Raw genomic sequence first — 72,089 nt, 5'->3', positions numbered from 1 at the left:
AGCTTGCAGACTGATGCTAGCATTTCCCCATTTCGGATCCTCTTGAGAGTGAAAGGAAGAAAATGGAATGACCAAGTGGTTTGCTGTTGATATCTGTTACAAATCCATTAGCTCAGATTGTTTTGTTTTCTCTTTGCCCGCCAAGAGAGGGATTTCCGCAATAAGGCAAAAAGCAACGATGTCTGGTAAGCTCTCCTGCTTCTACAGATGGAGAGATCTCTGGGGCTTGGGGTTTGGGTTCATGCTTTGTTTTATGGAAGGGCACCTTTGAAGAGGGGACAAGGGGGTGTGGACCAGGTACCCCTTCTCATACCCCCATGCCCATATATGGGCATGAGCCCCCAAATATATTTATTGTACAGTGGTACCTCGGGTTACATACGTTTCAGGTTACAGACTCTGCTAACCCAGAAATAGTACCTCGGGTTAAGAACTTTGCTTCAGGATGAGAATAGAAATCGTGCTCTGGCAGCACGGCGGCAGCAGGAGGCCCCATTAGCTAAAGTGGTGCTTCAGGTTAAGAACAGTTTCAGGCTAAGAACGGACCTCCGGAACGAATTAAGTACTTAACCCGAAGTACCACTGTAGAGGGTAACTGCATAGCTTGGGCTAAAGGAGCTAATCCTCCTTTGCTAAGGGTGGTTTTTTTTTGGGGGGGGGGTCTCCTGCCTTCCTGAGAATATTCTTGGGTGTGTTTCTCTCATCTTGCCTTCGCAGCAGATGAAATTGCAAACAACTCAAATCCACATTGCAACATCGGTTCTGTTTCTCGGCCAGACCTGCCTTCCCACAGTGCAGCTGCATTTCGATAGTAAATAAATGCAACATTGGCAGAGGTCCAGCCATTTTGTATGTACAGACAAGTGTGGGTTCAGAATCTTTCATTGCCCAACAGTAACTCGATATTTTGGCTTTCAAACATGCTTTCATTCCGTAAGCCGCTTATATATGCTTCGCTGCTTTCAAAGGCAGTAATTTCAGGTGAATGCTTTTCCTCTGGCTTGTTGTTTGCCATGTTGCATCTGCACGAGCTCGAATGAAGAAGTGGCTGGGACCATTAGAGCAGATAAATGTAAAAGCAAGTCAAAACCATGTGTATGTGAACCGTTTGGGATCAGAACAGAAATTAAGGGGCCCCAACTTCTTCCTTTACCTGACTTTCCTCTCCTTTCCCTGCCCCCCTGGATATTATGAGAATTTTTTTTCTTGGATGCACCTTCCAGAGAGCCAGTGTGGTGTAGTGGTTAAGAGCAATGGACTCGTAATCTGGTGAACCGGGTTCGATTCCCAGCTCCTCCACATGCAGCTGCTGGGTGACCTTGGGCTAGTCACACTTCTCTGAAGTCTCTCAGCCCCACTCACCTCACAGAGTGTTTGTTGTGGGGGAGGAAGGGAAAGGAGAATCTTAGCCGCTTTGAGACTCCTTAGGGTAGTGATAAAGCAGGATATCAAATCCAAACTCTTCTTCTTCTTCTTCCTTGCTTTCAACCCACTCCTTTCCTCTTTGGGGATTTGCTTTCTGACATCGAGAGGATGTCCCAGCTCTGCAATCCGTCATGCCCCAGGCCTTTCTTCTTTCCTGGCACTCCCCAAGGGACCAGCTTGCACTCTGCACTGCTGCTCCCTATCCCCAAACAGACAATCCCCTGCTCCTCCCAGCAACACTAAATCCTGAAATTGGGTGAAGAGCAGTGGACTGTGAGTACAGCATTCTGCCAGATCTAGCCATCCAATCGCTCTAACTGCGTAATAAAGATACAGTGTTATGACCCAGACTGCATGCTGCAGTAAACAGCATCTCATAAAACAAACATGAATCATCTCTCAGATTCCCATCATTACACACCACTTCTTGGAATTAAGGCTGTTCTGGAAAAGCCAAATACAGTATGTTGTGGGGCTCTTCATCCTCATTTCCTACCTACAGGCCCCAGTGCCAAGATCTTAATACCTTCTCCCCCCCCCCCCCCCAGTTTTGGTTCAGCTTGCATTAACAATGTGTTGTTTTGGGCAGTCATCCATACCTAGGCTGCTTGGCTATTAAAATGTCTGCTCGGTGCTGCAAATGCGCATTTATTTTCCAATCTGATCAGCCAGTGATGGGTAATTTAGAAGGCCAAGTACATGGCATATTTGGGAGCACCAAAGGGCTGGCTAGTTTTATTGGATACAGGCCTGCCTTCCAGCATTTAAGAATTCATTGGGTCAAATTAGAATTATGCTTTCGTAAGTTGGCACACATGGTACGTTAAACAGCAGTAGCCTCAAACACTGTGCACAGCAGAGAAACAAAATCACTAGCATATCCATTAGGGTAGCCAGGCGAAAAAGAAAACAGGAGTCCTACGGTTTTTACAGGTGCATGGGAAAGGGAATGATTACAAATTATGCCTCCTGAAACAACTATTAAATCTTCAGGAGCCCTGCCCTCTTTTTCACCTGTCTATACTGAGGAGATTTCACGCCTTCCATATCCAAGAATCTCCTGATGAGTCTGCTGATTCTCCAGAGAGGAGGAGCAGTGTTCTGCTTTCTACTTATTCAGCTCCAGCACCAAGTCAGTCAGTCAGTCAGTCAGTGTGTCGGAGAGAGAGAGAGACTGAGTGTTAGAGATCGTGTGTAGAGATAAGGTTGCTGCTAAGAGCAGCTGCAGACACTCAGTGCAGCATTCATTTATGCTTAGACCTATTTAGCTCTGTATATAGTTTTGTATTATAGTTATAGTTATAGTTATAGAATAAAAGAAGATATTCTACAGAGCTGCTCTCCGAGTCGTTTATACACTGCCAGACTCTGCTATACTCTGCTGTGCGACGACTGTATTGTGGAAGTGAATCCGGTGCTCACAACTCTAAACTGTGAGTCCACAGCACTTTGACCTGTTCCTGTGTACAAGGTGGTCTCTGGAAGTGCTACCCAGCTCGCCTAGCCCAGTCAGGGTTGAAGTGCATGAGTCCAGTTGGTGACACTGGCTCAAAGGCGATGCTGACATATACTACTTAGCGATATTCTAAATACCATATTTTTTGCTCTATAAGACTCATTTTTTCCCTCCTAAAAAGTAAGGGGAAATGTGTGTGCGTTTTATGGAGTGAATGCAGGCTGCACAGCTATCCCAGAAGCCAGAAGAGCAAGATGGATTGCTGCTTTCACTGTGCAGCGATTCCTCTTGCTGTTCTGGCTTCTGAGATTCAGAATATTTTTTTTCTTGTTTTCCTCCTCCAAAAACTAGGTGCGTCTTGTGGTCTGGTGCGTCTTATAGAGCGAAAAATACGGTATATTAAGCGGTATAGAAATTAAATAATCCATGATCTATATCTTCCCCAGGTGCAGCTGGAAATGAGGGATAAAACGGGGGTGGGGGTGGAGGCAGGTGATTTGGAAAAGTGTGATGTGGAAAGTGTTACCCCCCCCCACACTCCTATGCTATGGTTATGATCGAACTGACAGCCTGCGTGTTTGCAGTAAGAATATGGAAGGAAGTGGGATAGAATCAACATCACATCTCAGGCCTGCTTACCATCTCACCATGAGACTTTGAATATAATGTTTTAAGTGGCATGGGCGAGTGTAGAATCCAAAGTACATAACTGTGATAACATATTCCTTGTTCCTTTAAAATGACATGCATGCTAAAGATAACAGCTTGAAGCCAACTCAAACGATAAATGTTGCATTAAAACCAACTGAAGAAGTGAGTAATGGTTAACTTCAAGCACATGTTTTTGATCATTTGGAAGGGGAAATGTAGGTACATGTGTATCTTTCTATGGGTATAGCCAAGGGGGGGGGCAGTTGCACTCAAAATAAATAAAAATAAATTAAAAATACATAGCAAACTGAGGTTCTGCCCCCCCCCAACAAAAATCCTGGCTATGCCCTTTCATCTTTCCCCCTGTGATTCTTATAGCAGTTTCTTTGGAGGTGAGAGGTAGATCAGGAAATATCTCATGGAAGAGAGGGTTAAACAATCCCCCCCCCAAACACTGCTCTGATTCTGATTCTCCAATAATTTATTATAATAGTTTAGAATTTAATTTCATTATCAGCATGCCTGTTGCAATTCTACTAAACTAGTGGTTTAAAGAAATATGATTAATTCTGCCCCTGTCCCTTTCTGTGGCTGCTCAAACAGATAACCCTAAATCTTTAGTGCTGCTTCAGTCAGTTACAGCTATATTATTCTTTTCAAAATATGCCCAGTACTACCAATTCCAGGGTAGTGGCACTGTAGCTGGGAAAGAGGCATTTCCTGTAATAAGTAAATGTTATTTCTGAAAATAGTTGTGTCTGATTAATATTCAAGACACAGAGTTGCATTTGGGGTTTCGCAGCTGCATTAAGAGGCTACAAAAGAGCTGTCAAATCCAAGCTGCCTCTGAGTTGTTAATGCAAAATGGATACCAAACAGAAGAGCCTAGCAAATCACCTACTACATTCTGCTAGTGAGACTTCCTAGTCTCCACAGCTTGTTGCTAAGATCCGTCTCTATCAATTCATGTATCTTTTTGATTGCTTTGAGTCCCGGCAAATTCTACATGACATCTCTCTTTTTTCCTTACGGAGGTTGATAATGGCAGGGCACATTCTTCGGGCTTTGAGGAGGCATACCATATTTACAAGGCACTCAGGTGGGGGTGGGGGCCAGAAACGGATGCTAAGTCCTGTAAAACTGTGCAGGATGCTTCATTGACTAAAATATTTCAGTCAACATAGCTTCCCTAATTTTTATTTTATTTTAAAATTGCCCTCTTGTTTTCTGTGCCACATCAACAGTATTCACTGGAGCTTTGGAGCCCTCCTTTTAGGAAATTTGTGGGGTCAGTGGTTTTTTTCTGGGGGGACGCAGGGGTAGAACAGCATCAGTCAATTAGCGACACAAGCGACACGAGCCTCAGACACGTTCCAAGACTCATGCATGCCCTTTCTGCAGAGTTTCCACAACAGAAGATGCACCCAGAAGAGCATATTTACAGCTTTATTCAACGTTGGTCAGAACAAAGGAAAAGCATGACTGCTTACGTCCATGTTGAGGAAACAGCCAGCAACAAAAGCTATATACAAAATGGAAACTCCCTGTGAGCAGGAAGTACGCAGGCTTGTGACACACAACAGCCTGTTCCCTTTTTAAGGAGGAACAGAAATATCCTAACAACGCACACCCCTAAACATTTTGTGAATCTAAGTTTTGCCTCATTGAGGGGCAGTATTTCAATATGAGTAGGAAAACGAGAGTACCCCTGAACATGTTTTTTTTACGGGGGGGAAAGCACTGGGGGGGGGGGGGGTATACTGAAATGACCTACAAAGACGCCAGTGAACATGCTGAAGACATTTTGTAGCGTTGCCCTCACGTTATAGTGGTCGATGAGTCTTTCCCTCCCACACTTCAAACTTATTTCAAGCTCGCTGAGATGTGGGTCTCTTTCTACAAACAAATGCTTACATGTCGGCAATGCTTCCTAGAATGCCCATGTGATCAGGAAACATCTCGCCACTGTGACCATGAGCGGTGCTTTTCTAAAGCTTGAGAGCAAGTAAAGCTCGGATGTAAAGATGGGCGCAAAGAGTCCTGTACTAAAATGAGTGTCTTCATAGAATTAGAGTATTGTAGAATGGGAAGGGACCCCACGGGTCAGCTAGTCCAACCCCCTGCAATATATATATATATATGGTCTGAAGGCAGAAAAGACCTCTCGACCACCCCATACCTTTAATAAGGTTAGTGTTCCATGGGATCTTGTTCTCAGGTTTGGTGCAGTCCCATCACTCCCCGCATTAATTGTGCCAACATTGCGTGTGGTGACTTCATTATAAATGCTGAAGGGGCTAAGCCAGAATCAGAAAAGGTCCTCGAGGAGTCCATTCTTCTGATTTTGTATGTCATGTGGCAGAGGATAGCAACAGATGTATTGATGTGACAGTTTGTAAAAGTGGGAGGGGCCTGCTACTAATTCAGGAGTTGGAGCAGGCATTCATTCCTCCTTGGCCCATTCCCAGGCAAAACCATGCTAAATTGGTGCTTTCCAGTTAGTAATGGGGCAACCAATATATAAAGAGTTTAACAAGGCAACCCTACTGAAAAAAATATGTCTTACTTCTATGTAAGCATCTATATGGGCTTGCCCCACACTAGTTAAAAACATTTAATTTGTGATATCCGAAGACTAAATACAGGGGTGCTGTAACTTTACTGGGGCTGCAATCTGAACTCCACTTACCTGGGAGTAAGTCCCGTTGTGTTCAAAAGGATTTTCTTTTGAGTAGACATGGTTAGGCTTTCGATGCTAGTCAAAAAAAGGGATTGCTGATCGAGGATAAACCTGCCGACAACAAACACTCCACATGCCACACGAAAGTATATTTTAAAAAATGTTTAAAATGCCTTGTAAGCTATGTCTTCAGGTTTTCTGACACAATGGTCTTGCAAGAAGTGTAAAGCACCAATCCTAGCACACAAACTCGTTACAGTATGTGCTTATGCCATGTGAAATAATATTGGAGACCAGAACAATATTTCTTTATTTGAAGCTAATGAAAGATGGGCATGGATCTGTCAGTGGAGCTTTGTACCACAGGCATGGAGCCCTTCTATTTGCTGTCAGAGAACTGTAAGGCATTTTCTTCCTTGTGCTCTACATACACATTATTTATGTAGGACATGATCCTTCCCAACCTAGCACTTCTAAGCCCCATTGATTCCACGGAGGGAGATAAGCATATGCTTCAATCTTTCCCACTAAAATCAATGGAGCTTAAAAGTGCTTGGCCCCAGCCATGCATGTGGAATGAAGGTCAGAAGAGTTACACGGCAGAAAAATAGCTTTGCAGCATTTATGTATACTTATAATTAAGACTCAAGTTTTTATTGACTTTTCTTTCAAAGGTTGAGGATACAGAAAAATCCTCTGGTTTCAGTGAATACAGAGATTAGTTTTCTCATTTAAAAAGTGCTTCTTTTTTAGTGTGTTGATTATTGGTTTATTAATCTTAAAATATATAATCTGCTTTTCCACTTGTTCCCTCAAGATGACTTACATATTCATCCCAAGACATACTGAACAGTAAAAAACAAAAACATACCCAGTATATATAAATGAAAAGGTAGTACAAGTTGCAGAAATATCCTGTTTACCAGTGCTCTCAAACCATAGGGCCTTCCTCCAAATAATGCAATATGCTGCAGTTTCACGCTCTTTTCATGCATGAAAGGGAATCAAATGTAGAATGGGGCTCCAGGCTCATGTTTCTGGTTCTACTCTCAAGGTAGTGAAGCACCGCCACACACACACACACACACCACATCTATATGGTGTGGTCAGATGCTGTGCACACAGACCTCTCTGTGTATACGCCTTCCATGCAATATGGAATCCTGCACAACTGCATCTCTGAAATCCATGGAATACATATGTGTGTATTCTTTCTTTTGGATATGATTGTTGCAAGTGAAGCCAGTGGCACCATGCAATCTCGATGGGTGGTACAGAAATACAGTCAAACTCATAATCCAAATGATTTCTTTTTATGAAAGCAGTATATAAAGCGAAAGTGGGAGAAAAGCTGTGAATATATGCAGTAAAGAAAAATAGTTTAGCGTACTCAGCAAGTAGGCTAGTAATGTAGCCTCTAGTACTGTACAGAGTTTTCCAAACTGTATGTCGCGACACGCCCTGCGGTTCTCCCAGGGCTGGAAAGGGATTATTTTATTTTATTTTATTTTTTAAAAAGATATTTATTAGAATTTCCAATTTAATACAAAAAACCAACAGAAAAAAGCAATACACAAAAGATAACAAAAATAGAAGAATACACAATTAAGAAAAAACAAAAAACAAAACAAATATAATTTCCATTACTTATTTCCATTACCTTATTTCCCAGACCTCCTCTCACCTCCCCCTTTTGTATTCCAGTTCAAATTCTTAACTCAGCAAATCCTTATTAAAACTAATTATTACTTATTTAACTTATTGCTCATCCTTTGCATTACAGCTGGTAACCACTTAGTTTCTGTCCAACATCATTTCAACATTCCTTAATTTTACAATATTTCTGCAAATAATCTTTAAACTTCTTCCAGTCTTCTTCCACCACCTCTTTTCCCTGGTCTCGGATTCTGCCGGTCATTTCTGCCAGTCCCATATAGTCGATCATCTTCATCTGCCATTCTTCCAGAGTGGGTAAATCTTGTGTCTTCCAGTATTTTGCGATGAGTATTCTTGCTGCTGTTGTTGCATACATAAAAAAAGTTCTATCCTTCTTTGGCACCAATTGGCCAACCATGCCCAGGAGAAAGGCCTCTGGTTTCTTCAAAAAGGTGTACTTAAACACCTTTTTCATTTCATTATAGATCATTTCCCAAAAAGCCTTAATCCTTGGGCACGTCCACCAAAGGTGAAAGAATGTACCTTCAGTTTCTTTGCATTTCCAACATTTATTATCAGGCAAATGATAAATTTTTGCAAGCTTGACTGGGGTCATGTACCACCTATACATCATTTTCATTATATTCTCTCTTAAGGCATTACATGCCGTAAACTTCAAACCGGTGGTCCACAACAGTTCCCAGTCAGCAAACATAATGTTATGTCCAACATCCTGTGCCCATTTAATCATTGCAGATTTTACCGTTTCATCCTGCGTGTTCCATTTCAGCAGCAAATTACACATCTTTGACAAAATCTTAGTTTTAGGTTCTAACAATTCTGTTTCTAATTTCGATTTTTCCACTTGGAATCCAATTTTCTTGTCTAGTTTATAAGCCTCCATTATCTGATGATAATGAAGCCAGTCTCACACTTTATCTTTTAATTTTTCAAAGCTCTGCAATTTCCATTTGTCTCTCTCTTGCTCCAAAATTTCCCAGTATTTTGGCCATTTGGACTCCATATTGAGTCTTTTGACAGCTTTCGCTTCCATTGGTGACAACCACCTTGGAGTTTTATTTTCCAATAAATCTTTGTATCTTATCCAAACATTAAACAATGCTTTCCTGACAATATGATTTTTAAACGCTTTATGAACCTTGACCTTAAGGTAAAGGTAAAGGTACCCCTGCCTGTACGGGCCAGTCTTGGCAGACTCTGGGGTTGTGCGCCCATCTCACTTAAGAGGCCAGGGGCCAGCGCTGTCCGGAGACACTTCTGGGTCACGTGGCCAGCGTGACATCGCTGCTCTGGCGAGCCAGAGCCGCACACGGAAACGCCGTTTACCTTCCCGCTGGTAAGCGGTCCCTATTTATCTACTTGCACCCGGAGGTGCTTTCGAACTGCTAGGTTGGCAGGCGCTGGGACCGAGCAGCGGGAGCGCACCCCGCCGCAGGGATTCGAACCGCCGACCTTTCGATCGGCAAGTCCTAGGCGCTGAGGCTTTAACCCACAGCGCCACCTGCGTCCCTGAACCTTGACCTTATCATACCATAAATATGCATGCCACCCAAAAGCATTATTAAAACCTTCCAGGTCCAAAATGTCTGTGTTCTCAAGAAGCAGCCAGTCTTTCAACCAGCAAAAAGCTGCTGATTCGTAATAGAGTTTGAAGCCCCCCCTTTCCTTTACATCAGTTAAAATCTTAAATTTTATTCTGGGCTTTTTGCCCTGCCAGACAAATTTAGAGATATCTTTCTGCCACTTCTTGAAACAATCCATCTTGTCCACAATTTGCAATGTTTGGAACAAAAATAGCATTCTAGGCAATACATTCATTTTTATAACTGCAATTCGGCCCAACAAGGAAAGCTTCAAATTTGACCATATTTCTAAATCTCTTTTCACTTCTGACCAGCATTTTCATAATTGTCTTTAAATAGGTTCACATTCTTCGCTGTCATCTTAATCCCCAAATATTTAACTTTCTTAACCACAGTCGGAAAGGGATTATTTTAACCTCTGGTTTGCTAGTAAAACTGAATAACAGTGTCACAGAATGGTGCATGTCTAAAAAGTGTGTCACCAACATGAAAAGTTTGGAAAGCTCTGCTCTAGTTGTTCTTGGAGCCTCTTAGCAAGGTTGAGGAGTGAAAAAATAGAGGCTTACCCCACCCTTGTCCCAATGTTTTATATCATCTAGTCAACAGGGTCATAGCTGAGGGACTAACTACCAGTGGGTAGGTGTGAGGTGTGTGTTGTCAAGTCCATCCAAGGAAAGGCATGATTAACACTAGGAATTAGCACTAGGAATCACTCTGAGAAGGTGACAAGCATACCCTCCAATATTTCTCCGATGAAAACAGGAACATCCTATTCCATAATAATAATTTTAAAATTTATACTCTGGGTGGCTTCCAACATATATAAAAACACAACAAAACACAAAACATTTATAAACTTCCCTATACAGGACTGCCTTCAAATGACTTGGGGGGCAGATAACTCCATAGCCTCCCACATTTTTCTGATGAAAATAGGGACATCCTAAGGCAAAGCGGGACATTCCGGGATAAAATCAGAAACAAGAACAGCTTCTGTAAATCTGGAACTGTCCATGGAAAATAGGGACACTTTGAGGATCTGGACAAGTGAAGAAGAATGTGGCTAATTCTGTGCCAGACAAGTATGTGGATTTAAGAGAGGATTGTGATTTCTAGTTATTGTAGCCAAGAGCACAACATTCTTAAATCTAAAAGCCTTATGGGAGCAAGTTTGAGTCACTACCCCACTCTGCCCTGCTTATTTGTTTTTTGGAGGTGCTTTCTTTTAAATATTTTGTTTAAAACAAATTTCTTTTTAAAACATGGCTGTTCTCCTGTACTCCCTTCCACTTCAGAGGGGATGTTAACACTGCTCTTTTCTAAAAACACATTAAGATAAATGCAGTTGGGACATGTTTTGTAAGACTACGTGTAGAATTCCTCATACTGCTGCCAAATACTGAGACTTGTTAACAATTTAATGCTAGCATAGATAACTTTTTTAAATTCCTTTGGCATTGCTCTCGACTAAATAAATGGAAGATTCAGGCCCTCCTTTCGCATACCTCTCTGGCACATATGTATCATAGTCAATGAAAGCAGCTGGCCATACATAATTAAGCAGTGTTCACTTGAGACATCAGCCTCTTGTTCATTTCAGGCCATCCACTGTGTGCCCATTGTACTATATGGCTCTTGAAAAGAGAAGGATGCTAGGGGCTATAAAAATATATATGACAAAATTGAAGACAACTTTTACAGTGTGTGGTTTAAAATACTTCCAAACCAAACAGATAACCGAAAGCAATTTAGAAATGGAAGAAGGCCAAACACACCATCTACGATGATCCACTGACTCTGATTGTTTCCCACCTAAGTGCTTTTTCTAATACAGTATTACATGTAATGCATCCCCAAGAGCAGTTTCCATTGCTGCCTCTGATTGTTTCAAACATTATTTGCTCACCCTGAAAAGTGATTGCTTTCTAAATTTCCTGGTACCTACTGCCATCTGAATCTGATTTTCAGCATCCTCTTTCTGTTTTATGTCTTCCTTGTCTGCATGCCTTGGTTTTGCTTCTCTCGGTTTTATATAAGCATGACCATATAGTTTTCTGTCCCTGTACCCCACTTTTCACGTTGCTGTAAACACACACTTAAAAATCACACAATCGTGATACAATAACTGAGCGCCACAGGAGTTTCAGCAACTTTCTCAAGGTCCATTCCTTCCCTAGCAAGAATAGAAAACAAGCCTAAATATAAGGTTGTTGTTTAAACTGTATTTTAAGATGGAAGAAAAAAAGATTTTAGAAGACTCCATATGTTTGGCACCAAATTAAGAGAAAGTTAATCATACAACAGTTCCCGTGAAATCAAGCAGGCAATTTAGTGATTTTAACTTAAATTAGAATGGATCGGGCCCTGCGTGCAAAGATAGGAGGCAGAAATTCTGCTATTTTTGTTTATCTTGCAACCTCTGCAAAATATAGCTGTGTGGTGAACTGAAGAAGTGTGCATGCACACGAAAGCTCATACCAAGAACAAACTTAGTTGGTCTCTAAGGTGCTACTGGGCAACACACACACACACACACACACATCTTCTGGCAGCACATAATGTTGAAAAAAATCACATGAAATTCAACTCTTATGGGTTTTGCTATCAGTTTTCTGTCAATAGGACTATAACGGTGGGTTTACCTTAAGGCAGTATGGAGCCAGAGTCTTGCTCTTGACAAATGAGCAATGGGAGCCTATTGTTAAAATAAGAAAACCAGATCAGAGAACAGGGTAGATAAGATGCTCACCAGATAAGGATGATGCAATCCAGATCACTATGTGAAAAGAAACAATAAAAACCTGCAGTTTGGGTTCTAGGGCTGAGAGAGAAAGAAAGAGAAGAGTTTTATACCTAGAAGGAAAGCGTTTGGTTTCTTGGGACTAGACTTTTTAAACTTTTTTTAAAACTCATTATGAATCATTTCCCATTTTCCTTGCTATTCTACAGATCCACCACATGACAGAAAGTTCCTTGCATTTCATTGCATTTCCAACAATTACCTGACTCTGACTTGTATATTTTTGCTAATTTACTTGGTGTCATATAAGTTTCCTTCAAAGCATAAAGGTAAAGGTACCCCTGCCCGTACGGGCCAGTCTTGACAGACTCTGGGGTTGTGCGCCCATCTCACTTAAGAGGCCAGGGGCCAGCGCTGTCCGGAGACACTTCCGGGTCACGTGGCCAGCGTGACATCGCTGCTCTGGCGAGCCAGAGCCGCACACGGAAACGCCGTTTACCTTCCCGCTGGTAAGCGGTCCCTATTTATCTACTTGCACCCGGAGGTGCTTTCAAACTGCTAGGTTGGCAGGCGCTGGGACCGAGCAGCGGGAGCGCACCCCGCCGCAGGGATTCAAACCGCCGACCTTTCGATCGGCAAGTCCTAGGCGCTGAGGCTTTAACCCACAGCGCCACCTGCGTCCCGCAAACTATAAATTTCAACCCTGTTTTCCACAGCTTTTCCCACAGGTCCATTTCTATATTGTGACCCACATCTCTTGCCCAACAAATTATTGCTGATTTCACCATTTCATCCTTTGTTTCCTATTCCAACAATAGTTTATACATCTTAAATATTAACTTATCATTATTTTTTAACAATTCCTTTGTAAAATGTGAATTTTGATCAACAATACCATATTTTTTATCAGCTTAAAAGTTTCAAACATGTGGGGTGCTGCAAAATGCGGGGTTTTCGTTACAAAATTTGGCACTAGTTTCAAGCAGACTGGACAACATTGGGTTTGGGGGGACCCCGTCACCCCTGGGTTTGAGTGTCTATTGCTCCCTTTGTGGGGTGCTACAAAACATGGGGGGCCCTACAAATCGCTACAAAATGATTACAAATCTTTGGCACCTGTTTCAAGGGGATCCCTGATTTTGGGATTTGCAGGTAATAAACGCTCACTTCCTAGGTGAAACTTGCTTACGAGGAGGGGAAAAGGCTTGGGGAAATAGATTATTATTCCCTTCCTGGTCTAATGTCCTATGAAAAACAAAAGGCTTTGGGGGAGGCAAGGTAATCCCATTCATGGGTGTACGTAGGCAAAAGTGGGGTGGGTCATTACTTTAGGGGAGCCCTCTTTTTAAAGGCGTCTTCTTTCTGAGGAGCTGCCAAGCCTGGTTTAAAGATAAAGGTGGGCTTCGGGTCCCCACCAAGCATTGTTTGGACAGATTGAGAAGGAAGCACAAGGTGCTGCCTTCCTTACTAAGGTGATATATATTTCTATTTAAATGATAGTGTTTTATCTCTCTCTAAATTTGGGTCTGAACCTGAAAAGTAACAGAAAAATTTGAAGTGTCCTTTTCGGGTGTGATGTATATAAGGCCACTATAAATTGTTGTTGTTGTTTAGTCGTGTCCGACTCTTCGTGACCCCATGGACCAGAGCACGTCAGGCATTTCTGTCTTCCACTATAAATTAGACAACTTTATGTTTTGCAGTTAGCTGGGGGAATATCTCATCCCACACAAAGCAAATGGTTATTGGATTGTATACCAACTTTTACTCACGAGTGGACCCATTGGAATTAATGGACTAGGTTAGCCACGGCCATTAATTTCAACGCATCTACTCTGTATCCCGGCTAACAGGTTGGCCGGCCATCATCTGTGTCATGTATGCACGAGCTAGTTGAGATTCCTGCCTTGCAGGGGGTTGGACTAGATGACCCTGGGGGTCCCTTTCAATTCGTATGATTCTATGGACTTTTGGATCAAGCCACCGGACAATCGCTACGACCGCCGGTTTGAATTTGGGCGGGAAAAGCCGTTGTCGCGGGGAAAGGGGGCGGGGTTTCCACCTTCGGAACGTCGGGATTGGGCCGAAGCACGAGCGGCGCGCGCACTCCTTGCCCAGTAACTGTGCAGCGCGAGACAAGTGATAGAAGAATGGGGGAGGAGGAAGGGCGCAGGCCTACAAAGCGAAACGGCGCTCGGCTGCGGCAACAACACGCGTGCGCACTGTCTGCCGCATTACGTCAGCGTCAGCTGTCCGCCGCCGCCTCAGCGGATGGGGCAGGAGGCCGGCTGCGAGTTCCGGGGCGTGTGCATGAAGGGAGGCGGGTTCCTCGGAGGACGCTGGCCGGCTGCGAGCGAGCGAGTGAGGGAGAGAGAGCGACCGAGGCTGCGACCGCTATTCCCCCTCTCCCAACACTGCCGGTACGCTGAGGGACGCCGGGCGAGGCCCACCCGCCACCTGCAAGGCGCTGCTCCTCCCTCCCCGCCTCGCCCTTGGGTGAGTGTCAGCCGCGGGTGTGTCGAGATGGAGAGTAAAGAGCCGGCTGAAAGGACGGGGGGGGGGTGATGAGGAGGAGGAAGGAGCCGGGACTCCCCCCTCCCCATACCCTTTCCAACATCCTCTCCCGCATTATAAGGTTGGCGGGGCGAGGGGGGGGGGCAGCGAGGGGCCTCCCTGCTCGTGGGCTGAGTCAGCGGACAGCTGGTACCTTCGCCCCATCTCTCTCTCTCTCTCTCCCTCCCCCCAGGAAGGGGGGCTTCTGACCTCTCTTCTCTCCCCCCCCCCCCCATCTGCGAATCTCGTGGTTCTTCGGTGGGCGCGATTGGCTGCACGGCCGTGTGACTGTGCAGGAGACGAAGATGCTGCATCACCGTCGTGACCACTAGCCAGCTCTCTCTCTCTCTCTCTCTCTCTCTCTCTCTCTCTCCTTAAAGAAAAACCAGGCTTAGGAGATGCTCGTGTCGTGTCTTGGAGAGAGAGCGGGGAGGGCGTACTTAACTGCTGCGTCGGGGAGCAGATATGCTAACCCTCCGGTTGATGGAGGGAGGGAGGGAGATGCCTGGGCTCAAATCTGCTCGGAGAAACGCCCTAGCTCTGCCCGGGAAGCCTTGTCCCTGAGCTTTTTGGGGACCCCCTAGTTTATGCAGGGTGAGGGGAATTCAGTTTGTGCTTGATCATGGTTGCCTACAGCATGTGTTCCTGGATTTAGCCCAGGCCTTGAAAAGAGATGCTGGGGAGACCTGGCAGGAGTCGAGCACTGGTCCTGACTGCAGGCCTTTCTCAATCCACCTTTGATGGTGTGAGCCAGGAGGTGGCCTTGCGGCAGTGTTTCCTGCCTAATAGTGTTCCTGTAGGGGTGTCCTTTTTATGCTAGGGTGGGGGCATGTATATGTGCGTGTGGCCAGGTAACACTTCTTCCGGCTTTAAAGGCCGGATGACATCTCCATATTGCTTAAAAACAGACAAAGGCTGCTGCTTCTGTACCTGGGCTGGTGACTGAAGGAGTGCTACTGTGTTTATCCTCATTTCAAACATACAATGACTCATTATAAGCTTGTCCCGTCAGGGAAGGTAATATTGAGTGTCTTTCTTTGTTTTCTTATGTTTCAGACTTTGAAGCTCTCTGACCTTGGGCAAGTCATCACTTCTCAGCCCATTCTCTCCTACTGCTATTGTGAGGATAAAAGGCAGAATGTTTGTAAAGCACTTTGCAAATGGAAAGTGATGTTGAACTAATAATGAACAGTATTTAATTTTTTTCCAAATAGTTGGAACATAAGTTCACCATTCAGTCCATTTGAGAGAATTTCTGAAACTTGAGGATAACAACATTCATGGTTACTTTTTCACACACTCAAATTCTTGCCACAGTCTTCTTTTCAATGGTTTTGTATGACTTTTCCCTGGTCCTTCTCTGCTGTCTTGTCCCTTCTGCTTCCTGACAGCTGGTATAAGGAGAGGGGTCAGGCAGGCGTCAAACAATTCAATCTGTTTGGGAGAGACTGAGGCTGAATTCAGCTGACATGGCAATTCATGGGTTGTTTTTATATCTGAACCCATGTTTGCTCACTGACTTTGTGTTTTGGGATATAGGAACATTGTTTTAAACTGGTTTGCACTGACAAGCTTGCCCCAGCTGTGGTTGCCATTAAGTATGAGTTCATAGTGCAACAGCCTCTTGAGACTGAGCAGCAGCCATAAATGTAGTTTGTTGATGATTTGTGGAGCTGGAAGTGAATTTATGAAGATAAGTGCTAAACAGTAAATGAAAACAAATAAGCAATTCTAAGCCATGGTTTGCCAGTTTTACATTTGGAAGCACAAACTGTGGTGTGGGTTATTAATTATAAGCAAAAATGTTATGCTTGGATGTATGATAGGGTTGTAGAAGGCAGTATGATTTTATCTCTATTGCCGGTCTTAAAAGGGGGAAAACCTCTCTGGTAATCTGGTGAGCAATCTCTCAGGTTTCTCACAGTGGATTGACATTCAGCTGTAACCTCTAAGGGCTCATCCATACAAAAGCTTCCTGCACTCCCATTTGGTGCTAGTACACAGTTGGAGTTTATTTCAACTTACTGAAACTAGAGAGGGCAGATTTTGTCCATATATAGAGAGTGTCTCTCTGTGTGTAATTGGATCGCTCTGTGTGTAATTGGATCTCCTCGTTTGTCTGATGTATGTATTTTAAAAATTGTTGGATAAGTAAATGATTAGAAATTATACAGGACTAACAGCCTGGTCCTCTGCAAAGTACACCAAAGTCTATTGAAATTGGTTGGATGGGTTGCTGACACAGCATAGATTGGGTTATAGTTCTTTAAAGGGGTTCTGGTTCCTGAGATGAGAGTCTCCCTGGGTGTGGTCTCTGCAGCCAGGTTGGTACTTGAGCACTGTGTCAGAAAGCAGTAATGATAATCATTGCACAACTGATAAAAGCAATTAAAAATACTAAATTTAATTTATTTAATGTCATGTTCAGAAGGTAACAGCATGGATAGATTTCTACTACTCACAAACAGTAGTTTCCTTAAGTTACATTATTAATAATACTGAGCTGGATTCAGCTAACCCCTGATCTTTTAGCAGGTCAGTGCAATGACTCCCACTAACATAGCAGGACTCCCCCTCTGCTCCCCCAATTTACACTGGAGGTCTGGGAAAGCCCCCAAAATAGCATGCAGTGGGAGGAGAGGGGAAATTGTTCGGTTGGGCAAATAGAAATACTTGTGCTGATAGAACAATCTCCTTAACATTGTGTTGAATTCCATCCACTTTGTCTTAGTGGCAAGAAGGGTAGTTTCTTCATTGTTGCCCATAAGAAATGCTGTTAATGTTGCTGAGTATAGGTTTTGAAGTAGTAGTCCTCAAAACAATGTTAATCTTTAATATTTCTAGGAAAGTTAAGAATTATTTTAGAAGTGTTCGGATCCCTGCAGAAATCATTATGTCTCTTAGCATAAGAAGGCATACCTCTTGTATTAGGGATATGGAAGTCTTTATTTGGTCCCTAGAAGTAAATGTTGTAGTTCAGATTGTTGTGTCTTTTCTTTAGAGGATCAAACAGAAGAAGTAACAGATGGAATCTGGGCTGTCCGTTAGCCTCTTTGAAGGCTAGCATCATTACTATCTTTCTAATGATTTGCAGTGTCATCTGGTGCCTAGCAGTTCTTGGCAAGTTCCATCATGAGATGAGCATTCACATTTTTCAGGATGTAGTACATTAATAACATTTGTAATTCTAGGCTGTAAAATTGTAATAGCAATAGTAACCAAAAAATGAACGAAAGAAATGAAATTTAAAAAGAAAAAAAGGGTTGTGTCACAAAGCAGCCTTTCTCAGCCTTGGCTCCCCAGATGTTGTTGGACCACTGGTCTTTCTAGCTATAGATGATGGGAATTGTAGTCCAACAACATCTGGAGACCAAAGGTTGAGAAAGGTTGCCTTAAAGGCTAGTGCTAGGATTCAGTCTAGCACTTGGAATTTAGTAAAAGAGAACATAATATGAAACCCAAACATTCATGAGGAACGCCATTCCCTTTCTCTCATCACCTTTTTCAGGACAAGACAGCAACTGTTTGTTGTTTTTGAGCATTCCTTATGGTGTGGATGTTAGCTGTGCCAATGCAATATGTTCCCTATTGCCCACAATCCAGATTTAGTTTCTTTGTGCTCAGTTCTGCTTCTGTGAATATGTTCAGGCAGCATGAGGAAAGCCATGTGTGTACAACTCTTGACAGGGTATTTTTGGGATATGGGCAAAAGATTCCTCACTATAAGTGTAAGGAATCTCTACAGATGGTGAGATCCTACTCTCCCTTGCTAGCTGGCCACAGTAGATAATCCATATGGTTGATATCTACTTCAGAATATATTTTATCTGAGTAGCACTAGCAAAGGGTGCTGTTGAACTGATATTGAAGAGAAAATGAATGCAAATCAAGAAATACCAGGTGCTATAAGAAATAATTTTGTCAATGGTAATGAGTTCTGCATTGCTTCAAATGATTCCTAATCGGGCAGGAATTAAGGCCCATTTGGTCCAAAGCAGTGTCAAATGTAGCACAAGACAGTCCTTGCAACCAGATCTTACAATATTGTCCAGGTGTGTCAATGAGCAACATAAATGAGAAGATGGAGACAATGTGTGATGATTTTAAAAGCTGTCCTATAACACCTTAAAAGCTTTTTAAAAAAATCCTGTTAACATAATACATTTGTAACAAAAGTGAATGAGAAGTAACTGATTCTGTCTGGAAGCTTACCTGCTTGATGGTTAGTGACTGAGTGTCTCAATTTTCTGAACATAATATGATAAACCTGTTCAGTTCAGGGTTACATTTGGAAAAATGCTAATATAAAACATTACAAACCATTGGGTTCTTGGCTGTTGTTCTGATGAACACCTCATATGTATTTAAGTGCTTATGTATCTCCCAAATTTGAAATATTAAAATACAAGACTGTCTTCAAAGGACATAGGAGAAACAATTCTGGGAAGAGGGTGTTTCAAGTCAGGGTGCTACCGTGAAAAATACCCTGTTGTATGTCCTGAGCTATGATTTTTAGTGGGGGCCACAAGCAGAACCCCCTGCTTTTTGTTGATTGAGTTGTCTTGTATCTAGGAGGTGCTCCAGCAGATATTTAGACTCCAAGTCGTTAAGGCCTAGCAGCCCACAGGCAGCTATTACAATGGTTTTAAGAGCATTGTTCTATGCTCCCATCTTACTTTCCCAGTTAATAACCAAGCAGCAGCATTCTACACTTGCTATAGCTTCTGGACCATTTTCATGGTCAGCCCCACTTAGAGTTGCAGTAATCCAAATGTGAGGTCACCAGAGTATATGGCACTCATGCCAAACCATCCGTTCAGGAACAGCTTTAGCTGGTGAGTGAGCCACATCTGGAAATAGGTACTCCAAGGCCCCCTGAGCCTCCATTGACAACATGGGGTTAAGCTACATACATGCCACTGCAGGAGGAGTACTACCTCATCCAGAACAAGCTGTTTCACCAATTCCTGGAATTGAGCTGCCTGGCCACACTACCACCATCTTATCAGTATTCAGTCTATAAACTTAGGCAAACAAACAATGTACAAAAGTTAAGGGCTACTCTGCTCTTGTGAATGCCAGTGAAAGTTGTAAAATCACTTTCTCACAGGCTTATTGGTAGTTCCTGTATAATGGTGGGGGACAACTCCCAATGTCTATAAACATAGAGCATGATCCAACTAAAGTTAAATGGATTTATGCCTGCTGCTGGAGGATTTCAGCAGTTGCCAGACTCTTCCATTTAAATTAATAGTATCTAAAGATGCTAAATATTGGCCAGATTGTTTTATCCAAAATGTTTAGTTGACATAGTTGGTTCAGTTGTATTCAATAAACCTAACCTATTGAATTTGGTCAGTGAAGGTGCTGGTTAATTCATATTTTTTAATAATTCCAGTCTTACACTGCTAGATTCAGTATAAATTTATAAAGATTCCCTGCCTGGTCAACTGTTGTTCTTCATCACAGATGTTGACTGTTTTTGTTGATGATCATCGGAAATCACCAGGCAAGTGGATGTTTACATGTGTCAGATTATAAGTGCTAGGATTCAGTAGTCCATTAAAAAAAAGGAAGTGTTCTGTCTCTGGGTTGCATTCTAGCAAAGACTAATTGGGTTTAGCTAATGCTGGAACACTTTTCCCCATCTCATAATTAAACTTACCGTGTAGGCGTCAGCAGCAAACAATATTGTAGTTATTGTACCCGACTTGATTACAGAATGCTGCAAACATTCTTTAGTTTTTCTTTGTGTTTCTCCTTAGCAAAGGATTGTGGAATAGCCAGTAGACTTGTTTCCTATGTTCCATTGTAAAATATGTATCAGTAACACATTACACACTGTAATATATTGATCTCAGAACTACATATGCCTCATAGCACAAAAATGATTCACTTTTTAAAAACAATCTATTCCCCCTCTATGTTCAAGTATGTTATCAGAGTGCTTTAACAATGGAAACACTACTACTCGAATAAGCACAAGAGAGAGTACATTAGTGAAGGATAGGGGTGTTAAAGCTTCACTTAATTATTGCTTGTTTCTTTGTATCAATCAAAATAAAAACAAACAGACATAAAACTTAGCCGGATTATATTTGTATGGGACCAACTTCCCAGGCAATCATAATAGTGATTTTTAATTTAGATGGTTAATTTTGGTCAACAGTGTATTTGGAATTATTTACACACCTGGTGGCTAAGGGTGAGTAAACATTCCATTCTGATAAGTTTGAAAGATCTCCAAGTGCTGGCTCTGGTATGGTGACTGCATCTTTCCTTCCCAAACTATATTTGAGGTGCACCCAGCATAGGTAACTGACTGTGGCAGGATGGAGAAAGACTTACTGTCTTTCTGATTGGAAGAGGAGATGAATGAACCTTGCCTATATCAGTTTTTACAGTGCTACATTGAAAATATGGCTTTTTCATGTGACCTACATTCTCATGAAGGAATGTAGGTCATAACTAGCTGGAAACTAGAGTACATACATTGGATGGCGATTGATTTGACTGTTCAGTTGTTACTGTAAGCTATTTGTAAACCATAGCCTTCTTTAATATTTAGATTTTTAAAGTATAATGGAATGCATAAAGCAGTGCATCAAGGTTATTGGATACCTATTATCTGCTTTGGTTATAAATGTTTTCCTGTGGCAGTTGATTTTTGTACACTTGCTATAAGAGCTTATGATCAAAGCTGATAAGGATTTATAGAGCTTTAGGTGACCCATTTCTAGTTCAAAAATTACTTACTAATCTAAGTGAAATGAAGTCCAAGGTAGCAAGTTACCAGTATAAGGAGTTTCTACTTATTAGATATGAAGGATAGCATTTAGCTGTTTCAGATGCAAAAAATGCTGGCAGTGCCTCAAGCATGGAGCAGCCCAAGCTACTTGCTAGGGCAGTTTTATTTTATTATACTGTACTTGATGTATGTGTAGTTTTGGTACACACAGCAGTAATTATGTTACCATTCATCATAAGCCCTGAGCTCTTGTGTACACAAATAAAAAAGTGTAGAATTCAAAGTCCAAAAATGAAATTTTATGCATGCATGTTAACATGATTGGAATGCTTAAGAGTAAAATGCTTCCATTTTGTTGTCTCCTTAGTTTTGCAGTTACAAACAGTAGTTAAAAACTTATCAAGTATGGTACCCAAGCTTCTCATGACATGCTCACTGAAAGCCTATAGTATTTTACCCATTTGCGTACACAGTAAAAACATTAAACCTTAAAAAGATTCCTTAACCAGGGCTGCCTTCAGATGTCTCCTGAAGGTTATTACCCATCTCATTGACAATTGATGGGAGGCCATTCAACAGGGTGGGTGCCACTACCGATAAGGCCCTCCACAGTTTCAAGCCATTTTCAATATATGGAATTAATACTTTACAAGAATATTGGTAGATTAGATCAGTGTTGCCACCTCATACATTATGTTCTGGGCTTGTATTCACAGGAATGCCTTTATTCTCTTTCAAATGGAACAGCTGATCCTGCGCAATGCTTGGCTTCCGTTTAATGAAAGTGTTTCTATCTTTCTGCCTGTGCTCTCAACAGCTTAGATATTGTGTGGATGAATTGTAACTGTTGTTGTGGAGTTCTTGGAAATACAAAATATAATCCTGAGCTACATGCATCAGTGTAGACTCTTGAGCAGGTAGCAGTGCTTACTTGGTGACAACACTTGATATTAAAAGTGTATTGAGGTGACATTTGGAAAGATTCTGTGGTCAATGATTTGTATTGGCAGCAGCCCACAGGATGGCTTCTGAAGAAGTTGGATATATGATGCATTTTGATGAAACCTCCCATGTTTACTTCAGATTTATCCCCAGATCATCACCCTTTGCCAACTTTATTATATCCATGAACTAGTTCCTACACCTGTCTTCTCCGCTTTTCTAGCGTAACTGTGGTAAAATTGCATTTGGCAGATTTACATGGGTCTCTTTCTGAAATACTTGTTCCTGTGTAAGAAGATTCTATTCATTGTAAATGTATTTGAGTTGTTTCAGTAAACAGATAGTTGCTCCTTTAAGGATGTCAGGTCAGATTTATATAATACACTGTGTATACACTCTGTAATCACGGTTGTGCAGTTAACATTTTCATCTTTTTCTCTTTCCTTCTCTTTCTAGAGTCAAGTAATGTTAAAGGACAATATCTCATGGAAGGACTATAGCTAATGGAAGAGAAAAGTCATATCAGGACATCATTGGTTTCCAGGTTACCAAAGTATGGAACAAAACCTGCTGGAAATATGCTACAGACCATCCCAAATGGGACAGCTGTTAATTTATCAGGGAATACTCGGAGCGTTGACAAAAGTTTTGGCAAGCACAATGGCACTATTCGTATGTCTTCCTTCTCTTTTAACTGGCGAAAATCAAATAAATACCAACTGGGTGATCAGATCAGCAGTGAATCTGACTCTAGTCATAATTCCAATGAAAGGCTGACAGATTCTGAAAAGTGCCCTCAGTCTGAAGGAGCAGTTGGTAAAGAAGTGCTCAGGGTGGGTTCAAGCAACACCTTGTCAAAACTAGCTAAGCAAAACAGCATGTTTGTGTCACCTACCGAAGAATTAAACCAAAAGGTTTTGCCTGGGCTGTCTAGTTCTGCTAAGTACAGTAAAAGTTCCTTGTTAGGCAGAACTTCATTTTCTGGACTTCATGCTCCAAAATCACACTTGAATGGAATTTGTGGGAACCGTTCAACTATAGGCTTGCAGAGGAATAGAGGTAATTCTACTGCCACCAGGAGCAGCTCAGGGGAGAGTTTGGCAAAATTGACTGACAATGATAAATCTTGTGAAAAAATGGTTAGGTCACAAAGCTTTTCACATTCCATTCAAAGCTCTATCTTTCCCCCTGCAACCCTAACTAGGTCACACTCTTTTAACAGAGCTGTGGATCTTACAAGGCCTTATCAAAACCAACACTTAACTATTAGAGCATCTCAGAGGTCAAATCTATTGTCAAGAAGTGCACGGCAGTTGGATATGCCCAATGGCAATGAACCATTAAGATATGGGTTTTCTAGATCATATGCTGCTTTAGCTCCCCCTGGTTTGAAAAAACAACCACTATCCAATGGCTCTGGGGATGCACCTTCTCTCAGATTTAGAACAGCCCGTCCATCTTTATTGAAGCCTAGCAACCAACATTTGGGGAGAAAGATCCCTGTGGATGGCAGCACAAGTAAAGATACCGAAAACTGCACAGAGGAGGACTTGATTTCAACAAATAGCAGTGGAGGAGTTGATGCAAAAGGAATGCAAAACAGTGAAAGAACTGAAGATGGAGAAACTGTACATAATAATGTAGATAAAATTATTAGCATGGATGGCGATGGCGATGAAATATCTATATCTTCCTTGTCCTCTTCTGAGAAAAATGATCTGAGCGAAGACTTTAGTGATGACTTCATAGATCTAGAAGATCCCAACCGACCAATAACAATTCAAGAAGAAGTGGTTTCTGTTCAAGAGCTGGAGCATGGCAATGGAATACCACTAGATCAGATTTTGTCTCTTAAGAAAAGTGAAAGATCCAACTGTAATTCTGATGAATGGCTGAATATACGTGTGTCTGGTAAATATATGTTATGTTTTTTTCTTTGAAAATGGGAACCTAAGCTCTTACAGTATTGCCACTACTATTTTGTCACCTAATAGTGTGCATTAATTTTTTTGGTTAGATTAAAAATAACAAATATGTGAAGAAGTCTACCAATAGGTTTTATTGATTGTTCAAAATTTTATTAGTTTTTCTATGTATGTTTAAAGAGTAGGATACACGCACAGCCAGTTTTAGACGAAAAAACAAGTTATTTCTTGGACTTAGGTGCTCTGGAGGAAGTTTTCCCCAATGTGTTTTGTCCACAAACACATTATTAACTAGTTCTATATACAGTGGCACTAAGAAACTTGGCTCTATTTCAGAACTATTTTTAATTGTCCTAATGCTACCACCAAGCAGCTAATTTGTACGTCTCCTCAAACAAGGTAACTATGAAGCTGTTCTACCATTGATTGCTGTTCATCTTCCTGGATTCTTAGTGCCATCATGCTAGTGGACAGTGTGCAGATGCAAATTCTGTGTTAAAATAATGTGCCTGATCTAGCCAAATTTGACCAAAGTTTAAGCCCTCTTTAATTTGATGGAAGAGTAAAAAGCAAATGCCTAGCTTGTACCTACTGAAGTCTATGGAGTTTATTAGTGCTTTAAACTGTGACATAGTACTTAATACTTTATAAGAAGCAGTTTAGGTGCAACAGTCTAACATTTGTGGCAGAAGAAACTATGGCAAGCTATCATTGTTATTATTTATTTGATTTATATACCACCCTGTATCAGTTATGTCTGTTTCGGAAGGGCTAATTTTAGAAACTTAAAGTCTTGCCTCATGTTCTCTTAGCCATGTTTTGCACCAAAAGAAAAATAGTTTATACTATAAAACACTCAAACCATGAGTTAAGCTGTGATCCTAGAAGTAAATTAATATCAGTAGGTTTTGGTATGTTTGCTTTATAAATTAAACAATTTCTTAGAAAGTGTTGACAGATGGAATGCTTGTAGTTGTGATCAGAATATAAGAGGTAATCTGTATCTTTATTATTCCAACAACAGCAAGGGTCAAGATTCAAGGACGGAGTCCTGTTTCTTCTCCTTGGTTGCGTCTGAAATTTGAAAAGGGGAGACAATTGACTTCTGCTTACTCCAGTGGAACATATAAAATGTTTTTAACATGAGGTTCCATCTAGTTTGGGAGGAGGTTCTGAACAACAGAACAGTATTTGCTAATCTGCCAATTCTTACTGGAACTCATGACTAGGTCCACTTTCTCAGCATCCAATGTTAATATTGTGTTTTAATTGTTGTAACCCATCCTGAAATATTGGGGTGAAGGTTAATGAAAATAAAAATAGTAATTATTAATAATATCAACAGGAAAGAACTATGTAGCTTAGTTAAGTTACAAAGTATTGTGAGCTTGCCACTCTTGAATATGTTTGTAACTTTGCTGGCCGACCTGCTTTACAAAACTCTTAAACTATTTGCATTGGAATATTTACTCTTTAGAAATATTAGAGAGAGAAGGCATGTGGGTGATGCTGTGGTCTAAACCACAGAGCCTAGGGCTTGCTGATCAGAAGGTCGGCGGTTTGAATCCCCTCAATGGGGTGAGCTCCCGTTGCTCGGTCCCTGCTCCTGCCAACCTAGCAGTTCAAAGGCACATCAAAGTGCAAATAGATAAATAGGTACTGCTCTGGCGGGAAGGTAAACATTGTTTCCGTGCGGTGTTCTGCTTCGCCAGAAGCGGCTTAGTCATGCTGGCCACATGACCCGGAAGCTGTACGCTGGCTCCCTTGGACAGTAAAGTGACATGAGCACCGCAACCCCAGAGTTGTCCGCGACTGGACCTAACGGTGGGGGGTTCCTTTACCTTTACAGAGAGAGAAACTGAGGCGACTCTTGATAACTGCACGTAGGTAATGCAGCATGTAAATTGCAAATTTTGAGAGTTTGTGTATAATGTTAACGTCTTGCTTTTGCTTTAATTTAAATAGTAGATGACAAGAGTGAAAGTGCAAAACATCCTGCTGGGAGCAATGTGATTTCCTCTGACATGGACTACAGAGCTGGCTCTTCCTTTGAGCTTTCTCCATCTGATAGCTCTGATGGAACCTATATGTGGGATGAAGAAGGGTTGGAGCCCATTGGAAGTGTCCATCCATGTGGAAGTTATGATTCTTCAGAAATGAATAGTATAGTAAGTATAACTTGTTTATTATTATTGGGATAGTATTCAAAAGCATTTAACTTTCTGCAAGGCTCACAATAGCCTAGTTCACCTGCAACCTTAAATTATAGTCTTAAAACAAGACTGCTCTAACAAAGATGAATGCTTTGCTGCTCTTCTGTTCCTTGTTTGACATTATGCGCAACCTGAGCTTGTGCTGATTTGATAGACCTTGGTTTCTGCTCTTTGTTTGGGTTTGTACATGACGAACCAAGCTTTGGCTTGTTTAGTCTCCCAGTGACACAAGGGGTAAATTGCTTGTGTTTATTTAATTAGAGTTTAACTTAAAGGGAGTACGGCATCCTTTGTAAATAGGCAACAAACTTCTGATGCAGGTGAAATGAGACCATTGCAATATTTTGTATTATGCTCAAACGCCAAGTCTTCCAATATCACATTTATCACAATTCCAATATCACAATTATATTTGAGGACAGTGACTTTTTCTTCTTCTTCTATCTGCTTTAAATCGTGAAATGATGTAGAAACAAGTTCTTGCTTGCAATTTGATACAGTAAGCCTGCAACTTGTGTGCTTTTAACAAATGAGCGTTCAGCTTTATGGGTGTGACAATTTTTTTAAAAAAAAGATGGTTGGGGTTCCTGGAAAAATGACTTTGGTAATCCCACCCTCCACTGAACCCATTGTTTTAACTACATGCAATTTTGCTGAAATTCAGTTTTTAAAGTCATAACCAATAGAACAGTAGCATGTTAATTTAAAATCTGGAATTGTAGATTGGAAATAGTTGGAATCAGAGCTGCAGGTTTTCATTATTATTACTATATATTTATACCCCATCTTTTTCCCTGGTAGGCCTCAAGGTAGTTTAGTCACCTGAAGTATGTACTCATAAATGTAGCAAAGTAATATATGATGCAGAGGATATTTTGTATCTTCATGAATGGTTGTCTGCATTTAACAAACTCTTCAACTAGTGTCCTCACTTACGTGAACATGAAACAGAAATAAAAGCTTTTGGTCAGAACAGGTATTGTAGAATTATTTCCATGAAAAAACACTTGCCACAGTAGCAGTTGCTTCTGTTGTTGGGATAGGTAGAATATGATATTGGGGGTAGAATTGAGGAAGAATAAACTTTTTAAATAGCCCTTATTGCTGCAAGGATATGCTGAAATATGTGTGAGCAATGCCCGCTGATATTTCAGAAGCTGAAGAAATGCTAAAATTTCCCATGCCTGGAGGTGGGCTTCATAGTCTGGAGAGCAGAATGGCTTTGCATAATCCAGAAAATGTGCTTTTGTTCAGTTTGGATAACTTACATAGGGTGCTGAATTTGGATTGCCTAGGTTGAGAATTGTAATTTACTGAAAAAGTAAATGCAACTCTGAATAGCTCTTCTAAAGCAGGGTTCTGAGATACTGCTGTGAAAAATTTCACAACTTCCAATTGCTTCCTGCATTTGCTTTTTAGTGGTTATCTCCTTGCATTCTGTGGTTACAGCTGCTGCATAAGGCACTGTGCTTGTTTCCTCTTACCACAGGAGAGCTTCTAGCTGCAATTGAATGATCTGCTTGAAGTTGCAGATGGGCTGTGTTGTAGCTGCCTTTGGCTATTCATCAAAGAAAATATTTAAAACTAAACTGGCAATGATGATACCTGGTGAAAAGTGAAGAATATCTTGCAACTTTAATATAATTCATTTCACTAAGCCACATTGTTAAACTCTGATTTAGATTACTTATAAAGACTGCTAGATGTGTGGCCTGTATAAATTCTTTTGATTTTTTTCAGAGGGACAAATTCTGGATAAAGATCTTTCAAATATAATGATGTAGGGGAATAATATTCTGTACTTGAAGACAGACAAAAATAAATTAATTTTCTCTATAAATCCCCCTGTCCTTCTTTTAGCAGTGCTTTCACTTTTTCTTTTCTAAGAGTCTTTTTCCCAGTCTGTCTTGCTGCCGCTGCTGCTTTACTTAAAGCAATCTGAAATCATCTTTATATTTTTAGCACTATAAATATATGTGTAACCTGCTCTGAACTCTGAAGATCAGGCAGAAGAGAAATTCAGATAAATGTACCTTCAAGATTTGTTTGATAGTCATTATGCCTAAAATATATTTCACTTTGAAAGTATATATTGAAATTCTCGAGTCTAGCAAGATTGGTTTGGTTTCCCAGGCAACTGGAGGTCTTTATTTGGCTAACCACAACTGCATTTCTGTAAGGCTGAGTAAAATTCCTAGAGCTCTTGTTCAGCTGATACTCCCTCTTGTAGAGATCAAAGAGAATAAATCTATTGCTTAAGTATTTATCCCCTTCGAGAGTGTATCTTTTTCTTTTTGTGAAACCTGTAGATTTTTGTAGTAAAACCACAATCACTAACTCTTGTTCATAGTATGAAATATAAATGGGTTTGGAAGGGGTTACAGTTTGAGTTGGAAGTTTCCTTTAAAGAAGCAGTAGCCTATGTAATGTTACCTGAAGCTGTGCTTAGTTGTCTGATGCTTGTAAATATCTGTAATCAAAATGTGTTAAGCTGTATGAAAAAATACAGGCATTTAATCATAGATTTGGAAGGGATCATGGAGTTCATTTAGTTCAACCTCTTGCCTCGTGCAGGATCTTCAATGCAGCTATTTAAGCCTTTGCTTAAATATCTTCATTAAAGTAGAGCCCACCCCCTCCTGAGGTAGCTCTTACATTGTCAAACAGCTCTTACTGTTAGGAAGTTTCTCTGATGGTCCTGTTTACACTCTGGTTCTGCTTGCCACCTCCCCAAAGGCAACAGGTTGGCTACTACGAGAACAAGATGCTGGACTAGGTGGGCCTTCGGCCTGATCAAGCAAGGCTCTTTTTACATTATTTAACTGAAACCTGGTTTCCATTTCCACATCTTAGTTCTAGTCTTGTCCTAGAGAATAACAGAGAGCTAGCCTGCTCTACCTTCTGCATGACAATATCACCATCCTGTTTCTCGCCAGCTAAACAGTTAGTTTCTTGATTCTTCACCATCCTGGTCACCTTCCTCTGGACATGCTGCCAGTTGTCTGTCTCCTCCTTGAAAGGCAGTGTCCAGAGCTGAGCATAGTACTTCAGATCTGATCTGCTTAGCAGCGAATAGTGTGTGTTTCTGTCAATGCTGCCGGAGATTACATTTAGTATTTTACCAACCTCTTTCAACTGCTAGTTCAGCTTTATCTTGTGACTGATTTAGACAAATCTTTTCAAAGTACCGTTGCAAAGCTAGGTTTATTCCCTCCCTATATTTGTGTATTTGATTCTTGGGACCTAAATGCAGGATTTTATTTTTATCTCTGCTGAATTTTTATCATGTTGGTTTGGGTCCATTGTTCCAACCAAGATAAATGCAAGCTGCATATTTGATAAGCTTCCCTTCTACTTTGACCAAGTCATTTGTAAAAATGTTGAACAGCATAGGGCCTAAGGCAGAGCCCTATGCCATTCCAATGAAAGCCTTCCTTGAGCTTGACAAAGTCATTAATGAGCACCCACTGGGTACAGTTGTTCAACCAGCTGTGGATCTACCCAAGACTTGTATCATCTAACCCATATTTTACCAGCTTGTCAACAAGGATATTGTGCAAATTTGGTAATGTGGTAGCTGTTTTAGAGTACATTGGTCATTTTATGAGATAGTAGCTCTCTCCATTTGAAGAATCCCTTAAAAATAAACATATAGTAATCTAACTCTCTGTAAAGTCGGTTGAATTCTCTGTGGTGCTGAATATCTAGTGCACTTCTTGGTAACTTCATGAATGGAGGCTAGATGGCAGTATAAGAGCATAAGCTGATGGTTTAAACACCCTTCGAATCATATCAGGTGGACAGCTTTCATGGTGCCTCCTTTATTCTTTATGTAATTGAATATAAAAATACAGTATTAAATGCAAATATCTGCAGCTGTAAATGTATCTACTTTCATTTGCCATAGTGAAAGTGTCTATGCTATACATATCTAATTATTTGCACAGAAGTTAGCATGTTTGCAATAGCTTTCCAATGAGTAAAATACTGAAAAACTTACTAGGTACAAAGTAGTATCATTAGTATGGTGTTAAGGTAAAGGTACCCCTGCCCGTACGGGCCAGTCTTGACAGACTCTGGGGTTGTGCGCCCATCTCACTCAAGAGGCCAGGGGCCAGCGCTGTCCGGAGACACTTCCGGGTCACGTGGCCAGCGTGACATCGCTGCTCTGGCGAGCCAGAGCCGCACACGGAAACGCCGTTTACCTTCCCGCTGGTAAGCGGTCCCTATTTATCTACTTGCACCCGGAGGTGCTTTCGAACTGCTAGGTTGGCAGGCGCTGGGACCGAGCAGCGGGAGCGCACCCCGCCGCAGGGATTCGAACCGCCGACCTTTCGATCGGCAAGCCCTAGGCGCTGAGGCTTTAACCCACAGATGTTAGTTCCACTTAAATGACGCTGCCTATATTTTATATCTGGTGATAGTAGCTATTTGCGGCTATTGCACTATTTTAAAGGTGTCATTATTTTATTTATTTATTTATTTAAAACCATTCTACCCTGCCAGCCCACTGAAAGAACTTCACTAATTTAGTTTTGCTTTTCATACCATGAAATTTAATCATGTAAATTTACTATGTGTTCTTTGAATGACTTTGTGAATTTACATATTTAAATATTTGCTCTGCATATTTTGCTCTCATTGTATATAACAAATTGCATTTTCAGTACCTTTGTTTTCCATTTAATTTTAAAAGTAGAGAATACTTCCCATAATGCAAATTTTAATACTTCTATAAAGGTAAAGGTAAAGGTACCCCTGCCCGTACGGGCCAGTCTTGACAGACTCTGGGGTTGTGCGCCCATCTCACTTAAGAGGCCAGGGGCCAGCGCTGTCCGGAGACACTTCCGGGTCACGTGGCCAGCGTGACAAAGCTGCATCTGGCGAGCCAGAGCCGCACACGGAAACGCCGTTTACCTTCCTGCTGGTAAGCAGTCCCTATTTATCTACTTGCACCCGGAGGTGCTTTCGAGCTGCTAGGTTGGCAGGCGCTGGGACCGAGCAGCGGGAGCGCACCCCGCCGCAGGGATTCGAACCGCCGACCTTTCGATCGGCAAGCCCTAGGCGCTGAGGCTTTAACCCACAGCGCCACCTATTAAGCGTTTTGTAATAAGCTGCTAGATTTTGCATAAGCAAATGTATTGGTAGTATTAATATTTTTAAAAATGCTGCTCAAAGGAACTTAAAATTTAATACTGCCTTTCTGTGATCCTGCTGTGAAGCAAGTTTTGGTTTTGCTGATGTCCTAAACTAGATCATGTTCATGTTTCTGTTCCCAGCTTTCTGGGTTCAATTCAGCTAAGGTTTTGAATAGGTGGAGCAAGGTTTGCTAATGCAATGGGACTTTCTCTCCTCTCCCTGTGTGCTCCTTACACTCCCTAAAACTCTTCTGCCCCCCCCCCCCATTTAGGTGGTGTGGGGTTACACAAGAGGTGGAAAGGAAGTCCTGTTGTACAAGCAGACTTCATTTTGCTCTTACATACCCCCCTTAACACTGTCTGGATCTAGACAGATCAAAGAAGTACAGTGGTGCCCCGCAAGACGAACGCGTCACAAGACGGAAAACCCACTAGACGAAAGGGTTTTCCGTTTTGGAGGCGCTTCGCAAAACGAATTTCCCTATGGGCTTGCTTCGCAAGACGAAATGTCTTGCGAGTTTTTCCGACTTTTTTTTCCTTCCCCCCCCTTTTTCTAAGCCGCTGAGCCGCTTATCAGCTGATCCGATAAACCGCTAAAAGCCGCTAATAGCGCTAATCCGCTAATCCGTCAATGGGCTTGCTTCGCAAGACGAAAAAACCGCTAGACGAAGAGAATCGTGGAATGGATTCTTTTCGTCTTGCGAGGCACCACTGTATTTCAGTTTAAAGCGTTGTAAATTTAAACAGGGAAAACAGGTAGAGAAAAATGGGACACTACATTGCCATCTGGTGGCACCATGTTATATCACATGCAACACATATAAATTGCTTTTTCTTTACCAGTCTAGCTGAGTCCACTATATTGAACTCCACCTTATGTATCTAGTGTGTGTGTGTGTGTGTGTGTGTATATACGTATATGCTATAGGTTTCCTGAATGTTGTTTGAAGAGACAAGTATTAAATTAAGTATTTGGGGTTAGGGTTGCTGCTGGGGGAGCAAAGAGTAGATTTTGTGTCGCTGGCAGACTGTTGGGCAATTTCTGGTTGACCACCTAACAGGTCCTAACACCTACTAGCATCTGGGATTTTCCAAAGAATGCTGCACTATGTAGGTATTGATTTTACCCACCAGCAAGGAAATGGTACACACTCAGTACCACATAACACAGATTAGTTATGCCTTAACTGTTAGGAGGGCATACTTGTGGTCTTTTGTTTCATAATATAAGATGTATCTTTGAACCATAGTAAATTCTAGTCTACTGTTGTTTTTAAAGAAAATACCAAGCAAGATCTAAAGTCTGCCTGTCCCTGCCTTACAGGATGTTATCAAACTATAGTTGTATTCCTGGTATATTTTTGTGCATTTCAGGAAACGGGTGTGCTGTGAACTAAGTATATCCCTTATTAGTGGTAGTAAATGTGCATTTTAAGTCAGTAACGCTAATGCTTTTTTTTCCAAAAGATAATCTATGAGCATGTTTGTCATCTCAGTCTGTTCATTAAACCTGGGCCTTAGATATTATAATACGTAAAACAAAGACAGCATTGTAAGTGTTGTTTTCCATTCCTCTCATAGACGTTATACACAGGATGGCTGTCCTCATTTTTCTTTTTTTAAAATCTCCTCTAGTATATGGTATGTATGCATTCATTCTCGGATTTGGTTTTAAGGAGCTTGATTATATTACTCTGAAACCTTGAGAGATGCTAACGAACATTGTTTAATCTTCTAGATTATCTATATTTTCATTCTGAATGTGGGACTGCTTCCCAGATTCTTTCAGAGTAATGGTGTTGGTTTGTTGCTGTTCAAAACCGAAACTTCTTTACCAGTAAGACACTTGTCTGCATTTTGTTTCCAAACTTACCAAAGCTTTGTGATTGCCTTTGGCAACAAAATAAACTAGAGTTGTAGAAGGCACGCCCTGCCACGCTGAGCAAATATGAGCCTATAAAGAGAAATGTGGGAGGAATCAAAGTAGATGAGAACCCTAGGAATGAGTAATACTGCTGCAGTTGGCACTGACCTATATGTTTAAATCTTACAAGCTAGTGAAAAGTAACCATATTGATAGAAACCATCCCAGTTCACACACTCCATGCAGAACTAGTATAAACATGTAGAGATGGAGATTGAGGTTTCAGTACACATTCTGTGGGCAGAAGCCAGTGGAAAGTTCTCCTTCATAAGTGTTTTTGAAAAGAACCAGGGAAGCTTTGCAAAAGCATGCCTTTAATTTTAATTCCATGTGTGCTAGAGACATACCATTTTATCTGTATGTTCTAAACATGTAGATTTTTTTTTGAACTTCATGCACTCATTCTTGTAGGATGGGTGGGGAGAGTAAAAAGTTTCTTGAAGAAATGGAATCACATTCTAGTGCAGAGGATAGACATCTAATGAGTTCTTTTAATTTGTTTAAAAAAGGAGCATGTACGGTACTAATATAACAGCATTACAAGCAATATGAATGCTCGTTATTACAGATGAATTATTATTGTGCTTAGTTATTGCCTAGTTATTGCCTTCACATTTGTATAGGCTAACTATCTTACACCTAATATCTGGCACATGCGTAGCTACCATGGAGCGCAAATGTGTGCTAAATCTCCCTATTTTTTGGTGTTTGCGTCTATATGAATAAAATTTGTTAAATTGGAAGAGACATTTTTTGTCCAAATAAATTATTCTCTAATATTTACTTCAGCAAATACTTCATGGATGTTTTTGTTTTGTTTTTATTTTATTTTATTTTTATTTTTTGCTTGCTTGCTTGCCTGAGTCAATAAGATGATGGAGGGGTGGTGTCTTGAAATGCTAATAGTAGCACTTCTTTGTCACCATGACAACAGTCATACTGACCTATGTGATTGTTTAGTTAGCTTCAGGGAGACTGGAGATGTTAAGGCAATGTCAGTGGTTGCTGCTTCCTGATTGGACAGCTAGTTGATTAAGGTTAGAAGGACTCCCTGACTTGCCACATGGTTTCTATGGTAGCTGCAATAGTAAGCCTAAGTTGTGGAGCATTTTTACACTTAATCATCTTCCTTTTTTCATTCTTAAAGGTATGAATGCTATTACATTGTGCTAATTGTGTTACCTGGGTAGGAGTTAAATTGTGTGATGTTTTAAGTCTGACAGCTCAAAACATAACAACATAAAATTCTATATATCAAAATCAATCTAGTTGTCCCCCTCCTTTTTGAGAAAGAGAGAATATCACTGTTGGACTTGCTAGTCAAGCCTTACTTTTCTGTAACTTTCTGACTTGTTTCAGGTAATGGTTGTAAGGCAATGGGGAGAACAAAACCTTGTCTGCCAATCCTTCATTTATTTGAGTGCAGGATATCACTAAGCTTGACACTATGGCATGGCCAGTGAGCTTTGCCCAGATGTTTCTAAGTTTATATTGTTCTCTATCATTTTGTTTCCCATGCTGTTTCAATTTCTTAATTTTAATGAGATGAGGCAGCTAAATATCAGAATTAAGTTAGGGTTGTTTTTTTTTTTTTTACTGCAAGGTATTTACTGAGATATAGGGACTCTCGGTTTCTTTTGACAGATATATTTGTGCTGTTTTTAACAACAGAGTAATTTTCAGCTAATATTTTTCTAACATAATAGACTTATTAAGATTGATAAAATTATAAGTTTACTCAGTAATTATCTATATTTAAAAATCACTTTCAAAACTAAATTATGTAGAGCAGGCAGGGGAAACCTCCACCTTGTAGGGATCCTAATTTTGTCCACAAGGTTCTCTTCCCTAAGTGATGCCCACCTGCCCCACATCTGCTATCATGTCAAATGTGAGGCAGGTAAAGACTTGGCTACAAAGGAACAGTTGGATGCCTTAAAGTACAGATTGGCACTGACAGCAATCCCCCCCTCACTAGGATCAACTGCAGTAGGCAATTTCTGACCAAGAGCTCCTGAGGGCAACTGATCCTTGCAAGCCCCACTTTCGATATGGATCTTCCTTTGCAGCCTGGTGATGGCAGATGACTGACAGGTGGAGAGCTGCACCCACCTATTAAAGTGGCCTGTGGGATTGCTCAGTTCTAGCTGGCCTAGCTATCCCTGAAGTTTCCCCTACCCTCTGCATCTGGCAATTTACATCTGTAGATGGATCTTCTGTAGCCATTGGAATGATTCTTCTGTCCCTCTGCATGACTAGCATTGCAGCTGTTCAGGCAGGCAGGTCTAATACCTGCTCTGGTTCCTTTCTAGCCTTGGTTTCTAAACCTGTCTATTTTTTATGTGGAAGATTCAGCACCATAAAACTAGTTCATTATAAGAAAGGGAAGGGAAGCTAGTTCTCCTGGTACTTCCAGGAGCTTGAAAAGATGACACACCTTGGCTTGGAGCATGGTAATTTCACTTTGGTGTTCTGATGTGTGAGACAGTTGGAGAGTCAATGAAATGTTTATTTCAAAAGGCACATAGTTTAAACTGGAGAGACAGACACAAATGTGCACGTCTTGTAGCAGGTATTTTTTATTTTCTTGTAGGATATTTTGAATAATCTTGATTCATGCGATCTTGAAGATGATGATCTTATGCTCGATGTTGACTTACCTGAAGACGCACCCTGTGATAATGGTTAGTGAAATAATTTGAATATGTTTAAATGCTTTATTGCAACTTCCCTTACCCTGGCTACTTTGGTTGCCCATCTCTCTTTCCTTGCCAACTATGACTGTCATTTTCTGAACTTGGGAAACATCCACAGAGGTACCATCATCAACACTGAGCCCTGTGTTCAGCTTCATGTCTTTATTCAGGGGAAATTGCTGCTCCTGCTACTGTAATACAGCTTCTAAAGCATCCTGTTCTGAAAACAGCATTTCCTTAAAACCCTTTTCAAACAGTTTATGAGCACTAATTTTACTTAATGTCATGGCTTTCAGCTTTCAAAGTACTTTTAAGGAGAATTCTTGATGTGTTTTGTATTGCATTCTATATAAGAGATTTTTAAATAATCACATACTTTTTGTGTGTAAAAGCTCAGCCAGAGTGTAAAAGTATTTTATACAAATACTTTTGGCTGTCTTAGGATTAAGTCGTGAAAGCTGTTACATGTAGACGGAGTTCTAATATCTGTTGAAGAATAGCTTTTAATATACTATTGTGTTGAATGTTTTAATGCATCTTACTTTATACTTGTTAGATTCCTCATAAAAAGTTTATTAAATAAGTTTGTTAGAATAGTTCATAGGGCTGTATTTTACTTGTTACATTTTGGAGTCTGTGAGGGAACTTGCACTCTATTTATAGCAACCGTTCTAGTGCAGCAAGTATGTTCTCAGTGAGCAAGGCGGTAGTTCTAAATCACAGGGTCAAATTGGGCTCATTTCCCAACAATACGCAAGCAGGGAATGAGCAGGAAGGAAGGCCTGTTTACCACGGTCTTATGCAAAACTTTGTCTGAGTAGGCAGTAGAATAAGACTGCTCAGTTTTATGAAAAGCTTCTCATAGCCGAGGCCTGACAATGTGAAGAGAAAGTGTCTGGGTAAGTAAAAAGCCTAAAGGATTTCTTGAAACTTTTCCTTCCTGGCAGTATTTTTCATTATTATTTTTTACTTGGCTTTTAATAGCTTGTAAGTAGCTGCCAGTCACAGCTTTCACTGACTAATCTGTTGTTGTTGTTGCTCGTGCAAACTGAGAGATCTCTGAAATCTCATTTTCATTATGTGATAGAATGTATATATTAAAACTTTTTTGTATTTCTGTTTTGTATTGTGCTTTCTGTTTAAATATTCATATATCTATCTTGCCATAAAATGAAATGCTGTTTCTGTTGCTTTTAAAGGTTGCTCTTAAATCTTAGGATTCTGATGGCAAGGGAATTACCGTATTTTTTGCACCATAACACTCACTTTTTTCCTCCTAGAAAGTAAGGGGAAATGTCTGTGCGTGTTATGGAGCGAATGCCTGCGGGTGGCGGGGGGGATCTGCTGCAGTCGTGAGCAGAGGATCCATGGTTCCCCTTCCTTCCCTCCTCCGTGGTTACAAAGCATGGATCCTCAGGATTTTTGCATTGAGCTACTCCAAACTCACTGTCAGATCACATGTTTGTGGCCACAGCATGAACCACAAAAATCATATATCCACTATTTCGTTTAGAATATTTTTTTTCTTGTTTTCCTCCTCTAAAAACTAGGTGCGTGTTATGGTCTGGAGCGTGTTATAGAGCGAAAAATACGGTACTCATTACAACAAAAAATACTGCTGAATTCTGGCAGCATCAGTTTTAAGTTTTGATTACTTCTTGTCTTTTGTGATTGAAGCAATAAGTTTCTTAACTGAAGTAGTAATGTGACCTTGTGGATGCAGTTATTTAAAACATATGTATCCTGCCTTTTGCTGTTGAACTGAGGAACAACAGTAATTAAAGTCTCATCACAGTTTTATACAAATAATTAAAAGCACCAAGTTAGCAGCAGTAGCAGTTGATAACACAAATTTGTTGTACATCAGTTCCTGTACTTATTTCTGTACATCATTGTAAATCAGTAATGAGTTATATCTGGCAGCCACTTTGCATTTCTGGGTGATCATAATTCCATTTAGATGAATATTGAAATAGTTTCTATTATCTATGTAGTGGATTGTGAAAATATGAATCGTTATGAGCGGCCAGAAAGAAATATTCGACAGCAGAAGGAGGGGTTGTGGAAGAGGACACCACAACGATGGAATGCCCAAGACCATTATCATCTTGGTCATACTGACCATTGTTCCCATAGTAGAAATGATCTGAACAGGTAAGGCCCTTACTTTTCACTCTTTTTTTGTTGTTGTTAAAACTATATATAATAAAAGAAAATTATTATAAATTAGTTTGGAGATGGTTTTTAACACCAGTCAGATTAAATCAAATAAACAAGGATTATTTGGTGTTATGTTGGAGGGGATGCGAGGAAACAGAGAATTATTTTCACATGTGGTGGGGGTGTAAATATGTACAACTTCTTTGGCAAAGGGTGTTTAAGGAGATAACAGAAATCATTTGGTTAAAGCTGACTGAAAGTACTTAGTGCTTGTAGTCTACAGTTTATATTGTAGAAAAGGCTACTTTTTCTTGCATATACTGTACATATGCTGTCGAAAAACAAAGGTATCCTTTTTTCTTCAAGACTATTTGAGCCCTATGCATAATTGATTGATTTAAGGATGGAGTGATAGCTGTAGTAATATTTGATTGGTATTAAAGATTTCAGAATGTTTCTCTTACTGAAGTGCATCAGAAGATTGTCTATTAAAACATTTCTAAAACACTTTTCAGGAGCTGCAATTATTTTGACTCTCCTCCTGTCGGTCACCTTGAAGGATATGGAGCACCAAGCTTGTACCCACCTCTGAGAAGTTTGCCGGCAAACACTGTGATGCTGGATGAAATGACCCTTCGGCATATGGTTCAAGACTGCACATCTGTGAAAACTCAGTTATTAAAATTGAAAAGAATATTTAATCAGGTTAGCAAGTTTTTAACATGGGAATTGAAGGGACACTTGTCACTAGTTTGTGTTACGGTACTTGATGCTAATAAGTGTGTGTGTACATACATGCCACCATACCAACTGACCTAACCCTCCTTTGATTCTAGTCTTTATTATCAAGTAAAAGACTAGGTTGGCTTGGTGTTGTTGTTTTTTAAAAAAATAGCAAGCAATTGTATTTCATTTGAATTAAATTGCTTCATTTGTGATCAGTGTTAGAAACTGAAAAATAAAAGCTAGGAGCTAAATGGCACCTTAAACCTAGGTTATGGGCACAACAACGGAATGTCTAGGCACACTCTTTTTATAACAAGAATACATAGCTGAAAATGCAGCTAAAACAATACGTTCATTTTTCACATAGTCTAGTCCTTCCCCTGCCCACCCCCTAATATTCTTAAGAGGGTCTCATTTCCAGTCTTCAGAGAGTAGCTGGAAGTGGGGAGGCAGAAAAGGTCCTCCTTTTCTTCTACTCTGCAGTCTTAACCTGAAATCTTAAGCGCAGTACTGTGCCCAGTGCTCAGAAACTGCCTGTGCTAATGAAATTCCCTGTTGCCAATGAGCCTAGAACAATAGGAGTTTCGAACACTGTTTGTGATGTAATTGTGCTCAGACACATGGAAGTGAAGCAAAATCTATTGGAATGCCTGTCACTTCATAAGTTCCCCTTCATGCAAGGGGGAGCAGAAGTACATGTTTTGCCGAATGTGTGATGTGGTTCTGTCATGGGGAGGAAATAAACCTGTGTACAGGGGGTTAGATTAGATGTGAGGAACCTTTGGGCTTCCAGATGTTGCTGAACTGTGACCCTCATCATCCCTGGCTATTGCCTATGTTTTCTGGAGCTGATGGGAGTTATTCATCTGGAGGGCCAAGGGTTCCCTACACCTGCTTTAGATGAAATAATGGTTGTGAATGTTCTAACACTTCTCAGCCAGATTTGTAGTGCTCATATTTCTATGGTGTTAATTCACATGTGTGTGGATTGTTTTTCTTCTGCATAATAATTCGAAAAAGAAAAAGGTGTGATTGTTAGAGAGACTTGCATACATAGCTTTATTGATAGGATCATACAAAGCTTTAGTCAAAGAACTGAAAATGTGTAAGTTAAATTGAGTGTTAACCTAATTGTTCTGGGCTGGATTTGCAAATGTCTAGTCTAAGCCTCGCTAGAGAGAGGGAGGCCTGCTTCTGAAGTTACTTTGCGAAAACAATAACCGTAAACGTCATCCCTTTTTCCTGTGCATAACTGTCTTGGCTCAGACTTTCTATTTTTGTACCTGTGAATAACATACCTGACTTTTCTAAGTACGAAAGGACTTCAGCTTCAAGAAACCCTACCCAGTAATGGACACTCTAGCTGCCCTCCCTCTAGTCAGGTCCTCTGGCAAGTAGAGTACTGCTGTTAGCTACAGAGCAGCCTGGATGGAAAGGCGGAACGCTCCTTCCTTTAGGAGCTGTGCTTCCCAGGGTGCTTGTGTATGTAAAGCACTGCTCTTAAGTGCCATTCTGCTATATTATTATTATTATTATTATTATTATTATTATTATTATTATTATTTATTACAGTTGATCTGTTACTCACCTGGTGAACCACTGTCTCAAGGCCATTTACATGTAAGATCATTAAAAACACAAAAACAACAGATACATTTAAAACAATACTAAAACCCCAACAAATGGACACTCATGGTAAAGACCCATTTATCCAGCTGGGAGAGCCTGCCGGAACAAAAATATAAAGCGCAGCATTTTGAAGGCTTCCTCCTGCGCATCTTTCCCTCTCAATTACAGCTGTGTCTAAGAGCACTATGTAGCAAGGGAACAGTTTTCAGTACCTGCTCCTCAAACTGCTTTTTCTTGGGGAAAGTGAAATAAAACATCACATCATTGTGCTCCCAAGTAAAATGTGTGCTGCTAGTACAAATAATGGTACATTGGTAAAATGTATGATTAATTGAAATCTTCCATTTTCTAACATATCAGTACAGTGCTGGCTTAGTAGAGGAAGTTCGCTTATTACAGTTATGATGTCACTAATGATGAGGTCCCTTTGAACAGAAGAAGCCCAACATTCTTAGTTCTTAAAAACAACTAAGTAGTCTATGGTGATTATGTATCTTTCAGCTAGTCTGGGAAGTATAAGAAGAATTCAATATATGCCATGTAGACGGAAAGTAAAATTGGAAAAAAAGGTTGTTTTCAAATACTCAGAATATTTCAAGGGGGGCTTTTTAAAAAAGTAACCATATGTAACCTGGTCTTTTTTGCATGCACAAAGGTGCTACACTGTATGTGTCCTATCAAGCTAGGGATATAGTGTAACAACCTATTATGTGTGGATCTTGGCTGGAAATAGTGATATTCAGTTTGCTGTTGCACTCCAGTGAGAACTAGGCCTTAATCCTGCCTCTGGACTATACGACTTCAAACTGCAGGTGGGGGATGCTTACATGATTGAATGTCGTCTTGTATATAGAAAACTAGCAAGCCGAGTAGAAGGTGCAGATATCCCCAAACACCTTTTTGTAAACATTCATTTTTATTGTTTTTTTATACCAATTGGTGCACTGTAAATAGTGTACAGTAGAATACTTCATGAAGTGAACATCACTTGTGGAAATGTTTTGAATGGAGAACCCCCCCCCCCCTTTTAGTGGTGCAGCCAAAACACAAATTTACAATCTCAATCTTACCGAATCTGTTGCACTAATATAACCAAAGTGCCTGGTTACGCATAGGAAATAGTTTAAATGCAAGCTTCACTTTTTCACTTTTAGGTAGTTCAGTAGCCTTCTAGGATGCAAGATTCCTGTAAATCCCTGAACCAAAAAAGTTTTGGTGAAGTGGAATGGTATAACACCCCATAGCTATGTGACCTTTTTATAATTATTCAGCAAACAAACTAGAAGTAACAAATTAAGTTCCAGCCCTTATAATTCTTGAATAAATTGTTGTGTGGTCTAGGCATTAAGAAACACTTTCTTTCATCTCTCTCTCTCTCTCAAACCAATTTCATAATAAAGCTAGTATTTAACATGTTGAATACTGCTAGGAGGGAAAGTTTCTTTGAAGATGGATACCAGAAATCGTTTGACAATTTCAGGAACCTGATAGATTCTTAGTGCTGAGAAACTAAAATGAAAAGTAAAATCAGTGCATACAATTTATTAGCAGATCTCACTATCTAGTTTTGGAAATCTGTGTTTGAAATAAAACTCTGATGGAACCATTTGGAAACTACCAGATCTCCCAAGGTCAGTTCAAAATGTCAGGAATAATCCAGGAATTAGTAGTATTTATCATTCAAATACTATAGGATTTAGGTGCTCAAATAAATGGAAACCTTTCTCTTCTTGCAGAATGATGAAAATGTGTCACTCCACAACATCACATTTTCACTTCCTTCAAGCCCAGAACTGCAGGAGCCTGAACCAGTTTATAAGGTAAACCAACTGTGCTTATTTCAGAGTTGACCCTTTTGAATGAAGGAGCTAATGAAAAAGCATCAAGTGTGTAGGTCAGCACTATTTATTTATTTATTTATTTATTTATAGAATTATCTTGTTTACCCTTAGTAGGTATGACAAGGAGAGGAAGTCCTTTAATTTTTTCTTTCTTTGCAAAGCAGCTGCAAACTCTGCAGATTGTTTTGAGAGATAAGAATTGTGGTGGAAAAACTGTGCAAGCAAAGAACCATGTTGCTAGGCAGAATGAGGAGAGAAGACAGTTTCAGGAAAAGCGCCACTAAGAAACACTTGGCCTAGGGAGCAGGTTTTGTTTTCCAGCTGCTGTTGCCACATGTATTTGGTAAGAGGCTTGGGCAGGATTGCAAACAAACCAAACTTAAGGGAGGATCTTAACTTCAGACATAATGTTGGAGTAGATTCAGGGAAATCAGATTAAGTCTATTTATTTCAGTAGGTTTGATGTAGTTTGATATCACCCAGTGGTCTGTTGCCCCCAAGTAAGCTATAGTTGTCCATTTAATTGTCCAGAACTTTCAAACCATAGCTTAACTACCAGTGGTGGAGCATTCACCACCTGTGTCCAGGGCATGCATACACCAGGGTACGTTCAGGACATGCTGTGGGGTGGGGTATGTTGCCAGAGCGACCCCTGCCCACTGCTGTAAAGCGGGGCACACTTATGGGGCACCACAAGCTGTTGCAAAGCAACAGGCATCACCCTGGCCCCTGCAAGCCCAGTGCTGCTTTTGCGAGTGGCAATGGGCTCACAGGGAGGGTGTCATATGCTGTTGAATCCTTCTCACTGCACTCTACAGCTGGAGGGCAGCTGAGGACACAACAGCTCACCATGCGGCAGAGCACTGTGACACCCCCCAAAAAAACTGCCTGGGGTGATGGCCCCCCTCAGCCCCCCATTCTACGCCACTGTTAACTATGATACCAGAATATGGCCAATATTTGCAGTTTTGTTTTGTTTTTTGTTTTCGTTCTCAACATTTGGTAATGAAAATAATGCAGAGCCTAAACTTTAAAAAGCAATTTGCTCCTAGACAAAGATTTTACTTTCTCTCTTCCCCAACCTCCCAGACAAAGATTTTACTTTCTCTCTTCCCCGACCTCCCAGACAGATAAGAATTATATTTATCTACTTCATGGAAAACATTAAGATCTCCACTTTTTGTTTGCCAGACTGATGATTTGCTGAATGAGATCACACAGCTTAAAGAAGATTTAAAGAAAAAGGATGAAACAATCAAACAACTAGAGCATCGGCTTGTGAGTATATGATACAGTATGCTCTGCAGAGAATGTGATATCTACCATAATTTCTATAAATCAATGTGACAGCACTTCTTGTTCACTTGCGTGGGACTAACTTCAATATTTAAGTCAGTGGGAAATCCTTTTATAGGAGCTGCTTATGTAAATTGGAGCAGTCACAAGAATTCCTGGATCAGGAGTATGATACCTTAGTGTTCTTACATATTATGGCCATGTGCTGTGTATGTTAACTTTAGAGCACAGGATTCTGAAATAACAGGAGTTCAAACTGCACCATTCTTCATTTTAACATATCACACTGTCAATTTATTTTACTCTTAATGCAGCTGCATTTAGCAATTTGTATCAAGTATAAGATTTGTCATGAGAAATCTAACTATACTTTAAAGAGCAGCAGATGATGTTTCTTATACTGTAAAGCCAAAATTACAATATTAACACATTCAGGGGAACTATTATGGAAGGAGGTATTTAAAAATAAAAATGAAAAACTCTCCAAACAGTTGAAGTTGCTGTGAATGATTTGGAAATATTTCATGTTAATTGCAGGTAACTGTGATATATTTAAGTGTATAAAAGTATCAGGATATATATATATATATATATATATATATATGAGTCTAGGTTCCTTTCTGGGAGACACTGGGTTGTAACCCATGACCTTGTTCTGTTTAGTGCAAGACTTCCACCTGTACAATGGGATGGGACTTTAATTTCCTGTCCTTGCTACTACCCCCCTATCAGTTATGGGTTTCTCCCCAACTTTCTGGAGGAGATCTGGGGGGTTTGCGGGGAGTGCATGGGGAGAGGAAGTCCTGTTCTGCAGGTGGAAGCCCTTGAACTAATGGAATAACTTGATGGGTTACAACTCTTTATATTCTGCACTGCTGTTTGTGTACAGTTTACACACTGTTCAGTTTACACTTGAATTAAGTATTTCTAATGTCTATTATGTGGATCAGCCTTTGGACCTCTGTATCCATCCTTTTCTTCTTTCTTAGCAGCAGTTTGTGGCGCCTCTTTTGCGGTGGTAAAACCCATGAGAGTACAGAAGGATTGTTTTATGGCCTTACTACCTCATATTTTGTTTAATTCATTTGCTAATGTTATATTGTGTATTATACTATCTGTAAGACATTTTGAGATGTTTGTGTAAAATAACTAAAAAGCGTAATAAATAACCATCAAATCATTTGTCTTTTGCGTATGCATAAAGTCTGTTAGGTGTGTCTGCGACAGAGACAGCAAGATATCTGAACAGCCTGCGTGCACATATGCTGACAAATACACACAGACCTCCTGGAGGAAAAGTGCTGTGAGTAGTTGATGAAAAGTTACAGTTGTTTATGTAAGATAGCTCCTGGTTTAGATCCATTAGGTTTCATCATCTTGCCCTGTTACCCAGGTTCTTTCAATTTCTTCTTTTTAGTTGTATATAATTTTAAAGATGTTTTGCAATCTGCTACATTGTATATACATAGTTATTTATTGGGTTACGGAGACATACAGTTCTTTGTGTATTTTTGTGTGTGTGTAAGACTCTCATTTGAGTCTTAAAAATGCAATTTAGGATTTCAGATAAGTAGGATTTCAGATTCCAGTCCTTCCTGATTCCTAAGTATCATTTTTAGGAATGCCATCAAAATGCAATATAGTGCTAATGTAATTCATATTAAACTTTAATATGAACTGCAGACATTCCAGAATCGAAAAACCATTTTGGATCTTAGTAAATGATTTTAGATGGGTTCTGTAGTCTATATTTAATTCTTATGGATTAAATTCACGGGAGTGTATCCAATATTTGTCCTACTCAGGATTGTTCCATTGAAATGATTGGACATTAGTGACTTAGGTCAATTAGTTTCAGTGGGTCTGCTGTGAGTATAACTTAGTTGGCTATAACCCACGATTTTCAAATCTCATGAGAATCTATTACCAGTACATATTTCCCTGGCAAGGTTACCTCTTTGTCTTTTTAATAACTGTCGAATTTTAGTCCTGGGTTTATTTCTGTTTCCAGTTTTGGAATCTGAAGTATTGGTGTAGATGACAATATAATTCTTTACAAGTTTGATGTATTGTAGTAGAAAATTTTCTCCATTAGCATTCATAATGCACAGCAGCAGTGGAGCACACATTTACCAAAAATATGAAATAGCTCTCGTAAGAAAATTGTGATTCTTTTGGATTTCAGAATAACACTGGACACCAGCAGAAATTGCACTAGTTCTAGATTTGAATGAGAAAAAATGGGGTTCACTTGTCCTTACCCCTTTTAGTTAATTTGAGGTTAGTGTTTTCATATTTCTGAGGAGGAAAGAGAGGATTTCCTAATTCTATGCATCTTATTCAACATTGATGGTTGAGCATCTTTTCTAGGGTAAAGAAAAAAAATATATGCAAACTGTAGCAATATATTTTGACTGTTGAAATGGCAATGAAGTGTTCTGTGATGTCACATGCTCTACACATCAATGATTGGAGTTTCCTAGCAGTGCAGTTTATGGGTTGCTAGTATGCAGAATGTGTGCCACAAATGGTACAGGCACCTGTGTGGACTTCATAATATGGCTAGACGTGAACAAATGGACCAGTGGACCCGGCTGTGGCATAATTAGGCCTGTAGCTCTGTCCTGCTCACCTATTAGTAAACTAGAGGCAAAATACCACTAAAAGAATTGCCCTGAAACGGCATTATACTGCTCTAGTTCTCATGGCATATTAAACCATGGTTAAAAACAAGCCTATATTTTAATGTGAACATGCAATGTACTAGTGCACACTACTGAAAAGTACCTGTTGCTAAGTGTGGGTACATTGCCAGGAAACAAGCCAGCATCTGGATTGTGATGCCTGAACCTTGGCTTGTTTCTCTCTAAACAGAGAAGCAGTATCCCCAGGTTGTTCTTTGCTTATTGTTTACAGTTTGTAGGCAGTGAAACAAATGAAAAGCCAGGTTCAGATGTCATCACAATCCAAACTCTGACTTGTTTCATGTAGTAGGGAAAATAGTAGTTTAACATGCTATGCAAACCAGGACATGATTTGAGAAGTACTATATGGTCTTTAGTTGTAAATTATTCTATGAAACTGCCCCAGAAGCCTCTCCTATACTATTTCTAAGAGTTGTTAGTGGACACTTTGTTGTGGACTAGAAGTGAGCTTTAGGGTTTTGTGCTAAAAAAAAATCTTTCACATTTTTCAGTACATGATTTGGAAGAACAAATAGCAAAAAACCCATACTCAGATCATAGTGATTGGACGTGTTTTGTATATTTGTAGGCCAGGGGTCGGAAACCTAAGGCCCATGGGCCACAAGCGGCCCCCAGGGGTCGTTTAACCAGCCCCTGAGCCGCCCATTCAGCGAGTCCCCATGCACTGCACTAAACCAGTGCGGCACGGGGACTTGCTTCCATGGCGCCAGAAATCATGTCGATGCAGATGCCAGAAATCGCGTCTACACAGACGCAGATGCCTGAAATCGCGAGTGTGTGCATGATCGGGCCCATGGAGGGGTCTTCGCTGGAGTGAACTGGCCCAGGCGCAACCCCTGTTGTAGGCAAATAAAACTAGCACAGTGCAATATGTACTGGAATTCATACTTGATTAGGTTAAAGCAAAACTATAAACTCAGAACTCCTGATTTGTCTCTTCTTGACATTCTGACTCTAATCTACCTTATTTTTCGCTCTATAACACGCACCCGACCATAACACGCACATAGTTTTTAGAGGAGGAAAACAAGAAAAAAAATATTCTAAACAAAACAGTGGATGTATGATTTTTGTGGTTCATGCTGTGGCCACAGACATGTGATCTGACAGTGAGTTTAGAGTAGCCCAATGCAAAAATCCTGAGGATCCATGTGGATCCATGCTTTGTAACCACGTTTTAAGTGGGGAGGGAAGGAAAAGCACTCAAGGGACAAGGAGCATGCGTGGGGTGTGTGGAGAAGGATGCTGCTAATAATGCAGAAGAGGGGTTTAAGGGGAGAAGGCTCCTCTCCCCTCCCACTTTGCTCCTTTAAAGCAAGCAGGCTCTGCTTTTCTCCCTCCTCCCCGCTCATCCCCAGCTTAGCGAGCTGAAAAACTTTGCTGCTATGTAGCGGGAGGAGAGAGGGACAGAGAGCCTGCTTACTTTAAAGGAGCCAACCGGACAGAAGCCTCTCCTCTCCCGCTTTGCTCCTTTAAAGAAGCAGGCTCTCTGTCCCACTCTCCTCCCCGCTCAGCGGCTCTTCTCCCGCTTTGCTGTTTCAAAGCAAGCCATGGAGGAGGGAAGGAAGGGGAACCATGGATCTGCTCACGACTGCAGCAGATCCCCCCCCGCCACCCGTAGGCATTCCCTCCATAACACGCACAGACATTTCCCCTTACTTTCTAGGAGGAAAAAAGTGAGTGTTATGGTGCAAAAAATACGGTACTTTGAATAATTTTTGAAGGACATTTTAAATGAACCTCACTGATTCATCAACAAATTCTATAATATTCTATATTTTTATTCTTACTATTTTCATTTGAAACTAATTCAGTATACAGATAGATATACGCACATATAGGCATGTTTTAGTTGACCTGTTGAGACCCCTATATTGAATAATTTTGTTTGTTTGTTTATTTTTTAAATTCGTATAACGGCCTTCATACAAAAATCTCAGGGTGGTTCACAGCATAAAAACACAAAATGCATAATAAAAACAAAAACAAGAAGTATTATTAGAAACCACTGTCATATAGCAGAACAGAAACAATAACAAAAAATGACTAGCTGAAATACTGGGCCCATAGTAAATAATGAAAGGGGTTGAATGTTTCTCCTATTCACCCCCATCCACCCAGAACAAGATATTGTTACATGCCACCTCAGTCCCAGAGCAGTGTGAGATTCCAGGGTTTCTAGGCACCCAAGTTTGTTTCCTTCAGAATGAGGAACAGCAGAGACTGCAGTGTCTTTATGATATATGGTTTATTTACAACCTGAGCCTATGATGGAGGGGTTCACTGCACTAACATCCCAGAAGAGTCTTGCTTCACCCATAGCCACAGTCTTGGGTACAAGCAGAAATCAGGCACACTTCTTCCTCCAGCTTCTAACTTACACACACAAAACTCAGCTCACAACTCTGTCTTTATCTTACTAACTACACACATCTGCTACACAGAGCCACTTCCTTTGTTACCTTAATGACCCATACTTAGAGCTATCCCCAGAAACCTTACCCGACTATTCCAGGATTTTGAATCCTTGCTTAGATTTTAACCCTAGCTGAATCCAGAAATTACTCCCCCCCCAATATAAAATTTCAGTGTTGTAAGTTTACACTAAGTAACTTTTATTTCAAGTTAAAAATCAGCTTGGAAAGGAATTAACCCCTTGCGGTAAAATCGATTTTTGTGGTCTCATGGAATTCTGCAGTGTGCTGTAATAATTTGTTTTAAATATAGAAGAACCATTCTTGAAGTGGTGTATAACCTCCTCCTCCTCCACACACACACACACACACACACACACATGGGGAGGGGGGACATTAATTTATGATGATAGGCAAAATATGAAGTTATTTTTCCTGCCCAATTTTGAGAAGTTGCTAAGGATAAAATGGACCCTAATTAGCCCAAAGTGTGTGGTAGTGTCACTTTCCCTTTCATTTTAATAGGGGTAGACTGGACACTTGCTTCAAAAGGAAGGACTTGTGTTTTACCAAATCAACTACAGTACAGAGCTTCTGTTGCTGCAGTTTTCAGGGCAGGCACGATGGTGATGTATCAAAATCTGCAACCTATCCCTGAGTTGTGCTACTTCTGGCTCTGCCCATGGTTAATTTTCAGTTCTCCTCCCCCATTAGTTGTCAAGGGGGGAGAAAAAAGAATGCAGCAGCTTTGTTTCCACAAATAGGTAGGCCAGCTCCGCAGCTTATGACAGAGGGAGACATTTAAGCCCATTTTTAAACTTCCTTTTTACACCCCCTCTGCAATAAGGTTACAGCATTACCTTAGGAATTACAGCTGTTAATTCATCTCTCTCATAAATATTACACAAGAGAGAGATGGGAGGGCAGGCATGCTAGCAGCTTTATAATGCATTTGTGTACTTCTTTGTTGTAATTTATTAAAGAAAAACCTTCATTGTTAATAGCTGGTTTTCAAAAAGATTCAGAAGAGTGCAAGTTATGTGCTAGGGGTTCAGCCAAAGGAAGAAGTGATCATAGCAACTATGCAGTCCACCAGTGGGGGAAAAAAACCTTTTATTATTTCATATGTTTAACAATGAATTACTGATGTTCAACCAAACCACCATAGATTTACTGCAGCCTTGTAGAAAAGGAAGAAATCTTATTTAAAGGTTGCTCAGAGTTGATTCTTCACATAGGCAACCAAACCAATGGATATTTACGTAACTGTTTTGCAATACTATCTTTTCTATTCTTCATACCATTGTACTGTTCATTGTATGTTATCAAAAGTATCACCAATATCTCATGTAACGTCAAGGAAAGTTGCTGAATGTTCTACTTGTATTGCAAGCTTTTGTTTTCTGGAGCTCAGCATAATATATAGAATCCACACATGCAGGTTATAGAACTATTTTAAGAATTTAGTCTCACCTGAAATTTCCCCTCTATCTAGCTAACTATGTAAGATTTAAATGTAGTGTGTGTATAACCCCCACCACAATATAATGACTGCAATTCCCTATGTTTCAACTTAGCAAAATTTGTCCACTCTTTCTAAAGTAGCAGTCCTGTGCATATTATTTGAGAGCAAGTCCTATTGTGGCTGCCAAATGCATTTTTAAAAGGCCGAGTTACTCAGGATTCATGCATGTGTGCACCTGCTGCAGAACAAATTGAGAGGACGTGGTTTCACTATCCTCAAAACAGCATTTCTCTATTAGCATGGAGACAAACAAACCAGGCACCCCTTTTTCTACGTTAAAATGGAGATTGGTATTCACATGATGATTACTGCTCAGAGGATGCATGAACTGGCCTTCACATGGCAACCGTTTTATGTAGTGGCTGGAATGAAAGGCAATTGCCATGGATAATTTTTAACCGCTTCTCAAACTATTTAAGCTTTTTTGGAGTTACATCTTTTTACAGTCTGAAACAAACCTAAAACCCAAGCATGCACTTGATTGCAATTATCCATGCTCTGATAACATTTTTGTTAGTCTGAATGTATTATATATGGGGCTATCCTTAAAAGATGGTTTGGAAACTACAGATAGACCCTGTACCATGAGACTGTTAACCCAGGGCATCTCATTAGAAACATCTCCCATCAGTATCAAAAGAGCTTCACTGACCACCATTTGATTTTCAAACCCAGTTTGAGTTGCTCATGTTGACGCTAAAGTCCTTTCTCAACATCACCCTGCCCACAAATTCAGCTATCTATCAACACTCCTCTTCAGTTGTTCTGATGTTGGACAAATGTGATGACTGAAAGAGGGAGTGCACCTAGGATCTATTCTGCCCTTTGGATGCCAGTCTAGCTATTTTTATTTACCCAGGACTTCTAAGAATTTTACAATTTCAGTAAGCCATTTTAATTAGTGTATTGTCTTGTGTTTATGCTGATTGGATTTTGTGAGTTGTAATTATTTGTGTACGTCAGGCTTAACATCTCATCCCAGGTGTAAAGTGTGGGTTCCATTAAAACATCTTTCAAAGATCTTGAGGTATGCAGGCAATAGAGAATCTACCCCAAGTTCCTTGCTATAATCTTTTCAGGTTTGAAAGGCATACACTTTTAAAGCCTTCCCTGTTCTTTGGACATCTTCGCTGATCTTTATAATAAATTAGAATTTGATAAACAAACCACTTACTTACACCAGGTACCCTGAAACAGTTTTAAAATGTATATAAAAAGGCTATTCTTGTCTTGATTGACTTGGTGTTGCATTTAATAAATACATTTCTAATACCTAAAGCCAATTTTTCCTTCAAATATTTTTCAGAATCGAGCTTTTACAAACCTTGCTGATCTTTTGAATTATTTCAGATTTAAAAGTACTTGTTCTTAGTAAGAGGAACAATGTGGCTTTTGGTGCTGTTTGCCCCCTCTCCGTTCTCTTTTTTATTATTCTTTCTCCCCCATCTTTCTCTGCACAGGGTGGGTATTCTGCTCCTTCCTTCTCTCCCTGGCAGGGCTCATTCCAGGCCATCCCTCGGACTGTTCCACCGCAGCGCAGACAGAGTGAGTCTGTACTTCTCACTCATATCCCTCACTGTGCTCCAGTAGCAGTTTTCCCTTTGCACGCACTGTTCATTGTGTAGCATTCTGTTCTTTCAAGCCAAAACATCAGACACATGCGAGTCTGTGGTCTAACCTCAGCACCTCTTTCACTTAACGATATAACTGCAACTTAACAGCTTTATCAAATGGTTTAATAATAGATCTTTAAAGCTACCTGAAACCTTTATTTCATCTATCCTGAAAGTTTGCTTGTTCTCCACCCTTTCATGGCTTTAAAAGTGTGTGTTTGTCCCGTTTGTTCATGCTATCAGCATGTATGCTCATCCAAATATATTTGTTTGATATTTGTGGAGATGTGTTCATACAAGTCATACTTTGATAACATTATGTGACGCATTGCTATATTTGGAAAATTAAACTTTTCTTTCAGCTGTGAAGCTTTTCTAAGAGATCTCTCAATCAGCAATGTGCCAGAGTAACAAATTAAGGAAGTAGTGGCTTTTCCAGCAATGCATGCTTTATTAATATTACTCATTAACTAGCAACAGCTTGATCTAAAATGGGATATTGTTCTTTATGCACAATAGAAAAGACAAATTTGTTGATTTGTACTGTACTAAAATAGAGTAGAAAACTAGTAAAACTGATATATTGTGAAGCACTAGCTTAAATTATTTCAGGGGAAATATAAAGTGGCTACCTTGTTTGTGTAAACATTTTCATTTGCTTATGGTAGATTTTTTTGCATTTTAAATTATCCATACCCTAGAAAGCTGATTTGCAAAGTAAGGATATATTCCAATCAATTTTATTAAAAGTTGAGTGGTGAAATACTTTTTTTAGTAGTTTGAGAATTTGCATTCTCAGCTTCAGTTAGATGCTGCTAAATAAATTAAGTATGGGCAGAAATTAAGATCTTCGGCAATGTTCTTAAGAATATAAAAGGATGATAACTAAAGGGCTACGTATGTTGTGAGAATGCTATTTGGGAACTAAACAAAGACTGAATACTAACTGGTAAGCTTGTGTGTGTGTGTATATATATATATATGCTCTCTTTTGAACAGAGCAAAAACTTGCTCCTATTTTATATTGTGGGCAGAATTGGAACTGAGAACTGGCATTATTTCACCCTTTCCCTGGGATTTGGACTTTGCTATATGCAGTTCCTGCTGTGGACATGCCCCTGTTCTAAATAGCAACACCCGGATGTGCTGCATTCCCAACATGTGGTTCAAATCCATGACCCCTGAGATTCAGGGGGTCTCATTCCCAAATGAATGCCTAGTTTCCATTATACTGGACTACACTTGGACGAGGAACTGCTTTGGCTGCTTAGCTGAATTTGCCTGGGCCCATCTTCTAATAGAGTTTGGGTTAGATAGACCTCTGTTGTGGTCCAACAGGATGTTCCTTATGATCTTAGTATGTCTTCCATATTTGGTGGTTCATTAATTTTCAGTGCTATAAGCTGTGCAGTGAAAGTTGCTTAGGGCTAGAAAATCAGTGAAATAAGTAATATGAAAGAGTTCAGTGGAATGCACTTACTGGCCTAGTTCACACATCACATTAAGCCACAGTTTGAAACAGGATGGAGCACCTATGGCCCAGGGGCCAAATGCAGCCCTACTGGCCTCTTCCCAGACCTTGGGACTCTCTCCGAGTAAAGCCCCCTCCCCAACAACACTGTTTCCCCAAACTACACCCCTAACTGGCCTTCCTTCACATTCTCCTTTAGAGTTTTTGCTTGGCTGGAATGTGTCCTTGGACGCAGATAATGACCCTTTTTTTATCTGGATGGACAAAGAGAGGTGTGTGAGCATGTGCAGAAACTAATGTACTGTAGAAAGGAGCTACCCACTTTTGCCTTCCCAGCACTAGCATGTGGTCCTACTCCCAGAAGGTTGTCCAGATGGCAGTATAGTTTTCAGGCTGAAAATGTTTTCCGATTCCTAATTTAAAACAAACCTGTTTGCTTTTTGTGTTGTCCAAATCTGGGCTCATAGTTTGTTTCCTTCCAACAAATCACAAGTAGTAACCAAGGCTTGTTCTTTGCTCACTGCTTGACATTTGTTTGAGGGAAACAGGTCCAAACCTGGGTTCAGATGAAATGACAAGCCTAATTCTGGCTTGATTTGTCTGTGGTGCGGAAGCAGCAGAAGTGTGGAACAGCAGCATAGGAAGCTGCTTATGTGTCTAGACTAGGTGTGGTAAACCTGTGACCTTCCACATGTTGTTGGACTCCAACTCCAAACATCCATGGCTGATGGGATTGGAATCCAACAACACATGAAGGGACTGGAGGCTCCCCCATCCCCCATTTAGACTGGTAAACTTCAATCCCTCATACCCAGTTGCCTGGAAGCTTCTCTGTAAAGTCTTTCGTATGTGAACAGTCACAGAAGTGCTGATTAGTTTGATGATCAAAGGACCAATCATACCTATATTGAGTCAGGATGGTGGAAGTAAGTGGAACAAATCTGGCATAATTTCAGGATAGAAACTTGTGCAAAACCAGCTAGGGGTTGGGCAGAGTAGTTGTGGATTTAGGAAATTATGAACTGTGGAAATACCCTGACTCATTTTTGGGTGAGGGAAAGCCAAAAGCTTATAGTTTATCACATATTACTTTTTGAGCATTAATGATAGACTGAAGACCAGGGGCAGGCAATGTGTGGCCCTCTGGATGTTGTTGGATGGCAGCCCCTATCAGCCCCAGCCAACATGTCCGATGGTGAGGATGATGGGAGCTGGAATATAACAACATCTGGAGGTGCACAGGTTTCCTACATCTGATATAGACAAAGCCTTCAAAACAATGTGATGAGCAGGAAGTCCAGAGGCTATTAGAATTTCTGTGTAATCCTTCAAATTATCATAATTAGAGTCAATGCTGAGTTCCTGATAAAGGTGAGTAGAAATTAGGTGCCAAGTCAGTTTTGTCCTTTGAAAAGTTGGCATAGATTTGTTCTTAAGATTCAGGGATATACATGCTTTATGTAAAAGACCTGCGTTAGTACATTGGAATAAAAGCTTTCCTCAGTAGGTTCATATACACAACCATGTAATGAAAGAGAGGGTACTCTTTGGTCATGGCAATTGCTCATTGTTGTGTCTTGGTCCTCTGACACCACTGTCCTTGTCTTTTTCTTGTCTCTGCTTTCCATTTTGCTATTGGCAAGGAGTTGAGGAATTAGTCCATTACTTCTATGATAAAGCGTGGTACAGTACAACTTCAGATTTCTTCCTCCTTCCACTTCTTCACTATTGTGTATGCTGCCTGCATGGTGCATGCATGTCAAAGTTGTGCATGCAGAGTTGTCTTGTTTTCTTCATACCTCATAACATTAATAGGAAAAGGCTGTTTGGTAGTTCTTAATGAAATCAAAGTAAATGTTTCATCTCACCTGTGTTATAAGCAAGAGAATCACATTTTCATGCCTGTATTTTTCTACACCTTACTGAGTGGCATTAAGTTGTATGCAAAATTGCAAAACATTTGAAGTAATTTCCAGTTTACTGTGTGTGTCTTATGTGGCAATTCTCTTCATTGATTTTCTGCTATTGAGCACCCTGCGACAACTCATGTAGAACCAGCCTTCACAGGATGCTGCTATATTGTGGCAGGGTATGTGTGGATGCTTTATACTAGAACATCTAGAGAAATCTGGAAATGGATAATTTCTAGAACCTATCTTTATTGTAAAAATACATGTTGACAATATCCAAAGGCACAATTGGTGTTTAATACTTTGTCATAATCTTCTTCCTTGGTTAGACAGCATTGGAAGTATTCTACAGCACAATAAACATATAGTGCTTTTCTTAGTGCACACAGCATTGCATATGAGTTTTCATTAATCCTTATAACATCCTTGTAAGAGGCTGTTATTACGTCCACATTACAAAGTGAGATGGGGATATGGTTGGAAGAGTGATTACTTAATGCTTCCCAATGAGTTCATGGTAGAAATGAAATTTAAATTGGGACCTGACTCACAACTACTCCTGTCAAGCAACATTAGTTTCACATTAATGGAAAGCTCCACAAAACAGTTTAAACAAGTAGCTATCATATACATTTCAGTTAGGTCTGTACCAGGAGTTTGCTGGTGAACAACTTAAGGGTGAAAGTACAGCTTTAGAGGGGAACCAGGCAACAGAGATACATCTTCTGTTTCTCTGACATTTGCTCCATAAAACAAATTGACGTGTTTGACCCCTTCCCCTGCAGCAATTTTTACATGAGTGCTACAAAGCAGGCTGCTTTTTGTAGTGGGTGAAAGTGTTTGTGAAAGTCCCTCTCCAATTTCATCTCGGCCATGCAGCTTCAATATACTTCAGACTATACATGTATAGCCAGCCAGTCAACTTATTTAACCAGCTAGCTTATTGAAATACTTCAGTAACTGAAAGTAAATGAAAACTCAGGCTTAAATTAAACTAGACCTAAATTAAAACAAACTAGTAGTACATAGGCATTCCATACACTGGAAAGCACATATTAATGCCTATGCAGATTTCTACAGTTGATAGCATTTGTTTCAATAAATGGCCTATTCATTGTGATTATAGAAAAGACTGTAATTTTGAATATGTAAACATATTTCTCTTGCTTAGACAGAAGGTACATCTTTAAACTAAGCTTATTAAAAGTGGCCAAACCATTCAATAATAACTTAGCAAATTTCCTTCTCGATTCAGTATAAATGTCAGTAATAAAAGTACATAAAAACAAATGTTTTTGATCACCTGAGCTCAACAAATCGAAAACAAGGAATTTTCTGATTCCATTCCTCATATCAAGTAGACACGATTTGGAATATCAGTAGCCATATTCAGATTATCATATCCTGGATGATTGAGCCAAGATATGAACAAGACTTGGACCCACATAGGCAGCTCCTTCATTCCTCTTTATGATTACATGTTCTCCATTGGCCTTTCCATTAGGATAGGCCATGAAGGAGGCTTGCCCAGAGGGGAAATAATCTGGGGGCAGAAACTGAAGACCCTTAATGCTAATTAAAGACTTCCTGGCTTTACTGCATGGATGGGTAAAAGGCTTATGATATCTCTGCTTATTGTTAATGTAAGATTATCCATAGTGGCCAATATGAGAAATGTTTTATGCAGGGCAAACCATGTTAATACCTGAAAAGAATGTGGACTGTTTTTTAAATGAAGATTAGGAGCAAACTCTTTCCATCTTTTAGAGAAATGTTTTCTTAATTTAGCTATGATAAGGTGTGTGTAGTTTTTTTTTGCCTGACATTGATTTTTTAGATATTGTGGAATGATCCTAAATTTGGCATTGAAATCCAGTTTCTGGATTTGATTCTGCTTTGCTAATAAGGCATTAATCCATTTTAAGAGGCTTTTAATACTACATAAGGATTCAGAACCTTTTAGCTATAAATTTCAATTCTGTCCTAATTCAAACTTCTGGCATAGAAGTCTTTGAAATCTATTTTGTGGAATTTCTAGCTGTTCCGTCTGCATTGTTCCTCTAATCTTGGCTCCATATGACAAATTGGGAAAAGATTTCTGTGTGCCCTACCTGCAGGGGAATTAAATTTGGCCAGATGGCAGGTTTAGCAACCTTTTACTATGAGAGTGACCCCAATTGTTAAAGCAAACTGATTCAAAGAACTGTGAGCATAAGGAGAAATGCATCAATGCAGTGTAGTGCCACAGTGTAGTGGGGATTGGGTTATTGCAGTCTTCTCCAGTGTGGTGCCTTTCAGATGTAGTTAGATTCTCAGCTTGCATTATCCCTTATTTTTGGCTATGTTGGATGGAATTGGTGGAAATTGAGGCCTAACATCATAAGTTGGGGAATGCTGGATTACAGTATTAGAAACAAGAAATAAGGAAAATATAGGATGCAGCCTATTAATTTGAGTAGGCCATAGAATGGCTTGATACTTTGTTTGTGTAAATGAGGGGAGTCCTTAGGGTCTGGAGTGCTCTTCTGTCAAGTCACAGGGCACAGCCCGCTACATTAATGCATTAGTGCAAAGATGCACTGCTACGACTACTAACTAGTGATTTTTAAAAATGCATAATTGGATGATAACCTTCGGTAATGGTAGAAATGGAGAAAGGATCTGCACAGTAAAGCTCTGAATTATCCCTTTTTGTCTTCATCATCCACTGCCATGCTTCTCCACTTTGACAGTCTGGAGATGTCATGGCAGATACAAGCCAGGACAACCTTTCTGGCTCTTCTGCATGTCCTTTTCTGTTAACCATTTCTTTTCTCCCTTTCCATCTCCTAAAATAGTAAACTGTGGAATGTTAAGTCCTCCTACACACAGTGTTACATGTACCTCCGTGTAACTTTGGAGTCTCCAGCAGCAGTTAAGTGACATGCACACATGGAAGTTGGGGTTCTGTCAAGATTGCTTAGACACATATTCACACTTAGGTTGTCAACATTGTTGTGGAAAACACCTAGTTTACATACTGTATTTGTTGTGTGTACCTGCCTGAGACTAGGAAATTAATGCATCATATTTAATGTTCAATAGGGGACGCAGGTGGCGCTGTGGGTTAAAGCCTCAGCGCCTAGGACTTGCCGATCGAAAGGTCGGCGGTTCGAATCCCTGCGGCGGGGTGCGCTCCCGCTGCTCGGTCCCAGCGCCTGCCAACCTAGCAGTTCGAAAGCACCTCCAGGTGCAAGTAGATAAATAGGGACTGCTTACCAGCGGGAAGGTAAACGGCGTTTCCGTGTGCGGCTCTGGCTCGCCAGAGCAGCGATGTCACGCTGGCCACATGACCCGGAAGTGTCTCCGGACAGCGCTGGCCCCTGGCCTCTTAAGTGAGATGGGCGCACAACCCCAGAGTCTGTCAAGACTGACCCGTACGGGCAGGGGTACCTTTACCTTTACCTTTTTATTTAATGTTCAAAGCTTCAAATTGCTTTCTTAGCAATTCCTTATGTTGACAGCAACTCTAGGTGCTGGAGGAAATGTAGAAGAGCAAAGGTGGGCATACAATTTAGAAATATGAAGAAGTAGAACGTCAAAAAGATTATAGGTAGGCACTGGACAAATGAGAGAAAATGAAAGAATTTCAGGCAAGGGGTAGGATTTACAGGTGGATTTTCTTCACATTATGGTACCTGGCACTTGTATGCCTTCTTCTAGTAGTAATATATTTTCATTTCCTTGAGTTGCCAGTATTTTTACTGGGGCATATGGTCAGAAATGATGGACTGCTGGGAAATACAAGAAGTGAAAAAATATAAAGAAGTGAGTAAATATTACAACAAAAAATGTTAAGAAATGTTGATAGTCTAGAAATATTTAAGGTCCTTGGAATAGTTGTTCCTGCATTTCTTGATACATATAGAAAATCATTAATACAGCAGTGCATATCTGCTCAGAAGTAGGTTTTATAGTAAAGTGGTATTTACTGTCAGATAGATGTGCCAAGGATTGCAACCTTAGAATATTAAAACACTTTGTGTCAATAGAATTCTTTCATTTTGTAAAGGAGACTTTGCAATGGCTGTCTGTAGTTAGATTTCTACAATACAAGAACAGTCCTAGAGTGCAGTTAAGAAAGGAGAAGGGGTTTCCATGACTATAGGAGATGTGCGTGTATGGAAACACACACACACACACACACACACACACACGTGTTGACAAATGTTATAGCTCACCCAGTCATGAATCTCCAGGACTGGGCAGTTTGAAGACCACTTAAAGCATCTCTGGCCCAGGGAGATGCACTTAACCACATGCAGAATATGTGGATGTTTTCATTTGAGGCAACCTGCACCTTCCAGGCAAGTCCCCAAGCTGCTTTTTAAACTCCCCTAAGCAATAAAAGAGTACAGTTGGGGAGCTACTGATAAGGAAACTTCTGCTTCACTCTGCACCATAAATACTAGCTTGTTGAGAAAAAGTTATTTTCACTTTTGTTTCAGTCAAAATAAGATGGTAAAGCTTGTAAAAAATTACTGAGGTTTGGATGGTTGTGATGATGTACTGCAGTGTAGAAGTGTGCGCACACTCTCTTTTTCACTCACACATGGTGGCCTCCTAGATCCCTGATGATGATCATCATCCAGAGGGGCTTAGGAAGGAAGCAGAATGTTCTAAAAGTGCTTCTGCAACCTGATCAATGGATGATTGCTGACCTGAAAAAAGTACAGCATTTGTACATTGCATTCTGATTACCTGCTTGAGTTTTGCTTTCCTCCCTCTTTCTGTAGTGTATGGGAATCCTCCTAGCTTGATTCTGGCATAAGCTGTTACCATGCATATATCTTGCAGTCACACCATTTCCCCTTGTTACTAATTATATTACTTTATTTTGGGTCACTTTGTAACTGCTTTTAAAACTAGCTTTTCTGGGAAGCTGTGTAGTTTTCTTTCTCTCTCCCACTCCCACAAAACATTGTAGTCTTCCCTTCAGCCCTGCACAAAGTGACTACACTCATGCAACAGTGGTATGTCTTCTAACATCACATCTACAAAGCTAGGACTGCTATACAGAAATTAACTGAGAACAAAAATAGGCTAGCAACCCAGTCCTAACATATACAGATCTGTATCTACCCACAGTGTTGACATAATGATCATTGTAATGCCATTTTTATTTTGGGGTTTAACGTGTCACATTGGCTCAATTTGCAGTTGACACTAAGCTGAAACACAGCTTAGCATGAATGAGTAAGGCCTTGGATAGGAGATCAGGTTCACTTTACTCCCCCAGTTCTACTGCTCTCCTGTGAAATAAGCCACAGTGGGGACATCTCTGCCCCACAGGCCTAATCAGACCCACTGAGCTTCCACATTTGGCCCACTAGGCCGTTTTGGTTAAGCCATGCTCACATGTCCTACCCCTGATGTCATCTGTAGCATGAAGTGTGTGGCAGGTAAAGGTACAGCTCTTTGCTGAAATTGGGTTTGTAGGCACCACTGGTCAGCAGCACTTGCAAAGCCCTATGCCTTTGAACCCACTGACACGCAACTGATCAGTAGAGCTTGCACTGAACCTTTGTTCACATGGTTTGATGTCAGACCATGTGGGCAAAGGAAAATGCCACATGAAGGGTGAGGGAGGTAAGCATCTGACCCACTGACTAGCTCTGGTTCCCCATCTGAACCTAGACTCAATGGTTTGTCTGGAGTGAGACAAACTATGAAACCTGGTTCAGATAACACACTAAGCCAAGCCATAAAAAAGCTCAGAGCAGCGCAGCAGGACAGGGGGAGCAGCAAAGCGGCAGAAATATCTTTTCCAGGAACTTCCACATTTGCAATAAGCCAATGGCTTACAGTTGTGTGTGGTCCTGGTCTTTGACTACTGTATTTTTCACCCTATAGGACGCACTTTCTCCCCTCCAAAAATGAAAGGGAAATATGTGTGCGTCCTATGGGGTGAATGCAGGCTTTCGCTGAAGCCTGGAGAGCGAGAAGGGTCGGTGTGCACCAACCCCTCTCGCTCTCCAGGCTTCAGGAAGCTGTCCGCAAGCCTTGCAAGCCGACGGGAGGTCCCGCGGGCTTGCAAGGCTTGCGGGCAGCAGCCTGCAGCCCACAAGCTCGGGGGACAGCGGGGAGGCACAGCGCCGCCACCCCGCTATTCCCCAACCATGTCTGGAGGCTGGTGGGGCGGGAGAAGCAAGCTTGCTTCTCCTCATCGCCAGCCCCACAAGCTCGGGGGACAGCGGGGAGGCACAGCGCCGCCACCCCGCTATTCCCCAACCATGTCTGGAGGCTGGTGGGGCGGGAGAAGCAAGCTTGCTTCTCCTCATCGCCAGCCCCACAAGCTCGGGGGACAGCGGGGAGGCACAGCGCCGCCACCCCGCTATTCCCCAACCATGTCTGGAGGCTGGCGGGGCGGGAGAAGCAAGCTTGCTTCTCCTCATCGCCAGCCCCACAAGCTCGGGGGATAGCGGGGAGGTGGAGCGCCACCACCCCGCTATTCCCGGACCTGATCTGGAGGCTGGTGGGGGGGAGAAGCAAGCTTGCTTCCCCCCCCCCCCGCCAGCCCCACAAGCTCGGGGGACAGCGGGGCAAGCCGCTGCCCCACGGAGGCTAGAGAGGCTGTCCCTGAAGGCAGAAGAGGGAGACGGAGCGCTCCGTCTCCCTCTTCTAGCTTGGAGATGGTTGTGCATACCTGGGGGGGGGAAATAATTTTTTCCCCCTTGATTCCCCCCCCCCAAAAAAAAACTAGGTGCGTCCTATGGGCCGGTGCGTCCTATAGGGCGAAAAATACGGTAGCTCTCGATACATTCCAACTTTGGTATTTATGTAGAAAGCTTGGGACTGGATAGTCAGTATGTTCCACTAATTTGCAGTGTGTTGATCTTGTGAGGGGTCAGGGTACTCCAAACTATAGTCTCCAGGTCTTTCACTTTCTAAAGTTACGGGAGAGGGAGGAGCACATTGATATTTCTTACAGAACTAAATGTAAGCCTTTGTGTAGGGTAGGGTTTTTTTAAGTGCCCAAAATTCCATTGGAAAATGAGATGAACCTATAACATGCGGTGAACATAATAGTCTGCTTTATCTCACCCAGTTCTGTCTGCTCTGACAGGTGGTAGTTTTTTGAGGTCTCGTGCAAGGATCTTCTCCAACCTTGCTACCTGTGTTCATTTAAATTGAGGCAGTATGAATGTGGCTATTGTACACAAAGCTCATGCTCTTTCACTTAGATATAAGTTCTTTTCATTTTTATCTTTGTTGTATATTTACATCCTTTTCTCAGGTGTGGCAATTGCAATATAATGTTCCTAAACTCAGGGTTCATTCTGTATAATTGTATTATGCAGTGACTTCATTAAAAATCTCTCTTTTTAATCTCTAGCTTTATAATCAAACCTTCAATTCATCTGTTTCTTGAAAAAAGTATTTTCAATGCATTGCAAAGTGTTATTTCAAAAAAAGGGGGGGGGCAGCAAATTCCTTATGTCAACGGTGGGTATGCAGCTCTTGCCCTAGTTGCAAAAGCATTCTGCAAGCTCTCAGTTCAGACCTTTGACAACAATCAGACCATCTGCTGGCAGCCCATTGAGCTGTCAGGGAGCCGGGAGAGAAGCTTGGCCTTACCTACAGTTGACTTATGGCCCCTTTAGGTTACCTCAAAGGTAAAGCAGCCCTCAGCAGAAGAAAAAGTTTCCCCTCCCCACTTTATATAATAAAACCTTAAGAATTTAATTCATAGCTGTAGCATATGAGCACTTAATAGGAAATTATAGGTGTACCTTCTCATTTACGTGTGTGTGTCATTAAATTTGCTTACCATTTCTTGGGCATTAACGTTCTTTTTGCTACAATAGTATGTGTGTTTGTGTGTGGGGGGGGGTTTTATTGTTTGATCTGGCTATTTTTCCTGCTACAATTGAGTTAATAAATTTTCCCTTGTGTTGCACAATTTATTTGAGATTGCTGGATTTTATTCTTTTGTTGTTTCAGATGTCTGGAATGTGCTTCACCTGTTTTTCAAATGTAAACTTTTCAGGGAAAAGCTGGATTTCAAATTACCCTAACAGATCAGTGTGTCTTTCATTTATATTAGCTGATTTTTACCTAATTGTTGGCATGTAACTCTCTCTCCTGTAGCCTCAAGTACTACAGCCTTCCAGCCACCTTCCCAGTTTCACAGACCTCGCCCAGGGAAAATTAATAAAAACATCACTCATCGGGGCCCACAATGAAGCAACAGAAGACCAAAAGAAAAGTGCTGGCCATGAATCTCAAAATGCTGCAGATGGCTCCTTCACCAATAGCCTAAATGAACTGAGCACTTTAAATACACAGTTAAAAGTAAGAAAGTCAGAGGAGAATGCACATTCCACCAAGAATGTAAAAGTTAGAGAGAAACCTAAAGAACTGTCTGGTAGAAAATTTAATACGCTACATTCGCATCCCTCTTCTCACTCATCTTCCCAAGTAAATACTCAAGAAGTGCAGACCAAATTAGTTCTAAAAAGCAATTGCTCACGGACAAACCAGGCTTCAGCGCCAAAGAGTTCAAGAGCCACCAAGACTCCGAAGCAGAATGCTTTAGTGCCTCCTCCAGTAACGGTTGCAGCATCATCTGCAGATGGCTCTTCTGCTTCAAAGGAGCCTGAACAGCTGCCGCCAAGCTACCCAACACAACTGCAGCTGACATCAAGTCAGTCTGACCTGAGTCATAAGAGCCAGAAAATCTCAAAGCTTCGTCCTCCAACGATTTCCTTTAGGCCCAAGCAAATGACAAATCCAAAAATCATGATGCCTCCTGAATCTCAGAGCACCTGGTCCAAGACAAACCACTCAAGGCAACTAATACAAGCAAAAGAAAATATGCAGAATCAAGATTCAAACATTCATTCTGGTGACTGTGTGGCTCCTAATCGGCATTCCCGCCTCCCTAAACCAAAGACATAATTGAAATCATGACTTGCATATGAACATCTCAATGTCCTGTATTGTAAAGCTGCTTACTCTCACCCTTTCTTGTCTCAGTCAAGAATCTTCATCAAAAGCATGCATGCACTGAATGCTTCAGTTCTTTTGGTACTTAACTATTATAGTCTAATCTCCCTTGATTTTGTGCCATTTAGAAGTCTGTGCTATCCATTGATTGCATTGCCCATTTGTCCCCTTTTAAGATTGTTTGGCTTAATACTAAAGTTTGAAATGGCTACTGGTTGCTAAGAGTAATGCACCATTTGTTTGAGGAGGACAGGCTGCTTGCTGGAAATCCAACCCTTAGTAGTTTGGACCACTGAATGTTAGGTGGTTATGGATACACGTTTGGCTCTGACATCAACTATAAGTGATAAATTAGTTTTTTATCTTCAATCTCAGCCATAATTCTGACTCTGTATCTCAGAGACCTATGCAAAATGCTCCTATTTATTACAACAGTGAACCCAAGACTGTCTAAATGATGTATATTTGGTGTTGAATTGGGGTTTTTATGCCAGGAGGATCCCAAATTGCTGTGGTTACTTTATATTTCACTGTTCACAAGCGGCAAACAAAATTTCACAGGGTGAAATGGATATTAGTTAAATTTTAAACATTAATCCACCCAAAACCTTTTCATGCAGATAGTTGTAAAATGGTTATGTGCTGTGATCCTGGGAATAATGACTCAGTGACACCTGTGTTGTGGATTTTCGCAACATAACTTTCATGTTAAGATTTAACTTAATTGTAACATTATTTATTAATTTATGTTGCTGTTGCAAGTCTTATGAACCCAACTTGAAATGTTTGCACAAACCTTTGCCATAAATGTAGGGTTTTGAAAATTATTTTTCATAATAAAAGCTTGTTTTTTAAAGAAATATTTTTAAAATACACAGACACACTTTGGGAAAGCTTGTGGAATCATAAAAACAGAACTGGTACTCTTTCAGAGATTAATAATATTGCATTTGTGGCTAGTTCCTAGGTATTGAATGAGGGATGGAAAATGACTGGTAAAGGAGAAAAAACTCTTAGATACTCTGTATGAAGATGGTTGTAGTTTAAATATTTATGGCGCAATGAAGTGTAAAGATATACCTGTAACTTGCATTAGCAAATATGCAATAAAATGCTCTTATGAGAAACACTGCTCACACCCCAAAACCAAATATGTAGTAGGTTATCTAAGTCTTACTCGAATGCCAACCAGAGAACAACGGTTAGAAGGTAGCCTTTTCAAATGCTGCCCTTTGTACTGTTAAATGAAGCAGGTGTGAGTACATTACAGTAGTAGGTTTGAATCCTTTGTTGAATGCTATCTCAAACATTGATACTTCATAAATGAAACCAGAGCATTTGCAGCTTGGGCTTCCTTTAATCCAAGAATATATGCCTCCCTCCGAAGGGATGTTGAAGACGTTTCCATAAATCAAACATGGTTCATTAGTCATAAGACTGACCAAGAATATCCTCTTAGGTTAACTATATCTATGCACCTTAAACCTGTAAGAGCATATGTTTGTGATTGCTGTCCTCAACTAGGGAATACTCTCATCCGCCCAAGAATTGTCAACAGCAGGAAACATTTTCAAGATGCAAAGCTGGCCGATGGGAACTGCAGATTGTGAATTTTGCCTCCCAGCACCTTACATTTCTGTGATAACTACACATTTCTGTGTAGGCTCCCAATGCAATTCAGAACCCTCTAAATTGCTTGAAGGCGGCACATGGGTCTACATGATTCCCAAGAAGTTATCCTTCAATATGTGAAGGGTCAGAATGAGGCCGACAGCCCCTGTATAACCCTTTTGCATGAGTAATGCATTAAAAGGGCTAAAGTACAACTAACTTCCTAAAGCAACACAACTTTTTTAAACATCAGTTGCCTTTTTGTGACCAGGGATAGGGTAATACGAGGTCCTACAATTTAAATTGTACAACGGTTTTCTCGAACCTTGAAATGGATTATAACTCAAATTCTCACATTCTGTTTAATTAAGGCAGACTAAACGCTTCCTTTTATATTCCATCTGTCCAAATAGTTTGATTAAATGGTTACTTGCTAGATGTGATGCTCACAGTAGATATTTTGGCATTTACAGTGACACAGCAGTTTGTGTTACAAAAGTGTTCCTTTCTGGTTGGAGTCAAGGTGCAATTACAGCATACTCTTTGAAAAACAAATATAGCATGATCCCATATTGACATATACAGCTGGTACTCAATGTTTTTCCAACATTCAAACATTACTGGAGCAGAGGTTATTGAAACATCTTCTTGCCCCTTTAGATAAATTCAGACATCTTGTTGAAGAAAAGAGACCAGCTGTCATTGGTAAATGAAGTTTTAGGAATAATTTAATTATATCTTATCATTCTACATCTACCCTTATTAAGTCAATTTCAGTCCAGCTACAAAAAAATAATTTGCCAACCCACCAACATGTATAATGAGCAGTCTGACAATTTGCTCTTCTGGAAAGGAATTGTCACTTGCCCAGGGCAACTACTCTAAAAGCTGTTTCCCGTTATTAAAGACCTTTGCACCACATTTTAAAGCTTGGACTTTTACAGATTTCCTTGGATATAAATTAGAAATAATTAAATTATTTATTTTTTAAAATTAATATTACTAAAACAACTGTATTCCTCAGAGCACTTAATGAAAAGTTAGCGCTGGAGATGGTCTTGGTTCTATTTCTTAAATTACTAAAATATAGTACCTAATGAAAAAAGTATTTTCCAAATATAATTTTAAGATTGCATGCCCCATTTTAAAAAAAAAATGTCTGGCAATTTAGAAACAATGCAGAGGATAGCGGATCGATTACATGTAAGGTTTAGATGGATAATCTAAATTGATTGTGCTGCCAGCACATGCAAACTTTGGGGTGGGCTGAGTTTGCCACTGTCTCTAGAAAAATGAGTTTCCATCCTGCCAAAGGCAATTATCTGACAGAGGAAGCTTAGCTAGGGGCTTTCACCATCATGCACTTGTCAGTCTCTAAATTGGATATGTAATCTTTCCCCAAGTATGACTATATCAAAGAAAGTTACAAAGTATGTTGAGAAAGTTCAGAGTGTGAGACAAAGCTCTTTTAGGTGATGAGAGGGAAAACTGAAGGCTCATGGTGGTTTGGAGAAAGTGCTGTTTAGAGTGCCAGGCCTGCAGTGGGACTCTAATGGTTATACATTTCAAGAAATATTAATACTTACTTAAAGGGAAGAAATGCCATTAGCACCAATAGAGATGATTATTCTAAATGCAGATATTTAAAAATTTGGATTTTGTTTAGGTTTTTAAACGTGTGCATTCTACCTTTCTGGATCCTCCTACGTTATGCAATAATTCCTAAAGTGTTAAACAGCTCCTCAAAACGTATATATATTGAAGATACCTATCTTTTAATAATAGCTGTAAAAGCGAAACAAAACTAATTTTGCACTTTATAAACTATGAGCTCCGTTGCTTGGAGTTGTGCCTAAATTTAATCTAAATGCCTGTGGTTGAGTTAGTGAAATAGTTTTTCATTATGCATTGGAATTAGAGTTTGGGCTTTTAAAACAATGGCAGCTTTCCATGGATGATGCAGCTTACAAATGCCGCCAGCCTCTTCCATTCCCTGCCACCTGTTCATTATTATCTCCAAATGTTCACTGTATCATTGTGCATTACTGCAAGGTATTGTCCCCCAAATGCTTGTCTCACTAAGCATCCACTTATTTAATACCTAGCATTTGCATACTATCGCTAAAAAATTGGGAGCAATTTCTTTTGAAGGAGAGGCCCCTGGAGACACCAGAACAGAGGCTTAAATACTCCACTTTGTTCTTCAATTTTTATACGGTTCGGTATGATTTTTGATCTATTAATGAAACCATGTGCAGTACTAAGCACCCTCCTCCCCAAAGTTGAGTGAATCATTTGTGTAATCAATGAGCATCAATTCTTTCAAGTGGTTCTCAGACAAACATATAACATGAACTCCCACTCCAGCTATGGTGAAGTTCAAGTTGACTGCACAGAAATCAATCCTTGGTCTCAAATGCTGGGTTTTTTTGTTGCTGTTGTAATGCAGCATACATACATAGAATGGCATTTGTGATTTCTTTTGTTCCTTGCATGTCAATACATGTGCATTCATGAAACCTTTCATATACTGGTAGAGTAATACGTCTGCAGATGAAACATAATTACTTTTATTTTTTGCATAACTATCTGCATTTTTGCTAGGCACGTCTTCTTATACCATTAAAATGGATATTGGTTTTGGAATGGGGTTTCCATTTTGTCTTTGTTTTCACCTGGTTGCAATGATTCTCTGACCACCATGGGCACAATTCAGGCAAAGCTAAGCACATTTAAGGCCTGTTGATTTCCATAGGTGAGTTTGGTTTGTGCTTGGCTCTCCCTCATTGAAATCAGTGGGACCTGTGTGCTTAATGCTGGTGAAATTTGTCCTGCTGAAATGCAATCATGGTCGTAGATCCGGGTTTCAGTCTCTTCTACAACCATGCTCTCGGAAAACTCCAAAATATTTTGATCACTGCTGTGGTAAAGCTGCTCACTGCCTACATAAATGTCAAAAGCACCACAATAAATTAATATTAACTGCAGTGTTAGTATTAAATTTGGTACTAGCTGCAAAAGTACCCTTAATACATAGTATTTCGTTAAATAAAATATTAAAGTAAATACTGTATATTGGAACTTGCTTGTAAAGATGATTTAAAAACTTGTATGTAAAGACTTTCCTCAGTGTTGCTTTAGTGAATAAAAATCATAATTCTGAATGTCTTTGTGTGTTAGCAGTCATTTGTCTGCATTTTTGTGGTTTGCTTGGGTAGATTCTGGGAGATGCAGAGTGTTCTGGATCTTAATTTTAAAATGAGCATTCTGCCGCCTAGTGTTATCAACAGAAATCTGAACAAATCACAATCCACTGGCTCATCTGAAATCGAATGTAATTTTAGATGAACAGAATAATGGAAATAATGGGGTAGGGACAACAATGGGTCCTACAAAAATGTTTTGAACACGTCCAGTCAAAAGTTAATGCAACTGCATTCAGTCAAACTTACTCCCAAGCTATGCATAGGAATTCAGTCATGCTAATTTTAATAAACTGAGTATTACTACATGTCCTGTTGCTTTTTGGATTTGGTGTGTAAGACTGCACAGCTGCTTACATTTTAAGACTCCTTGGGGGTAATGGCTTTGGGGCTGCCATGATGTGCTCTCTTATTTCTAAATTTACTAGTACACCACTGTGCAACAATCTTTTAAAACAATCTTTTCACTCATTCGGTATTAATCCTTATTGTTATTTGGTGCTATCTTGCTGTCCTCCTCAGAAGAAAATGTCTATATAATAGTTGAACATGTAAAATATTAATAGTTGGAGGGGACAAATATTCTAGTTAATGTACTTTCCTGCTTTTTAATATTGCATCAGTTTGTGCAGTCTCTAAATGCTTCTGCAGATTGCTGCTCTGAAAGTAAGGATTTCATGTGGGAACTTGGATTTCATTGGATATAAAACACTGCAATCCAGATACACATTTTGAAGCCAACACAGTCATTTGATGGGACTTGACTTACAGGTTCTTGAAATGTAGTATGCACTCCACTCACTCCTTGTCTTTCATAAAAAACGATGTCAGGCCTACTGTGATTTTAGCGTGTGTTTCTTTAGCACCTAGCTCTGTGTAAACACTTATTTTTGTATTTACCCTTACCACATTTGTAGGCCATACATTTTCCACGGATCTGGTAATTTCACCGCTGAATCCTCTTAACACTTTCATAAAGTGACAGGCCAATGTGAGTGAGCTCAAAGGCCTTGTATGAATTTGTACCCAGCTCTCTCTAGTCCTATCTCCCAGCAACCTGTCTACTGTACTACATGGGATGTCCTCTTCCAAATAGCATTTTAACGTCTCTTCGTCTTTAAGGTACATTAGGCAGATAGTCACTTGGGCAAGGACACCCATTGAACACATAAAGGATTTAAAGCAGAATTTCCCATGTCCAGGCCCAGCAATCAAACCACTGCACCCAATGGAAGAGGCAGCTTGAGAGGAACTGGTCTACCCCAGCCCATAATGGATTGCAGTAAGCCCTCAGTTTATGTGGGGGTTACGTTCCATGGATTGCTCCTTAAGCCAAAATCCCATATAGTAAAAACAAATGGGGTGCAATGGCAGTTGGGATTGCCAAAGTCTATTTCCTCGACACCCGTCTACTTTTTAATTGTAAAAGAAAAAGAAACAGGTCAGGGACATAAAGCTAAATACACACAAGTTAAGTGCATGTAAGTTATGGGCTTCCTGTATACTAAATCGCCTAGAGGTAAGGATTGAAGTCAAGGCTGAGATTTGTGCAACAAACGAGAGGCAAAGTACCAACTCTCTTTCCACAAATAGTAGAACTCTGAGGAAGATGGCTGCTTGCTTCCTGTTTCCTGCTTGTGTCTTCACAAAGCAAGTGGGCCCATGCCGTTTCTGAGCTAGCCCTAAGAAGTCTGAGCTCTAATGCAGCCATAGCCCACGTGGTACAACTCCCATGATGCATGACCATTGACCATAATGGCAGGGGCTAATGGGAACTGTAGTACAACAACATCTGGAAAGGCGCCACATTAGTTACCCTTATTCAAATGTTACAAATTGATTGCAGGAGAGGAAGAAAGAGAAAGAGAAAGATCTACTATGGCAGCCTGAGTCCAACTAAATAATCAAACCAGGCATCACCCCCTGGCACTCAATCCATCTCAGTTCAAGAGGAAGCTGTTCCTCCTTCACCCAGTCTTTAATCAAAGCGCCTAGTACTTAGTCCCTCTGGCCAAGCCAAGTAACTTAGTTCAATTCAGTTCCAATTACTACTACTATTTAAACTGGAAAGAGCAGGCTGTGCTGTTGTCAGATGTGCCTCAAGCCAGGAAGCACCTGCTTTGCTCCAAATCAAGAGTGGAAAAGGGAGTGTGAGGCAAGAGAAGGTAATAGATGATTTAGAAGGGGATGATGTTTCACCATGCTGTTTTTGTTAATGTGGCCTTTCTTTTTCACAGCACTGCGATGGTCTCCAGTGCCAGTGCTTCTGAATAGCATACATTTTTTGACTAGGTAATCCTCACAAGGTGATCTTACTGCAGTAGTACCTCAGGTTAAGTACTTACCAGTAATTTGTTCCGGAGGTCAGTTCTTAACCTGAAGCACCACTTTAGCTTATGGGGCCTCCTGCTGCCGCCGCGCTGCCGGAGCACAATTTCTGTTCTCATCCTGAAGCAAAGTTCTTAACCTGAAGCACTATTTCTGGGTTAGCGGAGTCTGTTACCTGTAGCGTACCACTGTACTCAGTTTTTGCAATTTGTGTGGAATAGCCCCTGAGAGGAAAATCTGAACAGTTACCATAGGAAGCACAATCTAGTTTCTATTTCACACACAGAGAACCTGGGCATGACAAGGAGCAGAGTAAAA

At 40.5% G+C, this 72,089-nt stretch overlaps 1 protein-coding gene across 6 annotated transcripts; it reads left to right on the top strand.

Annotated features, from left to right (window-relative positions):
- The first annotated feature begins 14,412 nt into the window (after positions 1-14,412).
- CCSER2 (coiled-coil serine rich protein 2) lies at positions 14,413-69,404 on the top strand. 6 transcript variants are annotated; one of them, XM_079975604.1, is made up of 13 exons: positions 14,413-14,708; positions 22,912-24,366; positions 26,346-26,548; positions 36,249-36,339; positions 38,346-38,505; positions 39,027-39,216; positions 42,603-42,686; positions 43,899-43,985; positions 45,208-45,306; positions 52,108-52,192; positions 55,375-55,414; positions 55,762-55,820; positions 63,772-63,883. In XM_079975604.1, the coding sequence occupies exons 2-12, from the start codon at positions 22,959-22,961 to the stop codon at positions 55,781-55,783; spliced, it is 2,469 nt and encodes an 822-aa protein (XP_079831730.1). In that variant the 5' UTR covers positions 14,413-14,708; positions 22,912-22,958; the 3' UTR covers positions 55,784-55,820; positions 63,772-63,883. The 6 variants fall into 6 exon arrangements, with proteins under 6 accessions (XP_079831730.1, XP_079831728.1, XP_079831729.1 ...); XM_079975602.1 differs by lacking the exon at positions 55,762-55,820 and having other exon boundaries at positions 63,772-64,063; XM_079975603.1 differs by lacking the exons at positions 55,375-55,414; positions 55,762-55,820 and having other exon boundaries at positions 14,420-14,708; positions 63,772-64,063.
- Positions 69,405-72,089: the final 2,685 nt, after the last annotated feature.

The sequence above is a fragment of the Podarcis cretensis genome (genome assembly GCF_951804945.1).
Source record: "Podarcis cretensis genome assembly, chromosome: 5".
NCBI lineage: Eukaryota > Metazoa > Chordata > Lepidosauria > Squamata > Lacertidae > Podarcis > Podarcis cretensis.
The sequence above is the reverse complement of the archived record's forward strand: the minus strand, read 5'-3'. Positions and strand labels throughout refer to the sequence as shown.

Coding starts and splice junctions, on each gene's coding strand:
- CCSER2 (XM_079975599.1), top strand. CDS start 22,959: ATGGAAGAGAAAAGTCATATCAGGACATCATTGGTTTCCAGGTTACCA. Junction 39,217..42,602: donor TGAAAAGAATATTTAATCAG/GTTAGCAAGTTT, acceptor CTCTTCTTGCAG/AATGATGAAAATGTGTCACT. Junction 42,687..43,898: donor AGCCTGAACCAGTTTATAAG/GTAAACCAACTG, acceptor TTTGTTTGCCAG/ACTGATGATTTGCTGAATGA.